The sequence below is a fragment of the Podarcis erhardii genome, assembly GCF_964252035.2.
Source record: "Podarcis erhardii genome assembly, chromosome: 4".
Lineage (NCBI taxonomy): Eukaryota > Metazoa > Chordata > Lepidosauria > Squamata > Lacertidae > Podarcis > Podarcis erhardii.
This window is the reverse complement of record NC_138508.1, coordinates 103,348,938-103,421,026: the sequence shown is the minus strand read 5'-3', so window position 1 is coordinate 103,421,026 and position 72,089 is coordinate 103,348,938. Positions and strand designations below refer to the sequence as shown.

Sequence of the window (72,089 nt, the reverse complement as noted above, 5' to 3'; positions counted from 1 at the left end):
TGGGATCGAAATAAAAAACTTTTGGAAAGAAAGACATCATGGTGGATATCACCAATTGAGGTGTTGTCAACTAAAAAAATCACTATGGAAGGGAAGAGAGTAACATATGAGGACATCACCAGGAAAACAGATCAGGGGGTAAAACTTAAACCATATTGTCAGGGAACTGCCATCGGAGCTCAGGGTGGTGGAGAGGCTCTCGGATGCTGAGGAGGGAACCAGCAGAGGGAGAGGGAGAGTTTCCGCTGAAGAAGGAGGGAAGGAGGAGACAGCGTCGGAGGTGAGGCTCAGAGACGCTTCAAGCGAGACCAGTGGTGAGAGCTCAGGACCTCCCCTTGGAACGCCCACTCTGCGCAGAAAGCTGTCGCGCAGGGAATCAAGGAGGAGACTTTCTGTCAAAGAACTTTTATGTTGGACGAAATTCAGGAAACGCCCACTGACGGATTCTGCCAGTGATTAAGGCAGCCACGCACTCATGGCTGTCCGGTTAGGGAGAGTTTAAAACTAACCACAAAACTGGGAGTGTTTTAGCGCTTACGCACAAGCAACCCCTTATCCCATTAGACATATGAACAAATTGGAACTATGTTAACAGGATGGTTACAATATCACCAGATTAATGATATATTGAAGGAAGACAAAAGGAGAAATGGGTATGAGGATAAAAAATCAAAATTCCAAATTGAGTTGATAAGAGTATAAAGGTATCTAGAATGTGTGGTTTACTGCTCGAATGGTATACAAAAGACGAAGAGGTTAAAGAATCGAGGATAAAATGGGCAATTGACATTGGGCACAATACTGAGTTGGAAGCGTGGATAAAACTATGGAAGGAGGGTTTGAGATTTACTGGATGCATGGCTGTGAAGGAGAATGTATTAAAAATGATGTATAGATGGCATTTAACGCAATAAAAATGGCTAAAATGTATAGAAAGAGAGATAGAAGATGTTGGAAATGTAAAAAAGTAGATGGTGACTATTTTCATATGTGGTGGACCTGTGACAAGGTCAAAAAAAGTTGGGAATTAATTTATAATGAACTTAAAAAAATATCTAGGTTTACCTTTACCAAAAGTCCGGAAGCTTTTTTGCTAGGTCTAGTGGGAAGGGAAATTAAAACAAAAGATCAGAATTTGTTTTTGTATGCTACGGCCGCCACGAGAACCCTACTGGCCCAAAAATGGAAAACACAAGATATACCAACCATCCAGGAGTGGCAGGTGAAGATAACAGACTCTGCGGAACTTGCCAAATTGACAGGGAGGATCTGGGACCAAGAAGACCAGAGATATAGGAACAATTGGAGTAAATTTATTGAATATCTAAAGGAGAATTGTAAAAACATAAAGACACTAGCAGGACTGGAATAATACCTTCAATGTAAAACAGTAGTGATAAAAGAATAACGTGTGCGATAAGAATGGGATAAATATACCAATTGCAGGGAGGGAGGGAAGACAAGACTCGGCAGAGTCTAAGGGATATATGGTAATAATAAGGATTATTGGAAAAAGAATATGTAAAGAAAATAATAAAAAATTACTTGGGAAAAAAAGAGGGAGAGAAAAAGTCTTTAAACCTCTTTTGTTGACCACCAGCATTACAGCTTCCACTTTTAAGTTTGGAATAGAGTAGCTACTTTGGAAATGATAATCAGGCATCAGCACAACATGACCAGTCCAACAAAGCGGATGTTGAAGAATCATTGCTTCAACACTGGTGATCTTTGCTTCTTCCAGTTCACCTGTCTTGCCAAGTGATGTGTAAAAATTTTCGGTCACACCATTGATGGAATCTGTTGAGGAGATAACATTTATACGTGGTCCACATTTCACAAGCATACAGTAAGGTTAGTAGTACAATAGCTTTGTAAACAAGCATTTTGGTTTCACTGTGAATGTCCCAGTCCTCAAACACTCTGCACTTCAGTCAGGAGAAAGTTGTACTGCAGAGCTCAGGCGATGCTGGATTTTGGCATCAGTGTCAGCCCTTGTGGAAAGGTAACTGACCAAGTAGGAGAAGTGATTGACATTTTCCAACATTACACCATTGAGTTGGATTTGTGGCATTGCAGAGGGGTTGTTTTGTGCTTGTTGGTGCAGCACTTTGGTTTTTTGGATGTTGAGCAATAGGCCAAGCTTTTCGTAAGCTTTTGCAAAGATATTTAGGATGGTTTGGAGGTCATCCTCTGAGCGTGCGCACACTATGTTGTCATCAGCATACTGAAGCTCCATGACGGAAGTTACGGTAACCTTACTCTTTGCTTTCAGCCTGCTCAGATTAAAAAGCTTTCCATCTTTTTGATATATGATTTCTACTCCAGTGGGGAGCTTCCCTTCAACAAAGTGTAGGATGCAATGAAAATAAGAAGTAGATTTGGGGCGATAACAAACTAACACTTACACAACATTGGTGCACTTCAGGCAGATGCATGCCATTAAAATGTATATTGAAATGTGTGTTGGGAGTGGCATGAATGTATGGTCTGGATCTGCCCTTCCTCTTTCTAGAGAAAGGGGTGTTCCTGGGATTTCCAAGTGCTCATTGCATGTCATAGAAACAGTTTCTGGGAATTAGTACATCCTTACTCCTTCCCTCAGACTGATGCCACTGTCTATATATTGGCAGGGAGACAGGAAGATCAGTTCTGCTTTGTGAGCCAAGGAGCAGATAGTCAGTGCTGCTTCCAACATATTTACCTAATCTTTCAATTTAACCTTCATGGAGCACATTTGCCCTGTCAAATTCTTTGTTCTAAAGACAATGTGTGAATCAAGAAGTCTCAGAATGGACATTTCTACAACTACCCCCCCCAAAAAAAAAAAATTAGGTAAAAAGTGGTTATGTTATACCCACAATGGATAGGAAGCTGGAATTTGGAGCATATATTTCGAAAGGAACGTCAGTGACCAGAGAAGTCTGGAAATGGGGTGTTTTTATAACTCTCAGTTAAAAGTCAGGATGTGACATTTAGCTCTTGATTTGGGTGTTACATATATCCATAAAGCCCATTGGAAAGTACTGCCCCTGCCACTTTGCTACCTAAATCTTAATACAGCACTTTAAAAGAGATCAGAAAAACATTTCCAGTGGAAGCAAAGCATTCAGAGCAGAAGGGAACTCTCCATTTTCTACAGACAGAGAAGACATATTGTAGAAACTAATGGGTGTTTCTAGGTTCTAATGTACATGCACTGGAAACTGGGACCGATCATAGCAGGGAGAAGCCATCCCTATTTTGTTTTTATCTCTCATTTCTGTCTCTTGCACTGCAGTCTGTAAAAAGGAGAGCAGCTGAAAAGTGAATTCTTTGTGTTTCTTAAAAGCTTACATCCTTTTATCTGAAGTTGAAATTTTAAAAGTATAACATCTGTCAGAGAAGTTCATACAAAAACATGTCTTTGTTACACTTCCATTGCCATGATCATCTCCAAAATGTGAAATCCTTTCTAGCAGAGGGAATTTATGCCCAAGAAATTTAGACACCCCAAAAAAGCCAAATAGTAAGAGGTGTTAAAAAAATGCTAGAGATTTCTATTTAGAAAACACGCAGCTTTGTTTGATCCTGTTGTTTAAAAGTATGTTCAAAACTCTTTGAACTATGGTCAAATGATGCCCTTGCATACACGTTATTGTTATTGTTTTGGTGTGTACCTAATAACTTTCAATGATAGAACTATGTTACATAAGGTGTGCATGCAAGTATCTACAAATTATTTGGCCACCCTGGACCCTCTAGTATGGATGATGTCTATCAACCTCCAACACAGGGCAGTCTAACTTCTCAGACCAAGTAGGCTGCAAGAGTACTTCAACACAGAACGCACAGGTGACTGCAAGATAGTTATTAACTGCAAGATAGTTAATATTATTTAATATAAATAATTAATATATTTAATTGAATAGTAAAGGTAAAGGTACCCCTGCCCGTACGGGCCAGTCTTGACAGACTCTAGGGTTGTGCGCTCATCTCACTTAAGAGGCCGGGGGCCAGCGCTGTCCGCAGACACTTCCGGGTCACGTGGCCAGCGTGACAAGCTGCATCTGGCGAGCCAGCGCAGCCCACGGAAACGGCGTTTACCTTCCCGCCAGTAAGCGGTCCCTATTTATCTACTTGCACCCGGGGGTGCTTTCGAACTGCTAGGTTGGCAGGCGCTGGGACCGAACGACGGGAGCGCACCCCGCCGCGGGGATTCGAACCACCGACCATGCGATCCGCAAGTCCTAGGCGCTGAGGTTTTACCCACAGCGCCACCCGCGTCCCTATTTAATTGAATATATATAATTAAATACACAATAGATTAAAAACCTACTTTATGCTCACTTATATCAAAGTTCTATGTTAGGGGCTTTATTTTGCAGAAAGGTTTCCCTCGTTTTGCCTGTTTGTTAATTGTGGGGCTAGTCAGGCTGTTCCCAGCTTAGCTGGAATCATTTTCGTTTATAGTATCCCTAAAGGTGGCTTTATTTTGGGTGTGTGCAGCGCTGTTGGCCAAATTTTGATCTAGCCTTGGGCGGGAGCACTATTTTGAGCTTCCTTTAATATTGCAATGAGTCAAAGATTCTTAAGAGCAGAAGCAGTGAGGCTTGCATTCAGGCCTAAGCCTGCTACAGGTAGCAGTAAATTGTGAAGTCTCTGTGACATGTGACTCATTCTCTCTCTAAGAATGTATCTTTTGCTTGCAGGCTCAGTTGCTGCTAATGTATATCTGGGGCAGACAGAGTGGAGCCAGGGTCTCTGTGCCTCTAATAATAATAATAATAATAATAATAATAATAATAATAATAATAATAATTTATTTGTACCCCGCCCATCTGGCTGGGTTTCCCCAGCCACTCTGGGCGGCTTCCATAAAAACCAAAAATACACTAAAATATCACAGATTAAAAACTTCCCTGAACAGGGCTGCCTTAAGATGTCTTCTGAATGTCAGGTGGTTATTTATCGCTTTGACATCTGATGGGAGGGCGTTCCACAGGGCGGGCGCCACTACCGAGAAGGCCATCTGCCTGGTTCCCTGTAGCTTTGCTTCTCGCAATGAGGGAACTGCCAGAAGGCCCTCGGCGCTGGACCTCAGCGTCCGGGCAGAACGATGGGGGTGGAGATGCTCCTTCAGGTATACTGGGCCGAGGCCGTTTAGGGCTTTAAAGGTCAACACCAGCACTTTGAATTGTGCTCGGAAACGTACTGGGAGCCAATGTAGGTCTTTCAAGACCGGTGTTATGTGGTCTCGGCGGCCGCCCCCAGTCACCAGTCTAGCTGCCGCATTCTGGATTAGTTGTAGTTTCCGAGTCACCTTCAAAGGTAGCCCCACGTAGAGCGCATTGCAGTAGTCCAAGCAGGAGATAACTAGAGCATGCACCACTCTGGCGAGACAGTCCGCAGGCAGGTAGGGTCTCAGCCTGCATACCAGGTGGAGTTGGTAGACAGCTGCCCTGGATACAGAATTGACCTGCGCCTCCATGGACAGCTGTGAGTCCAAAATGACTCCCAGGCTGCGCACCTGGTCCTTCAGGGGCACAGTTGCCCCATTCAGGACCAGGGAGTCCTCCACACCAGCCTGCCCCCTGTCCCCCAAAAACAGTACTTCTGTCTTGTCAGGATTCAACCTCAATCCATTAGCCGCCATCCATCCTCCAACCGTTTCCAGAAGGAAGGGTTGCATTTGTGAGTGGTTTGGCGGTGAGCTTCATTGCTCAGTTGGCGGTTAGGCATTGGTCTGGGAATTGGTTGATGGAGGGGTATGGATTCGGCTGTGCCTGCCCCTCCAAAATGCTGCTGCTTCAAGGGTTTTCCGTTAAAGGAACCCAGGGGCTCCCCATGCTTTTGTCTGAAACCCCCTGGCAAGGGGCTAGGACCACGCAAACCCCTGGCAGCATGCTGGGGAGAGGTGAGGCATGGTTCCCAGTCCCGTCTCTCTCCCCAGGTGATTTACCCTTGCTGACTTCGCGGGGGGTGTGAATGTCAGAGCTGTCCCCGTGTGGGCTCAGTTAGTGCTACCAATGCCTAAGCAACCACTCACATTGCTGTAATCTGAATAAAGTTGTGGCCAAAATTATGCCAAAAACCTTAAATAAGTGTCAATTGTGTTTTTCTTTGGGGAGGGGGGTTGGGGACCTTGATGCGCAAAGCTTCACTACATTCAAAGCTTCTGGAGTTTAAATCAAAACAAGTATACCGTATTTTTCGCCCTATAGGACGCACTTTTTCCCCTCCAAAAATGAAGGGGAAATGCGTGTGCGTCCTATGGGGCGAATGCAGGCTTTCGCTGAAGCCTGGAGAGCGAGAGGGGTCGGTGCGCACCGACCCCTCTCGCTCTCCAGGCTTCAGAAAGCTATCCGCAAGCCTTGCAAGCCTGGCGGGAGGTCCCGCGGGCTCGCAAGGCTTGCAGGCAGCAGCCTGCAGCCCACAAGCTCGGGGGACAGCGGGGAGGCGCAGCGCCGCCACCCCGCTATTCCCCGACGTGATCTGGGGGCTGGCTGGGGGGAGAAGGTTGCTTCTCCCCCCCACCAGCCCCACAAGCTTGGGGGATAGCGGGGAGGCAGAGCGCCGCCACCCCGCTATTCCCCGACCTGATCTGGAGGCTGGCGATGGGAAGAAGCAAGCTTGCTTCTCCCCCCCCCCCCCGCCAGCCCCACAAGCTCGGGGGATAGCAGGGAGGCGGAGCGCTGCCACCCCGCTATTCCCGGACCTGGTCTGGAGGCTGGCGGGCGGGGGGGGGGGAGAAGCAAGCTTCTCCCCATCACCAGCCCCACCAGCTCGGGGGACAGCAGGGCAAGCCGCTGCCCCACGGAGGCTAGAGAAGCTGTCCCTGAAGGCAGAAGAGGGAGACGGAGCGCTCCGTCTCCCTCTTCTAGCTTGGGGATGGCTGCGCAAACCTGGGCGGGAAAAAAATTTTCCCCCTTGATTTCCCCCCCAAAAAACTAGGTGCGTCCTATGGGCCGGTGCGTCCTATAGGGCGAAAAATACGGTAACTATTTGTTTTCAACAGCAAACTACTATAGAATATGCCTTTTAGAAATGCAGCAGCAAGATGATATTTTGCTGAAGAAGGCATTTGAATGTTTTAATATGCTTTGACAACATTGTGAGCTAGTTTGAAACTCTTGATCTGAGGAAAATGAACAAAGCTGCAACCTGGCAAATTAACACAGGAGCTGTATTAAGCTGCAGTCCTGTACACATTTACCTCGAAGCAAGCCCCCATTGCACTCAGTGAGGCTTACATCCGAGTAAAGTTTTGCCCTGTTTGTTGCTTATTTGTGGATTAGTGGTGTCATGGGAGCAGCTTGATATTTGAGCCTATTTCAATGCAGAAATTTAATTTTCTCTGAGTGTCATTTTCTCACTCTAAGACATTTTTTCTTAAGAGTGTCTGCAGTGTAATGGCTCTGAGACTGCCCTCTCCCGTGTGTGTGTGTGTGTGTGTGTGTGTGTGTGTGAGAGAGAGAGAGAGAGAGAGAGAGAGAGAGAGAGAGAGAGAGAGAGAGATGTATTATTTTCTACAATCCTTCCTTGGTTTCAGGATAACCGCTCATTTAAAATGTCTCCCCCTAGTGGTTTTCTTTGGAGATTTGTAAAAGTACTCATTTACTTCATGTTAGTGTTTGCATTTGTTTAATACTTTGTTACTTCTGCTTAATTCTATATTTCCCCCCCAAAAGGGTTGCTATGCTCTACTTAACTGTGGTGCTTTCAGTAAGAAACACATTTGATATATTTCCCCAAAAGGCAAAATTACATCTAAATAACACAAGCGATTGGCCTATATGGTTGTTTTGCTCTTTTCCTGCAAATGTGAGGCAATTATTATGAAATATATATTTTCTATTTGAGAGGAAAATATCATTAGATCATGTACTTAATTAAAATGGGAAGTTCGCCATTTTTCCTGATTGATGGACTGCATGACTCACAGGTAACACTTTGTTGCTTGTGGGGGGAATAAATCTGATTATCTGTGTTTAATTACATGTGATGAAGTGCATCAAAATGTTAGTTCCTTATCCATCACTCACATTTCCTACATTTTTTTCAGAATTCTGTCAATAAAAATTTTTTATTGCAAAGTGTGACATTTTAAAGTAAGCTGCTACTGCTTGATTGCTAAAGGTCTCAGCTAATGATGCTGTTGATTTAAAACATTTGATATCCTATGCATGCATTGTCACAGTAGGGGAATTTCCATTATATTGTATCTGATCTCAGGGAAAATCAGTACAGTGGTACCTTGGTTTAAGAACAGCTTAGTTTATGAACAACTTGGATTAAGAACGCTGCAAACCCGGAAGTAGGTGTTTTGGTTTGTGAACTTTGTCTTGGAAGCAGAACAAGTTTCGCTTCCTGTTGAGTGTGTTCTAATTGAGTGTGTTATAAATTGAGTCCCCCGCTGCTATGGGAAAGCACGCCTTGGTTTAAGAATGCTATGCTTTAAGAACGGACTTCCAGAATGGATTAAGTTCATAAACCAAGGTACCACTCTATGTCCAATTCTGGTGAAACTAGGCTCATTGGGAGCAGCTGAGTTGCAGGTAAAGTATTGCAATCTACTGCTGACCCCAACCTCCCTTTAAAAGAATAGACTTCTTTTTACGGTGTGGTGCTCCAAAGAAAAGTGTCATGTAAGACAGCTGAGGCCACCCCAACATATGAACCAGAGGCATCATAATGCACTAAAAACAAGGCGTGCACGTGTAGGCTAAAGCAAAAGAAAACCAAAATGTTCACATATTTGAGAAATATTGGAGAATAGGTGAGGTCCCTGCAGACTGGAAGCAGGTAAATGTTTCCTCCATCTTCAAAAAGGCAGGGAGAGAAGATCCAGGTTATTACCAGCCAGTCAACTTGACATCAATACCAGGAAAGGTCTATAATTAAACAGTCAGTCCATGAGCACTTAGGAAAGGGTGCTCTAATTACTAAGGACCAGCATGGATTTTTTGAAAACAAGTCATGCCAGGTAGAGTGACAAGCTTGGTGGATCAGGAGAATCCTGTGGATGTAGTTTGTATTGATTTCAGTAAGGCTTTTGACAAACTTCCCCATGACATTCTTGCAGAGAAGCTGGTAAAATGTGAGCCTGACGAGGTAACTGTTACAGTGGTACCTCTGGATGTGAACAGGATCCGTTCCGGAGCCCCGTTCGCATCCTGAAGCGAACGTAAGACGTGACTTCTCATCTGCGTGTGCTGAGTTTCGACACTTCTGCGCATGCGCGTGATGTCATTTTGAGCGACTGCACATGCGCGAGCGGCAAAACCTGGAAGTAACGTGCTTTGTTACTTCCGGGTCGCCATGGAGCGCAACCCAAAAATATTTAAGCCGAGGTATGACTTTAGTTGGATTTGTAGCTGGTTCACTGACAGATCCCAAAGTGTGCACACTAAGGATTCCTCATCACCCTGGAAAAACTGACAAGTGGGGGGCCACAGGGTTCCATCCTGGGCTGATAGTTGTTAAATGTCTTTATAAATGACTTGAATTGAGGGAATGCTCATCCAATTTGCAGATGACACCAAACTAGGAGGGGTAGCTATTTTGGCAGAAGACAGAATCTGGATTAAAGATGACCTCAACAGATTGGAGACTGGGCCCATTCTGCCTTGGTGAGACCACACCTGTGTTCAATCCTGGGCACCATTTAAGAAGGTTATTGTCAAGCTGGAACATATGCAGAGATGGACAAGCAAGATGCTCAAAGGTCTGGAAACCAAGCCTTATGAGGTTGAGGAATCTGGGTATGTTTAGCCTGGATAAGAGGAGACGGAAAGGAGATATGATAGCCATCTTCAAATATCTCAAGGGCTGTCACATGGAAGAGGGAACAAGCTCGTTTTCTCCTGCTCTGGAGGCTAGGACCTGAACTAATGGCTTCAAGTTACGAGAAAGGCGATTCTGACTAAACATCAGGAAGAACTTTCTGCCAGTAAGAGCTGTTCAACAGTGGAATGGACTCCCTTGGAAGGTGGTGGACTCTGCTTCATTGGAGGTTTTTAAGCAGAGGTTGGGTGGCCAAGTGTCATAGTTGAGATTCCTGCATTGCAGGGGGTTGGAATTGATGACCCTTGGGATCCCTACCAACTCTGCAATTCTATGATTTTAGGTCATGATGATGGGGTGGGGGAGATGGATGAGGCAGGACTAGGAAACATGACCTGCTCTCCACCTCACCTGAGGAGGGACACTTGAAGAGGGCTAAAGCTTAGCTATTTTTGTCCAGATTAATCTCACTTTACCATTTCCTCTCTTTTTTTCAGTGGGATTGTTTCCTTTGCTGTTTCTTTCCAGCTCCTCCCTTTTCCTTCCACATTCAAAATTTATACTGCCAACACTTTGAGGCATTGATCTAACTTTTTTTTAGCTCTAAAAATGTTGTGTATGTTTATTTCACTGTATAAATTATAAATTGTTATTATTACTTCTTAATAACATGTGATCACTCAGTATGCTCTATAGTTCTCAAGGGTGGGTAGCTCTGGATACTAAAGTCCTGTTGCACAAAATCAGTTGTAGTTTTGTCTCTCTCTGTCTCCATTATTATTTCATTTTATTGAAGGTGGGAAACACAGGATTGGGAATTTACAGAAATAGGCTTGATGTCAATAGGCTTGATGCTCAGGACCACAATACCTGAAGGACCACCTCTTTCCATATGAATCTACCTGGACCCTGAGATCTTCTTCTGAACCCCCCTTCATGTGCTTCCTCCTCAAGAAGTCCAGAGGGTCGCAACACAAGAACAGGGCCCTCTCTGCAGTGGCTCCCCATCCGTGGAATGGGAACTTCCCCAGGGAAGTTTGCTGGCTTCTTCATTATACACCTTTAGGCGCCAGGCAAAAATGTTCCTTTTTTACCAGGCCTTTGGTTGATTTGATTGACATCCTATGCCCTTTTAAATGTGTTTTTTTGTGGGGGGGGTATTGGGTTGTTTTTATTTTGATTATATATTTTGTTGTTTTATATTTTGATTTTGTTCCCTGAGTGTGTGCCCTGAGACCTCTGGGTATAGGGCGGTATATAAATTCAATTAATAATAGTAATTCAATTAATAATAATAATAATAATAATAATAATAATAATTCCACTGCCTGCCATCAATTTGTACTGTTAAACCCTTGCCATTTATTTTTGTTTATTTTGCACAAAGTTAATGTAAATCAATGATATTTGAAATGGAGATTCTTCTTACCACTGAGAAATGAAATTGCCTTGCAACACTGCTAATCTGCAAGGGCTTGACAAACCCTCAAATTTTAACTCCAAAGGGAGTTTGTCCAACAAAAATATATCACACTGAAAGAAGAATGTGCAGTCTTTTCCTATACAATTCTGAAAACCATTACACTACACAATAAACATTTCATGTCACCAAAAAACATACACCCACCTTTCCAGGAGTGTTTTCACGATGAGGTAGAAATGCATGTCAGTGCTTTGTATGGGCGCAAGAAACTGCCAAGGGTGGCAACCAATGACAATAATAGCCCAAAGAATTAGAAAAGAATTGTGCATCACACCCAAACTTTGGACCACCCTATATGATGCAGACACATAGCAAGAGAATATGCAATGTCTGCTGCACTAATGTTGGCCATAGCAATGGAGCACAAAATAGCCCCATCTTTAGGCAACTGAAATGATTTAGTTTGCACATATCTGCAGCCCCACTAAGGATGAGAGTTTCAGAAGACGAAGTGAGGAAGGCTGCTTGGGCATTATTCTTTTTATTTCATTCTGTTTTATAGTTATTACTTCTGTTAACTGCTTTCCAACTACATTTACATTACACAAAACACTTAATGTGAGAGCCTGCAAATCCAATATGCATGTTATTAAGAGAATGGAACTTTTATCAGTAATTGTGAAGAAATAAGCAGCTATTTTAGAGTGGGGAGGGGGGGTAATGGACAACCTACATCAAGTCTTGGTTTTATTACTGGTTTTGTCTCTCCTCCCTTCTTGCAACAGTTTTTAGAAGACAATATTGGTCATGTGAAGTGTTCTAACTGAGACTGGTATAATGCAATGCAGTCTCCAAATTTCTGCAATGGGGGGGGGGGATTTCCCCCTTAGTGCACACATGATAAAGGAGTTTCCTGATTCCTGATTCAAAGCTTAACCACTCACTACAAGGCATAGATTTTTTCCCTTGATGTCTTGATGTCAAACTTGTCCACATGGATTTCAGTAGTAGTACTACTAGTAGTAGTAGTAGTAATTGCATTATTTATTCCCCAGCCACTCTGGGCAGCTCCCAGCAGAATAGTAAAAACATGATAAAACATCAGACATAAAAACTTCCCTAAACAGGCCTGCCTTTAGATGTCTTCTAAAAGCCAGATAGTTGTTTATTTCCTTGACATCTGAAAGGCCACTACCAAGAAGGCCCTCTGCATGGTTCCCTATAACTTCGCTTCTCACAGTGGGGGAACCAGCAAAAGACCCTCAGAAGAGGACCTCCGTGTCAGGGCTGAACGAAGGGGGTGAAGATGCTCCTTCAGGTATACTGGGCCATCTTTCTCCTTGATGTCAATGGGAAGCAAATTATTTTCCTCCTGGTTCTGTTAAACCTACAAACGTTTTTCACATATCACATGCATCATTATACATATGATATTACATGGATATTATATGCATATACACTACAGGTTTCCTAAAGCAAACAACATATAAACAGACCCCTGCAACAATGTTGATAACTATATAAAAACTCTTATGCTGCAGAAACACAATACAGCATGGGGCTCTTTCATTCAAAACAATGGCAATATGGCAATGCGTGATAGTCTTGGACCTAAGCAGGCCCTTGAGAAAAGAGGCTGTCTAATTGATCCAAAGCTTAGTTGGGTCAGAATGGCTGGGTTCCATGTATAAAACAATTTTAAGCAAACTCTTCCTCCATCTCCCCTAACAGAAATATATCAACATAAAACTAAGGCTTTTGTCCTTGTGTATTTATATACACACACACACATGCATGAATCCATGAAGGACACTTGTTAGAAGTTTCTTCTAATGGAGTTGTAGTGTTGAGAGTGAAAAGTTAAAGGTAAAATGTTACCGTTTGTCACAATTACGTCTTCTATTGGCAGGCATTCTGAACTTTTCTGTTTGATAACTAGACACAGAAATTTGAGTTCTTAAAGCTTTGCAGCCAATTTAAAGGCTCATTTATTTCACTGACAGCAAGATGTATATGCTGCCTTGGCTGCAAGATGTCTGGGGCCAAATACTGCCACTTTGTTGCTCGCTTGTCTCTCAGGAAGTAAATAGTAGCAATTTTTCAACAAAGGAATACTAGAGCAAGGCGTTTAGCAAATAAATGAGCACAATATGACCTATGGTGTCCTGAAAATTACTAAAATTCATGAATAATAAAATGATCTATAGATTGTTAGCAGAAAGCTATAGCAAAGGCTAATTTCTAGCCAGTGAAGCTTCACAGGATAATTTGTAACTTTTAAAATTTTAATGACTTCATCATTTTTTAACCTTTTTAAAAAACCAGTATAATTGTTTGGATGCAACCTTCAAACAAGACGGCCTATGTAGAAAAGGTCTGTATGGATGCTTCAATCATGTTATGAAATATTAACTGTTTCTGTCAGAAGGGGGTCTTCAGTTTTATTTTTCCTTTCTTTCCACATATGAGGAAGAAACGCAGCCTCAGACCTGGTCCATGCATGCAGCAGAATGAAATGGGAATGGAATTCTAGAATGTGAGGGTAACATCAGAATGCAGGCAGGGGCTTTTTTTAACATTCTCATTTCTTAAAGGTAACATTTCTGCTTGCAGAAATGTTTGTAGAAACTAGCACAGAAAGGAACTCTTCTTTCCCTCTAGCAAGTTTTTGCTTTGTTTTCAAATGTGGAAGCCTTCAAATTTGTATCCCCAAGCTGCAGCTTGATGTGGTACGGTCTACTTCTACTTTCTGATTTACACTGGACACCCTGAAATCCCACTATTTGTTTCAGGGATGCCAACTTGAATAAAATATTGGGGGGCAGATAAGCCCTGCCCCGCATATTGATCACAAAACACTGTGCATGCACACCATTTGAATGACAATGCCCATTAACTTTTTTTGGGGGGGGGTCCTCTCAAATATTTTCAGGGGGGGGTGAAGTGGCCTCAGCCCCTAGGAGTTGACTCCTTTGCTTTGCTTTACATATTAATTTGCAATCAGATGGTGGCAGAGCATTGAGTGGTGCCCCAAAGTCGCGACTAAGAAAGACATGGACCCCCCTCCCCATTCCCACTTTGCATTTCTTAGGGTAGAATGCCTAGATATGTGAACATAGGCTTACTTTTTCATTGTCGTTTATGCCTCTTCTGGCCCAGATAGGAAATCAGGTGGTTATCACATGCCAAGCTCAAAGAAAGATGGCACAATTTGCTGTCACAAAGTGATTGACCAATTATGCCACATTGGTGCTGATACAGTCCCTATGGTCTAGTCTATGGACTAATTTGCTTGAAAGAGGGGCACATTATCTGCTGGCAAGGGCTTGGGCCTATTCTCACTGAATGTGCAGATGTGGAAGGGAAACAGGAGCAGATACATGTACGGTACATCATCCTGCTTTCCTTCACACTTCCTATCCATCATCCGATCAGATGGGCATCTCTCATGGGTGCTTAGTTGAGATTCCAGCTTTGGGGTACCTTCCAATTTTGCAATTCTATGATTCTCTGTGTGATTTTGAAAGTGAGAACAGAGCTCCCCCCCCCGCCCCCACTTCTCAGGTTGTTGCTTAGTCACATCTGCACAGGTGAGAACTCAAGCAAAGTGTTCGATGAAAAGAGATCTGGAGCAGGGCTTTTAAAAAATGAATGCATATTTATATATCACATTTATGGGACTGAAAATAGACCCACTGCTCCCTGACCTGGGGTCACCTCATGTGGAGAGAAATTAACCCTGATTGGATCTCAGCAATCAGTGGCTGGACACTGCTGTCATTACTAAGTATTTATTTTGTTCCAGCTCAAACAGCACACACGCAGTAACACCATTAGATCTCTCTAGCCTGTTTTGAGCCGATGCTGAATTAAAAAATAAAAAATAAAATTGTGTGCCCTGGTAATACAAATTCAGCATCACGAAGAACTGGCATCCAAGTCCCATAGAAATTATACAATTCAGGTACCTTTGGATAATTTCTTCTATTTCCTATAATACTGATTTTTGCATACGTACAGTATACCACCCTTTATCAAAATATCCCAGTGTGATGTACAATATTAAGAGCATAATTTACAGAGCATAATAATAAAAACATAAAATAGAGCATAATAATAAACATCACAATAATAAAATAATCATAATAAGAGTCCTCACCCACACATTTAACAGGCCATAATTTGTTGTTACAAAATTGTTTTTGCCTGTTTGGTTTTGAAATACGTTCCTGTTTTCTTTGTTGTACGCTGGTTTGGTGTGGAAAACTGACATGCAAATAAGATGAATGAATGCATCTTACTAGTAATGGGAAAAGGCAAAAACGTTTCCTAGGTCCTCTCTGCTAATCAGTGGGAATCCTATTAATCCACTTCTTCTGACTTTGAAGATCCCAGCAGCCACTGATTGCCCATATGCTTCAAACATATCCTCATAGCCATAAGGGCTAGAAACTTTTATAAAAATAATGTTTTAAAAATAGATTCTCTGGTCATTAAATTCTGACTTAGGCTGTGTACACAATGCTGGCTAAAATTGAGCTACGTCATTCTTTTTCTTAATTTGGATCAAAGCTAGTTTGGGGAACAACATTTCAAAACACAATATTTCTTAAGAAACCGCAGAATAGATACAGGATAGATACAGACTGTGTATCTCTCCAAATCAGTGGTGGGAGCACACTGAGCGTGTATATAACCGGTGTGACACATTCAGGACTTTTTCTTTACTATACATTCTTCTTTGGTGATCACTTGCAGTCGAGTAAGATTGTCTTCCATAAACAGGGTTTTAACGACGAGTTCGTAAGTGACTGTGGAGGCCAATGCTGGGCAGCCAATTTTCAGAAAAACAATTCTTTACTATTTAGCAGCTTAGATAAAGGCATTCTGCCTCCTTCACCTCACACATGGAGAAAACATCATCAAATATTAAAAAGAAATAACAATAGCAGCAGCAGCAGCAGCAATAATAATAATAATAATTATTATTATTATTTATACTCCACCCATCTGGCTAGGTTGCCCCAGCAACTCTGGGCAGCTTCCACAACATAAAACATAATAAAACATCAAACATTAATGGTAGCAATCTGATCCAATATTAAAGTCACAATAAAATAAACAACTTGTATCAAACGAAGCCACATTCAACAATACATCAGAATCTACTAGTAAGCAGTAAAATTAAACATCAGCAAATAATAATTAAACAGTTCACACTTATCAACCACAATAAAGAATTGCCAATCTATAATCAATAAAAATAACAGCAAATCGCAATGCATATAATACCACAAAACATACAAAACCATGTAAAAAAAGAAAAGCAAACAATAGTAAAATGTCAGGCTGCCAGAAAAGCCCCTCCGTCTGTTGGCCAATGCTGTAAACAGAAGCAGGCACAGTGCTTGCAGTAATTAGGTAATGGTAAAGGACCCCTGGACGGTTAAGTCCAGTCAAAGGCGACTATGAGGTTGCCTTGATCATCAGGCTGAGGTAGCCGGCATTTGTCCACAGACAGCTTTCCATGTCATTTGGCCAGCATGACTAAACCGCTTCTGGCGCAATGGGACACCATGACGGAAACCAGAGTGCACAGAAACACTGTTTATCTTCCCTCCGCAGTGCTACCTATTTATTTACTTGCACAGGCGTGCTTTGAACTGCTAGGTTGGCAGGAGCTGGGACAGAGCAACGGGAGCTGGCTAACCTTCTGATCATCAAGCCCAAGAGGCTCAGTGGTTTAGACCACAGCACCACCTGCAGTAATGAACTTTATTGATCAGTAATCAAGGAGTCCTCACACTGCACATCCATCAGATAAGCACGTCAGTTACAGAAGCTAAAGTTCCGTTCTCCCTCCCCCTTATTTATACCTCCCTCCTTGCATTTTTCTGCTGTGACTCAGCTTTTCTTAATTTTGTTCTAGCCTTTTCTCGACCCTTCGTTCCTCCGCTGAGAGTGGGAGAGGGGAAGGAGCTGAATCAGGACTGTATTGCAGAGCAGGAGACACAGTCCCTGCTCCTTCTTGGTCAGTATCTGTGGAAGCCTCAAGCCTCTCTCCTTCCCCCTCCCTCTCTGGTGATGATTCCTTCCTGTCCCCCAGCCTGAACCTGGTTCAAAGTCCCCCTTCAGGTGCCTCCTGGACTCCTGCCTGCTGCCACCCTTCTTCATCCAGCCAGTCCCTGACATTAAAACAGCAAAAGAAAATATTCAGGAAACTCTCAAGAAGTCAATACTTGACTTCTCAAGCCTCATGCATGTTTTGATGTTCTTTGGGACAATAATTGGATAAAGTACATAGCTTTTCCATACTAAGCTTGGCAGTGGCCTATGCATAGGAGCCTATGCTAATGGAAGAAAACGGGGGCTATTTTGAGGCGTCTATTCTTCTTTACACTTCCTGTGAGTCTGATCTCTGTGAAATATGTCATGTCAATGACAGTTCTGAAACATCAGATAATGTGACAGTGAATATGAGCGCTCTCTCATGCTTTGAGACCATCTAGTTTGATAAAAGTCTAGCAATCTAGCTAGCATACGATCAGATTTTGCTACCACAGATGTAGGCAGTGAAACATTCCAACTATGCTGAAGGCAATTTTTTTTTTAGTGTATGGTTAGATTCTTCCCTTCTAATTAAGGACTTGAAGTTAGCTTTAAAAACTCCTAAAATTTATGGGTTGTACACATGCATATTTCTGCTTGCACGATGAGACTTTCCTTTGTTCTCCTCCCTTCTACAGTCCCCACACCCTCAAAATCACCCTCCAGAAGGTTGAGGGGCTCACTGGAGCAGAATTTGGGAGCATGGAAGGGGCTGCAAGGGGAAAGAGAGGAAGGGGGAAGGAGAAAAACTCTCCCATGCTGCCTTGAATGCAACCAATGTATAAATACATAAATCAGTCAGCATGAATGACTGCTTCAATATGCTGTTCACTCTTGCAATATAACATGATGTGGTATGCAATATAACATATAATGAGTACAGTGTTGCACTGGCTTCCATTTTTGCAGTACAAAAAAGTATTGATCTAATGTGTAGAAATCTGTTTGCTTCAAGATGGTTCTGGAAACTTCTCTGTGTGATACAAGCTAGAAGCTAGCACTCTCTAGCTGGTGCAAGCTGCCTTTTTTTCCTTCTTCTAACAAGTAAGTTTCCTTTGTGCTGACAGCAGGTGTTGTTTGGGTTTAAGCTGGTTGAAACTGGTCCTGTATCCCTTTCTCCCAAGGTCATGCTACCAGAATGATCCTGCCTTTCACTTTCTCTTTCCTTCTTGGTTCTGTCTACAGTACTTATTTCCAGTGTGTTGTATGTTTAAGTGTTAAGGGTTTAGTCTTATTGTTAAGTTTAAGTGGATTTTTAAGGACTATGCCAATCCTGAAGAGTTTTGCAAACTGTCATGCTTATTTGCCTTCAGCAAATAATACTGGATGAAGTTGGTTGCCTTTGAGTTGCCTCTTGAGTTGTTTTTTGGAACCCTGCATCATGTTTACTTTGATAACTATTTGTTGTGACTTGCTCTGGGTTGTAATGGAGCAAAACCACAATAGGTGTAACATATTACTGTACTGGCCTGAATATAAGCCTCACTTTTCCCCCAAATCCCGACCATGAAAAGTTAAAGTGGTGACTATTTGTAACCTTACGGTATGCAGCCAGGAGCGTGGGGTGAGCGCGGTGAAGCGGCTCCTGCCCCTCGTGTAATCCCCCATCCTCTTCCCCAAGGCCAGGAAGGGAGAGGGCGAGGAAGGGGAAATGCGGCAACGTGGCTCCCCACCCCCACTATGCAGCCAGGAGCAGCGAGGAATGGAGTGCCTTATATTTGAGTATTTTTTCTTTTCCCCGCCTCCAATTTTAAAGGTGCGACTTATATTCGGGTGCGGCTTATATTCAGACCAATACGATATCTGCTTGATTTTGTTTAGATTGATTTTGTTTAGACTAAACCATAAACATTAAGAAGAGATATGTGCAGAGAGGCCTATAGGTACTCTATGTTTAAGTCTAAGTTTGTGTGTGTGTGTGTGTGCGTGTGTGTGTCTGTGTGTCTGTGTTTAATAGGATACAGTAATACCTCCACGAATGTCCACCTCATCTAGCATCCATTCTGGCGAACTTCTGCAGCAAACCCGGAAGTACCAGAATGGGTTACTTCCGGGTTTGTCACTTGTGCATGCGCAAAAGCGCTAAACCACGCTTCGTGCATGCGCAAAAGCGCAAACTGCTCTGCATGCCTGCACAGACGTGACTCTTTGCCCTGTGTCCTTTTTGGCTAGCGGCCAGGGCTCCAGCATGGATCTTGGCCTCAAAACAAGGTACGACTGTATATGCAAGGAGTTCTATAGATACCGTTTCTTTATATTTTGGATTCAGTATAAGCAAATTAGACAAAATCAAGCAAATAAAAGTAGATGATTACAGACCCAGCAAGTGCAGTGTGGCTTGGAACTTCCCTCTAATCGTACAAAGCAGCTAGTGCCGACATTGCTGTAAAACTCTAGGCCTGGAAGGTTTCCAAAATGGAATGTCCAGCTCCCTGCCGTGAGAATCAACCTTCAGTAACCAAATAACCAGAAACTATTTGCTCCTGCCATCAAGATCATAGTGTGCCAAAAGTAGTTTGCAGGGCTGGGGAAATTAAACAATGCCTTAAGAGAAGTAAATTAAACTCCAGATACTTAAGTGAGCAAGTGAGCAAACAAACAAAACCCCAAATTCCTGGCAGTCTGATTACAGAGGGGAAATTCCTCCAAATGTAGACGTGTCCTGCCTTCTGAGCCTTCCCCAGGGGAATGTATTCATAACCTTTCTCTTGGTCACCTTGTTCAGTTTTTTGGGGATCAGGTGTTGTTATTGTATGCATGGTTAATAATGCATGCCTTAATAATGGAAAATACTATGGTACCTCTCATTTCCATGTAAGGCTTCTCTGGAAGGACCTGCTCCACCTTTGTTTACTTAAAAGAGTAGTGCTTGCTAGGAGCAAAGACTTTTTCAGCTCTAGAACAAACTCTCTGAGGAGATATAATCCAGGCCAGCAAGCCAGGGCTGAAATTATCTGGGAATGCTCGGGAATGCTCAGGCTGTAAATAACTCATCTTTACTGTTCCAGCTCTTAAATTCTGTTTTAAATAGATTAATTTCAGAATTACATTTAGAATGAAGGATCAGCTTTAGCTGTCAAGTCTGCTGAAGTTGTTAAAGAGAGTAAGAAGTTGTGCTGCACCATTCACAACCACATGAGCTATTATTATCAGCAACAGGGCTCACTCCAGCTTTTAATAGAGAAGGTGAAGACACACTTGCTTGACTATCTTGCCCCCACTCCATGACAGCCATTTAGTAGTGGACCCTATGAATTTTGAAATGTGACTGCAGGCCCCCAAAAGGTGGCCAATAGCTACCATAAAGTCATTAGGCCAACCTATGTTGGTGAAGAGAAACTGTTAAATGGACATGTCAAATTTTATGCTGGATCTATAACTAGATAAACAGGGGGGAAATAAGCAGAGGAATATATGGGGGGGGGCAATGTGCAGTAGTCACTAGTATTGGAGCCTGGCACCTAAAACCTGGGCTGTTGATTGCTGTCTTATCTACCTGAATGCCCTGTGCTTTTCAATTAAGCCTCACTTTTAAGAAAAACAGTAAGCTTATTAATGTCTTTCTTGTAACTAGGGCTTGAGCTCAGTACCTGTCAGCTGCCTGATTACTTCAAGCCCACCTGGGATTGCCTGCTCTCCAGAGTTTCAGATCAGGAACTCTGGAGTGTAGCTGATCTAAGTTGGGTTGGAAGTCACCAGCAATTGACTGAACAGTGGTGACTTCAAGTCCTGTGGGAACATTCCTTTGTGGCATGGCTTGTCTCCCAGTTAATGTTGCAATGCAAAAAAATGGATCATCTGATGTCATGGTGATATCAGTTGATGTGTACACAACTCCACCTGTCAAAGTGGGCTACTGGGGGTGGCGGAGCTTAGGATCTGGCCTGCCAGGCTGAAAAGTTTCTCCACCCTTGCTCAATAGTCCAGCCATAGTGTACTGCACTAAGCTGCAGCTTCCAAACCAGGCTTAAGGGCAGTCCCACACACAGCACACAACAGTAGTCCAGTCTTGAGGTTACCAGCACATAGGTCACTGTAGGCAAGCTATCCCTGCCCAGGAACAGGTATACATGTTTGCAAAGGGGCTGTGGAGCTATACTGTTAGTCCCTGCCTCATCACCACTCAATTCATTTAGGCTTCCCACAGTATTAAGCATTATCTTGCAGTGATACTGAAACCCCATGATACCAGGCCAGAAGTTCGCAATCTCCCTTGGCGTACACAAAAGGACCCCTTGACCTAAATTCGGCCATGTTTGTATTCTGCTTCTTCAACCCTGCACAAATATTAAGACCCCTTTTGCTTGACACACCTAGCTCCCTGCAACATGACACATTTAACCAGCCGCAGTAGACATTAGAGGAGCTTACACAGCTGAGCTTTGTGGTTAGCTAGCTTCCCAGAATTGCAGAGGGTACAAAGATGGTAAGGGGAAGAGGGACACAAATGAATGAGTTGCCTCTAAATCACAATACTTGTCTGATCTAGATTGACACCCACCTCTAGCCAGAGAGTTGACCACAGAAGTTCTTGTTCTTGTAGCTTTGTCTGCTTGTATTAGACAATTGTTAGAGAAGGCAAATGCTTGCTTGATAGAAAGAAACACAAGAAGAACATGTCCACACAAGGACAAAGACCCCTTTCTACCAATGGGACACAGCAGGGATCACAGGGGAGGCGGGAGGGTACATGTAGAGAAAGTGCATAACGTGTGTTCCGTATATAACGTGTGTGCTTCGCTGGTTCAGCTTTGGAAAGAAATCCTTGAACCCAAATTTCAGTGCTGAAATAAAACTTGTGAACTTCCACTCAATTGTTTGTCCTTATTGGCTGGGATCGGACCAGTTGGGGCCCTAAATCATGCAGCGAGATTTACAACTACATGGGAAGTTGCCTGATGTGTGTAATGATGAGGCACTGGCTAAATGGATGGTCCCACACCCCCTTTGCACCCACACTGCCCTTTAAAGTGAGCAGCATCTGAATAGAGCTAGTGTATTTGGGAGAGCACACCAGAATGCACTAATGTGAAGGCACTAGTTTCTCCTCTCAGTAATATGTGCAGGTCTCCATCTTTACCTCCTGTCCCATGTCCAGTCTGGCTCCTAATAAAATCTTGCTGTGTAATCCTGTTAATCGTATTAATTTTGATGCAAATTGCTCCCAGGTATGTGGGTGTAGGATTACAATTGTTGCAATCAGTTATAGATAGGTAGCCGTGTTGGTCTGCCATAGTCAAAACAAAATAAAAAAAATTCCTTCCAGTAGCACCTTAAAGACCAACTAAGTTAGTTCTAGGTATGAGCTTTCGTGTGCATGCACACTTCTTCAGATACACACGTGTATACACATGTGTATCTGAAGAAGTGTGCATGCACACGAAAGCTCATACCTAGAACTAACTTAGTTGGTCTTTAAGGTGCTACTGGAAGGAATTGTTGCAATCAGTTAGTCACAACCAAGTAATAAAAATACATTTTAGTGTATTTTTTATCTCTGTTGGAAGCCGCCCAGAGTGGCTGGGGAAACCCAGCCAGATGGGCGGGGTACAAATAATAAATTATTATTATTATTATTATTATAAGGGTGATGATGAAGACAAAGATCCCTGGTAGGAGGCCAAGGATTTTACAGGTACACAAGACTTCTCCCATTTTTACAATTAAATCATTGCACAATAATCAAAGATGCAAGCATGGGGCGGGGGAGAGAGGGAGAGAGAGAGATGGCTCTTGGACAAGAGAAACAAGAGCAACTGGTTGGAGAAAAGTAACACAAAGTAGGTCAATTAATAAATTAAGATGCAATGAAATTAAATGCTTTTTTAAGCCTTAAGAGACAGTGCCTTTCTTTCTATTTGCCTTCCATAAGAAAACTAAAGAAAGGTTGTAGCTAACTAATCAAGAAGCTTTTCCTAAAAATGGTCATTGAAAGCAAACTGGGAAATAATTTGAAAATTTGAATCTGTTCTGGTGTAGTAGATAAAACTCTAAAAGATATGAAATAAATTAACAAGCTTCCCTTAGCAAACCACTGACAATTATTTTTGAAAAGCCATGGTAAAATTGACAAAGCTAAGTTTCAGAGCAAAGGCTCTTTCTCATTTTCAAAATGGCAATATTCACTCCCAGCACTAACTTTTATTTCTAGAAACCTCCCCAGTGAACCTCGGGAACCAAACAAGAAGAGATGCTGAAAGTGTAATTGCCAGGGGAAACAGCGGGTGTGCATTTCACCCTTGCTGTGCAATGCCTAGAAGAACTTGCCTGTATTTTGACACTGCAACATTCTGTGTATCCATGGTGGAATTGTTGCCATATTCCTAGTTGGAGGCTCCCACATAAAATTGCTGGTGCAAAACAATGCATCTGGGAGGCAAAGCAAAGAGCAGTTGCAAAAGGAAACCACTGAGTGGAGTTGACATGAGCAAACTTGCTCTTCCGCTGTGTGGGTTGCAAAAAGCAGCTGCTGCTAGCAAAGAAACAGCAAGCATATTCAACACACTTTTAAAGTGCATGGCTCTCCTGAAATAATATTGGGAAGTGCAGTTGGCCCCTCACATGCATCTAAAATTCCCAGCATCCTTAACAAACTAGTTCCCAGGATTCGGGGGGCAGGGCAGGGGAGCAGTGGGTTTGACCAGTGTCTGTTTCCAATGCTTTGGCCTTCCCATGTAAGCTTGACTCATCTTAAAAGAGCACTCTTTAAAGAGCCAGTTTCATCCTTACTGTTGCTTCCGTCAATCTTTAAAGCTGTTGTTCATCAAATATGCCAACTTGCTGACAAATATGGGCTCCTACTTATTACTGATTTTGCTTCAGAAACTCTGTGCTGCACATCAGGGGTTGGGTGAGTGGAAGCTTGTTGGATCTACTTTGCAGTGAAAACAACAACAGCCTAACAGCTGCCAGCAGGAGCCAAGTGCAAAAATGCACACACAGCCCAGCTGCAGTATCAGTTAAAGGGATTATAATACAATGGGATTATAATAATTCAAGTAGAGAGGATTTTAATTTCAAATTAACTTTGTTTGATGCATTTGCAAAGTTGCTTGATTAAAGGAATGCTGAATAATGGTGGGAGGCACCAGCTAAGAAACCCACAAGGGAACCCCCAGGGGAAGAAGGCTCAGAGTCAAGGGACTGGTGGAGGTAGGACAATGAGTGGTCAGAGGGAGAAGGAGCAAAGCGGGGGGGGGGGGGAGGAGGTGTCAGAAGAGGTGACAGGGTTTAGTGAACAGGAAGAGGCTGCGGCAGAGCATAGTTCAGACTCTGAGGCATAGGCAGAGGTTGGAGGGGAGGGGAGACAGGAGGGGTGCTGAAGAGTTCAGGGAGTCTCCCCCTCCTGCTGCAACCAGCTCCCCTCCCTCCTGGTCTCTGAGAACCTATCAAAAATGAAATGAGCAAAGCAGAGGGTGGTTGTGCACAAACGCAGCCTGAGACCCTGGATAGGAGGAATCCTAGTGGGCACTGGGAAGGCAGGTACCTTAAGTCCTCACAACTGCAAGACCTCCTAGAAAGAATTGCTGAGAGCTGTGTTTCCTTGACTAAAAAGTTAACTTCACTGGTCTTGGATGACATAGTTTTGTTGCAGACAGACACCTGACTCCAGCCCTGACAGGCAGATACTCTCAGACCATAGAAATACAATTGGTAGATAGGGCTCTGTGTGATGTCATTTCCTATCCATTCCTAGAGTGGAAGGAGCACATACTAGTTCCTGTTCCTGTTCCTCTTCCTTTGACCAGCATTGGATGTAGACATGTCTCCGCTTGCTCCAGCTTTGGGCACATGCTTGAAGCCAGTTATACTGCAAATGTAAGTATTTTGCCTGCATAGTTTTTACTGCTGCCTTTGCTGTGAATCAGTGACATTCAACTGCATGTATGGAAGGCTTACTATATATACACTGCTGCTGTATGTGCATGGGGTGTTCCATGCAATTAGAAATCTTACTCAAATATAGACTTCTATTATGAGTTTTCTAGTACCCCCCCCCAAGTACTTATTCATGCAGCTCATATTTAAATGATGGAACTTGCTTCCACAGGAGGTGGGGTAACCACAAACCTAGATGGTTTTAAAAGAGGATTTGACAAATTCATGGAGGAGCAGAGGGCTATCAATTATCATAGCTATTAGCTACGGAGGTTGTGCTTTGCCTCCTCCGTGGGAGGCTGCAAGGCTTCTGAATACCAGTTGCTGAAAACCACAGGAGGGGAGAGATGCTCTTGTCCTCAGGTCTTGCTTATAGGGGCATCTGGCTCGCCACTGTGAGGACCTGAGCCAATGGCTTCAAGTTACAAGAAAAGAGATTCTGACTACGTAAATACCAGGAACGACTTTATGACAGCAAGAGCTGTTTGACAGTGGAATGGACTCCCTCAGGAGCTTTTGCTATCCTTCCTTGGAGGCTTTTAAGCATAGATTGGATGGCCATCTGTCCTGGAGGCTTGAGTTTAGATTCCAGCACTGCAGAGGGCTGGACTAGATGAGCCTCAAGCTACCTCCCAACTCCATGGTCCTATGATCCCATGACTAGATATGCCAATGTCCTGATCCAGGACGCTCTTCTTATGCCCTTATTTCTATTTCCCCATTGTTAAATGTATTCTGCTTTGTCATTGTTATTCTAAAACAAAAGATGGACTTACGCTGCAGCTTGTCTACCGCTTAACAAATATATGAAAACGGGTCAATTTTCACTGAGAGTAGAACAAAACAGAGTATGTGTGAGTACTTTCCTCTCGGCAAGAAATACTTGCCATTGTTGTAATCTGCTAATGGCTTCCTTACCTTAGTGTAAATTCTCAGGGTCAGCCCTGTAATGAAAAATAATATAAGAACATAGGAAGAGCTTTGCTGGATCAGGCCAGTGGCCCATTTAATCCAGCGTCCTGTTCTGGCAGTGGCTGGGCTGATGCCCAAGGCAGGTCTGCAAGCCAGACCTTAGTGCTACCTCACGCTCTCCTTCTGCGGTTTCCAGCAACTGGGATTCAGAATCATACAGCCTCCAATGGTAGAGGCAGAACGTAAGTATCATGGTTAGCACTGGCAGAGGAAGAGGAGTGTGGGCGGTGTGCCATGCCCCCCGGACGTGTGCCAGCTCCGCCCCCACCTGCTCTCCGCCCCCCCCCCCCGGTGCCAGAGCATGAAGCTCTGCCACTGATGGTTAGTAGCCACTGATAGCCTTTAAATCTAATAGGGAATGATTAGTGCAGCAGCCCCAGGATACTGAGTGGTTTGGATATTGAGTGGTTCTAGGCATTGTCAACATGCCCTTGCATTCAGCAAGCGGATCTTCATCCTGCCTAGGATATAAAAGACAAATAGGTTAACGCTGCTCTTTCTGAATTCTGATAACTGTCAGATAGTTTGAAGAATATGTTTTTGTCTATATCCTGACAAATAAATCAATATTGCCTTTTAGTTTGAATGATTGTAGTACTTGGAGATATGAAGACTAGCTTCTTCCTTGCACAAAGACTGTTGGTAGTCCAAGTTAATTGTTCCCTAAATATCGTAATAATAATAATAATAATAATAATAATAATAATAATAATAATAATAATAATACAGACAGTCTCTCTCAAACCCTTCCATAACATTTTATTTTCAGGATTATATGACATTAAACTTTTAAAACCATGGTTCAGCAAACAATTACTTGTATAAATACATTTGGGGAGGAAACTAAGGACAATTAATAAGTTTTTTAGTTCCATCTAGTGGGAAAGATGTGTATGTTGTTTTGTAATGAAATTGGCAACAATCATGACAGAAATGCTGAAAAAAGAAATGGCAAATGTTTTGTTAAATATAAAACTTCTACAAATGGGGAGATATAATAATAATCAAGAGGGAGTGCTTATGCTAGTGTTTTTTGTTTACTCAGTTACGTTGGAGAGAAAAATGGGTTTGAATTTTCAAGCTCTGAGAAGTGTATACGTTAATGCAGGTTATAGCTTAGATCAGAAGAAACCAAACATGGCTGGGATTTTCCTCAGATACCCAAGTAATTGAGAAGTGAAGGGAACAAAACTTAGCCAAAAACCACCATTGTAGGCTCTGGTTTGGCAGAGTAGGTTAGAACTTAGGCCCCATTGAAATCAATGGGGAAAGATAGTCACAGCTTTCAACAATTCTATAAATGAATGGAATTTATCTTAAATAAAGGGACTACAAAGGTCCTCTATTCCAACCCCCTGCATTGTAGGAATATTTTTGCCCAGCGTGTTTATTTATTTCTCTGTTTTTGCACTAATTATACCTACCTTTATATTTCACCAATTGCAGTCTTTATATCTTGACCTGTCACATCATGATGATACCTCTCCTTTCCTTAACCCTGAGAATAAACAAATAAATAGTAATTGAAAACTTGGATATACAGTACACCAATTCTATCATTCCTCTTTTGATTCTTCTTCCTTTATACCCAAGAGCATAATTACAATCTACAATAATGAATTTATAAAAGCAGATCATTATGTGTAATGCCAAAGTCCTTCAGTAATTTATTTTTACCGTTGTAACACTGAGCTGCATTATTGTCGACAGAAAATCATGTAAATTCTCTGAAGCCTCTTAAACAGGCCCTCAAGGTAGAGAGTTATAGCATTTTTCTGCTACAGGCTAGTTATACTTTCACTGCCACAGTGTAATGTTAGAACATAGGGCATGAAGAGCCAACTCTTCAAAACTGAAGCAGAAAAATAGGTGGAGAATTATTTTCATATAAAAGGTGCATTACTGAGTAGCTCGGATGAGCTGGAAGTCTGCACATGAGTCAGACCTACCACTAGTACTATTATTATTTAGTGATATTAATGTATTAATGACCTTCTATACATTAAGGCAAGGGACGTGGGTGGCACTGTGGGTTAAACCACAGAGCCTAGGACTTGCTGATCAGAAGATCGGTGGTTTGAATCCCCGCGATGGAGTGAGCTCCTGTTGCTCGGTCCCTGCTCCTGCCAACCTAGCAGTTCGAAAGCACATCAAAGTGCAAGTAGATAAATAGGTACCACTCCAGCAGGAAGGTAAACAGCGTTTCCGTGTGCAGCTCTGGTTCTCCTGAAGCAGCTTAGTCATACTGGCCACAGGACGCCGGCTCCCTCGGCCAATAAAGCGAGATGAGCACGCAACCCCAGAGTCGGTCACAACTGGACCTAACGGTCCAGTTTACCTTTACCTTTATACATTAAGGCAATGTGCAATGAAAACAGCAAAAGAAAAATTAAAAAATACAAAAAAGGTATTGATACATTTAAAACAGAACTAAAACCATACGAATAGACACATGTGACAAAGATCCATATATCCAGTTTGGAAAGCCTGAGACAAAAAATGCCTTTAATTTAAGGTCCAATAAATTTCATTATGGTTGGTTTGTGGTTCTGAACTTCCCTTCTTCCTTTCTTGTGTCACATATGAATGCAGGACAGAATGTGGACAACACAAAACAAATGAGGACAGCTACTAGAGAGAGGACCTTCTCAGTGTTGGCACCCACAGAAAGGTCTGCCTAGTACTGATATGATAACCTTTTTAGGTGCCAGGTCAATACTTTTTTTTTTTTACTCCTTTTTATATTAGCTGTACTGATATCATTATCTGTTGCTGGTTTTAATTATGGCATGTGTTAGATTTTAGTATCATGTTGCATTTTATGTTTATAATTTTCAATTTTTCCCCCAAGGCGCCTTTTGTCATTAGGTGGTATATAATTATTGGGGATAATAAATAAATGCATAAATTTAATTGTTGTATTTTGGCCAGAATGCTATTCCACGGAACAGGGGCAGCCTCACTGAAAGCCCTGCTCTGAGTTATTGTGGAGTGGACTTTTGCAATCTTTGGAACTTGCAGGCTTTTGAAGACTTTGGAAGTGCTGTGCATATAATGGATCTACAGCATATGTGATAAGGTGGTTTCTCTAATGGCTCTGTGTACAACGAGTTGCCAATATAACAGAGCAAGCAAATGTTGACTCAGGTTGACTACTCTTCTTATGCATGGGACTTGGACATCAGCACCAACTTCAGATGTTAAATACTGCTAAAAATAACAAAGACATACCCCTGCTAATACCTAAATAGTCATTGACACTATTTGCCACATCTAAGGCAATCATATGTCTCTATACTAGCACTGGTTAGCTCTGCTAGGATCAAAGATGTCATTCTGACCAACAAGTTCTACTGATAATGAATCAATGTACTATTAGCATTCCCTGGGAAGCAAACACCACTTGTTTCCTCAAGGGACACCTTAGATATCTGACTGTTTTCATTGGTTCAGAAAACTGTTGTGACCACCCAATCAATCCATGACAGGATACCTGCTTTGTTGTACCTGCTGATGACTCAGTATCAGTGCCAGTAGTCATTGAATGTCCCTTTTGTCTAGCTTTGTACTTGATTTAATAATATTTTTTATCTAGGAAGCTCTGCTCTCTAATTGGTGTCTCTCAAATGACAGGTCCTGTAAATGGTTTCCCTGTTTAGTTTTAGTTTTTTTATCCCATACTCTCCACAGTTCAACCTTTGGAATTCCTCTAGGAGAATGGTATATGCTTCTCTCACGCAAGCCTGCTCAACTTCATGAAAGTCCATGGAAACAAACCTTGTAAGCCTTAACTATATCTTATCCCTTTGTCTCCTCTCTGTGTTTCTTTTCTTCAAGTTAGCCAGGATCTCTCAAGGGAACATGTTTTATGCTCTTCCTTTAAGGGAGCTTCCCCCCTCCCATGTTTAAACCGTATTATGAGAGTTCTAAGCGATCCTATCTTGTGAATCACTAACCACTGAAATATATGTATGGCCCTAGGGTGACCTACAAAAGCTTTCCTACATTCATCCATCCCATCATCATCTGAGCCTCTTTCCTGAAGCTTTTTTTCCCTTCTGAGTCTTACTATCAACCATATTCAGGTCGGCGAGCTAAGGCAGACTAAAGAATTTGTGCCTAGTCTTCACCCGGTCCATGGAACCCCACATTCTTCAAATCAAAATGAAATCTGGAGAGTCACCTGCTTTCCTTCTCCTTTCCACAGAACAGGCAACTGAGAGTATTTCATTTCACCTTTTGTTCTCTACCTTTACTGTTTCCCAAATTGTGCTGTCTTTCTACTATCATGTGATCCAAGGGTAGGCAACCTAAGGCCCGGGGGCCAGGTGTGTGCTTTTATTTAAAATGCATCTCTGGGTTATTTGTGGGGCATAGGAATTCGTTCATATTCCCCCCCCCCAAAAAAAATATAGCCTGGCCCACCACATGATCTGAGGGACGGTGGATCGTCCCACGGCTGAAAAAGCTTGCTGCCCCCTGATGTGATCCAAAACAAGGTAATTTGCATTCAAGCATTCCCTTATGTGATTAGGTTTCCACTGCAGCTCTGTCAGATCCCCCTCCCTGCTCCTTCTCTGGCAATCACTGAACTGAGTGCGTCCATCGATCTCTATCATAATAATGCACTAATTCTAAGTCAATGGTCAACTTTGCATATATGCAAACCCAACATTCATCATCTCTTCCCAACTCTTCCTCTCTTCGCAAATCACTGCAACCACCAACCACACACTGCACACAAAATCTGGGATTTTAAAATAAGAAAAAAACTTGGAGTAGTAGGGATAAAGTAAGCTGATGAAGTGTTTTGTGAATCAGACTAAAAGCACATCAAATAGAGCACCAATTTTCATATGCTGTCAAACAAAAGAAGGGGGTGTTGCCCTTAGCCCGTGTTTTGTGTGCTCATCTCTGAGCTCTGCACTTTCTCTGTGCTCAATAGATCAGTTATACTTTGTTCAAAGTGCTGAAGGGTGATTTGATAGGGTGATGGATGATTATCTTCCAGGTCACTTTCATCCCATGATGCTTGGGGAAAGAGACAGAAAGGTAAATAGATCAATGGAAAGTCTTAAAGAATCCTTGATGTGTTCTTCCTTCTCAAAGCAGCTCAGCTATCTACAGGAGCTGCGGAAAGGGAAGCCATGGGGAATGGCAAATGAAGAATATATTTGCTTTGGAGTGAAGCCCATTTCAGTAGAAGAAGGAAACTTTTCCTGAATCTGCTATTTTCTCTGTTAATTTTTTCACTTAAATATTTTAACTAAATCTAATTGGAACATGATAATAACTTAAACCATAGCTGTCAACTTTTCCCTTTTCTTGCGAGGAATCCTATTCGGAATAAGGGAATTTCCCTTTAAAAAAGGGAAACATTGAGAGCTATGATCTAAACATGCTAGCATTTCACTACAGAAGAAGAACCTTCCTTATTATCCTCCTGATATTAATTGCACATTGGGTTGGATTCAAAGAGTAAATGTAAAGCAAACATATTCTATTTGGGTAAAGGTAAAGGTACCCCTGCCCGTACGGGCCAGTCTTGACAGACTCTAGGGTTGTGCGCCCATCTCACTTAAGAGGCCGGGGGCCAGCGCTGTCCGGAGACACTTCCGGGTCACGTGGCCAGCGTGACAAACTGCATCTGGCGAGCCAGCGCAGCCCACGGAAACGGCGTTTACCTTCCCACTACTAAGCGGTCCCTATTTATCTACTTGCACTGGTGTGCTTTCGAACTGCTAGGTTGGCAGGTGCTGGGACCGAACGACGGGAGTACACCCCGCCGCGGGGATTTGAACCGCCGACGTGACGATCGGCAAGTCCTAGGCGCTGAGGTTTTACCCACAGCGCCACCCGCGTCCCATTGAGTAACTAACTTCTATTTTATACTTCCATCCAATCTCAATATGCGTTTTTTCTGGAATGCATTGCTCCCACCCTTAACATCCATACCACTCCTTCTTTCAAAGGCCTTTTTCAAATGTGCAATCTAGGTAGAATAAGTAAGCATGAGAGAAGAAGCAGGTTCTGTCCAGAAACAGCATGTATTCAATTTCAGCATCTTAAGTGAGCCAACGCACTACAAGGCAGGGTTCTCATTGCAGCAACAGGACCCATAAATGAATGCACAATAGTTGAGGCTGGATCCTTCCACCATGATATCCATGAATGTTCATTTGATTCAGACTAAAAGACTGAAAAAGGCTTGTGTTTAAACGTCTCTAGACAGAATCACATTCTTCCCTCAAACCTTTCAGCTCCAGTCTTTGCCTCTTTTCTCTTCCTTTCTCATTTTCCACTTTTATAATTTGCTGATTTTACACTGTAGGCCAGCGACTAGGATTTGTGCTAAGTCACAAGTGCTTTATGAGTAGGAAACATGATGTTTAAGTATACTCCCTATTTTCCTGGCCATAGGAGCATACTAAAATCCAACCTATAATTTAATTAAACTCTATAGAAGCCAGGCCTGAACACTCTTCATGCATTGTATTCATGTTTGAGGGAGTAGGGCTACATCAACTAACCCCACACCTGACTTTGTGCACTCTGACTTGCCCTGCCCACAGTACAAAACAAACATCTGTACTAGGGAATCGTTTCAGGGGCATAAGACAAACTGGTATGTGTGACATTGGAAAATGGGCGAGTCAGTACTTCTGATGAAGGCTGCTGACTATGCATTATGTAAAGGGAGAATTCGAACTTGGGGAACTGTTTTTGATGGCAGGGGTTCCCATAACATATATAGCTCAATGCACACTTTATGGCCAATGCTGTCTGGAAATGGGCTGCAATTACCTGATGGCCAATTCAAAGGAAAAAAGGAAAAACTTAATTTTTTCAACAAAAGTAAAGTGTTGGTTTTTCCTTTCCTGATTTCACAAGAAAGCAGCGTGTGCATATATTTAACAAACATGCACATTTTTTAAAAAAATAATATTTATTAACATTTTAAAGATTACAAAAGAAAGAAAAAGAATTAAACAAAACAATACAATACAATACAAAAACAAAAACAAAAACACCACACAACACCAACCCCAAAACATTAAATTAACAAAACCAAACAAACACAATTTAAAACACATCTAATAAGTTCAGTATCTTAACTTTCATTTACTTGTTTCAACGACCTCCTCACACCTCCCTTTTTGTATTCCACTTTAATTAACTGTTTCAGCAATTCCTTTCCATCTTCCTCTGTTTTCTGTCCTGTAATTTATCTTAACATATTCTAACCTTATTTTTCCCTTTAATATATAATTGTCTTAACATATTTTAACCTTATTTTCCCTTTAATACTCTAATAATCTAATAATCTATTTGTACTTAATTCCTTGTAACATTTCTACTAAAGCCATATAACTCCTTTCCAACATTTTTCTAACACTCATTAATTTTACAATATTTTTATAAATAGTCTTTAAACTTTTTCCAATCTTCTTCCACCAACTCTTCTCCCTGGTCCCGGATTCTGCCAGTCATATCCGCCAATTCCCTATAGTCCATCAACCTGGTGATCTTCTGTCCGATACTCTTAACTCTTTTCCAAGTCCTTTCTGCGAGTCTTCTTCATATTTATACGTGAGCTTTACTTTGTCTTCCACTGATCTTATTTTCATTTTCCTTCCTTTGAGGCTAAAGAGTAGATCTCGGGGAAACTCCCACCTAAAGATGATTTTATTCCTTCTCGACAGGGCAACCAAATCTCCGTAGTTAAATCTAAGATCCAAAAGGTATTTCAAGACGTCTTTCAAAATTTCCACTCTTGACTGTTGTTCTTCTAAGTTCTTCTGATAGTTCCAACAGTCTCTTATTTTGTTCTTCTCTTTTTTCCCTCCTCTTCCAAGTCCGAAGGCCCTCACAGTTTTAATCTCTTCTTGACCCAAGTCCCGGTCCCAAAAATCATCAAATTCCTGTGTGAGGAAATCTATCAAACTTTCCTTCTCCAGTTCAGGTAGGGCTCTGATCCTCGAAATCTGATTTTCTTTAAATTCAATCATAGCAGGCATCAACTTATGGTCATCAAATTGCATCTGCAAGGCTGGGACTCTCTCTCTCTCCAATTGTGTTACTTTAGGTTCAACGGCAATAACTTTCTCCCTAGCCTTCTCCTCAGTTTGCCATGTCAAAGTAGATTCCTGTGTCAGTTTCTGAATAGTTTCTGTATTGGTGTTCACTTTTTGTCCCAAATTGTCGATTTTGGTAATTACCACATCCACCTTTTTGTGAAGCTGTTCCAATGAGTCACTTATCTTACATAATACATCCACTAAGGCCTCTTCTGTCAACATTCTTAACCGATTCAAGGTCCCCAGAATCTCACAGGTTTTTATCTTGCAGCTGGAAATTCCCCCAGCTCAACTCTTGTGAAAGTTTCAAAGGCTTCCTCTAGAGGGAAACAGTTCCTCTAGAGGGAAACAGTTTCTATTTGTATTAGTCCTTTTAAACTCAATTCAAACAATAAAGTTAGTTTCAATTTTCTGTTACTTTTACTCCTTTTTAAACGCAGACGGAGACAGTGGAAACAATGTATTCCTCTTATTTAACTAACTGTCAGTGAACGTTCTAATCATGGTCAATGAGCCTTCCAGAACACGTCAGTCCTGTTGGCAGCCCGTTTCCAGGATCGGAGCAGTGGTATATTAACTCTGTTCGCTCTCTCCTGCAGGTATACTCAGTCCAAAACTTTCCCCCCTCTTCTCCTGCCACCAAGGGGGGTTTAGTATTTTTTACTGATGGGAATTTAGTCCTTTACAATAGGCTTTCCGAGACTTCAGCTTGTATCCTCGTTGCTTCAATCTATTTACAAAAGGGGAAGGTGGACTTCCTGTTTTAGACCTCCCCGTTTCGGCACCAAATTAAGACGTTTAAAAATCCAATTCTCCGCTCTACTCATGGGTAGTTGCTTTAAGATCAAATTGTCCACAGGGAAAAGTCATCGCTCTCCGGCAACAGCTATGCGGCTTCGCTCCATGGAAGAGGCAGTCAATTCGAAGCACCGCACCGCTCACCCCACGTCGCTCCGGATCCCCGAAACCGGGTCTCCCCACGAGTAGGGGAGGCGCAAATGGTGCTAGCCGAATCCCATGTTCACAGGCTTCACCCGCCTGTGATTTCTAGTGGGTCTCCGCCTTCGCCGTGGCGGCCAGACCCGGATTCCCACGAAGCAAATTCCTCCCGATCAGAGGAATTCCGCCATTACCGGAGGCGCTAACTCGGAAGTCCCCAAACATGCACATTTTACCTGCCCACAAACCCACTAGGCATCACACCCCAAGGGGCAGAAGTAGCCTATTCAGTCCGAGTGTATTTATAGCCAAAGAGTCAAACTGTGAGAAGAATTTATCAGGGCTGTGAAAGGAGCATCATGAATTATTTACCAAAAAAAATATCAAATTTTATAACCCTTCTCAATCTTTCATAAACTGTGTCTTCCCATTTTATTTGAAATTTTACCTGCAATCATAATACAGCATAAGTCATAGAAATGTCTTTCTGAAAGATTTGTAAGAGCACAGGTAGAAAGCGGCCACACAATAGTGCCTGTACTTGAAAGAATTGCTGGAATGACTAGTTAAGTGTTTAATTTTTAAAGCATGCAGAAGAATGTGACAGATCTCTTTTTAAACTTCCATAACCTCTTTTCTTTCCATTTAGGAGGAAAGAAAGACACAAAGCATCAGTCACACCAGTTCTTCTTTAAAGATCTTCTCCCTCCCGCCCTGTTTTAGAAAGAGCAGAAGGAAGGCAACCTGGAACTCTCCCTCCTGCCGGTTCTTTTTTGTTCCTACTGCAAAATTCTCCTTTTTATCTCTCTCCAAAACCAAAGCAATCCTCTGCACAACCTCCATGGCTGAAACCCAGTTCACTTCTCGCCCTCTCCTACTATCTCGTCTCTAGGTCAGTTAAATATTCAATTGCCGTTTTATTTTCTCTCTCAATAAAACTGGATTTGGGGGAAAGCTCTGATGTAGTCTGTGCCACTCTCTGAGTGGGCATTCTGCTACCTAGGCTAAATGATCTGAAAGTTACCCAGATGTGCTCGTTTGTACTTGGAAAAAGTGTGACTTTCAGCAGCCTGTCTACTATTCAGCAGAACAAAACCAGGTTCAGAGTAGGAAAGGGTCTCCCTAGCACAGGTTAGCTAAACTCTCCCCAGCCATTTGTCTTTCAGAAGAGTTTATTACTTGGCACAAAGTAAAGTTTCCAGGCATGTATAAAGACATATAGCCAAAGCAAGACAGCAGTATTGTCAAGGGATTCATGGGGAGGGGGCAAGTACACTTTTGCAAGTACACCTTTGGTATTAAATATTTCTTCTTGTTATTTATTCTTGTGATTCTAGATGGCCCCACTCACACCCAATTTACCATATTCTGCTAGCAGTCAACCCCTGGCATGCCCTGGAGGGAGCTTTCTTCCCCCCAAATTATTTTTATTGGTTTTCATGTAAATACGTTAACAACACACAACTACCGTAACTTGTCCAGTGATACATTAAGTTTCATATGTAGTACACAGTACACAAGCAATATGTTTATTTCTGCATTTTCAGTTCAATATGTGTCTATTTTTGAAGTGCCTTTAATTACCCTTCTGTGGTGAGCAAGGCGTTCTGATAGGGCCATATTCCAAATATTTATCCAGATTTCAATGGGGATATCTATAGGTTGTTTCCAGTATCGGGCTATTGTTCATCAGGCTACTGATAAAAAAACAACTAAACCTCTGAATTTAAGGTAATTGTTTAAATTTGAGTCTAAGGATAACAAGGCAAGAGCCAAATTGGGTGGAAGGGATTGCTGCGTAATTTTGGAAATAATGTGAAACACTTTTTCTTAAAAGGAATATAACAATGTGCAACTCCACCATGCATGAAATATGAGCCTCACTCTCTGCAGCCTTTCAAACATAGGGGAGAGATGCTAGTGCTTATTTTGACTAGACATGAAGGAGTCCAGTGCTAGTGAAATATACGGTAATTTTAACAGAAGTCTCCTGCCAATGAGCAGTGATGGTTCGTAAGGATGGGTTGTGCCAAGCTGATTGTCATTTATTATCTGCAATTATGATCCCTAAGTCTTTTCCCCATATTGTCCAGAGGCCTCCTGTATCACCCGTATATTGTTCTAGAAGAATGCTATAAATTACACAACTCCTTTTATTTCATATCTTGATTTGTTAAAGACTCAAAGATGTAAGAGAACGAAGGCCTTCCGCCTTGCGTACCAAGTATCTTGCAAATGTGCACAACTGATTAGATTGAAACCAGGTTAACTGGGCATCATCCAGTTTCCCCATGAGCTCATGCTTGGAAATTGCAAAAGGCTTCTTTTCTCCTCACGTTTTTAAATTGTCCATATTTATCCTCCTGTCGGAATAATGGATGGTCCAACAGTGGAGTCAACGGTGAAGATTTAGGGTCCCAATCCCTCCACACCATCAGCACTGCCTTTAAAAATGGGTTTTGAATCTTTGATGCAATTTAGACACAGATTTATCATTCTGTGTGAACTAGGTCAAACATTATTTGGTCCAAGAGCTGCTGTCAAGAACCCTACATCATCAGGTACAAAAGGTTTTGCTATCTTTGTTTTCTATGTTTTTATTTATTAAATTTGTATGCCGCCCTTCATCCGCTGATGCCAGGGCATCTCACAGAATAAAAATACAAGATAAAAACACAAAATACATAATAAAAAACAAGAACGGAAACATAACAGACGAATAATCCCTCTCCCATAAACACATTTAAAAGGATATAGAATGTTAATTAACCAAATATGTTATCTAGACATCTTAGAAAAGTAGTTCCAAAACTGCTGGGTTGGGTGACAGTCCCTCAAACTATTGTGGGCAAAAATTGCATCACAAGGCACATGAACGAAAGAAGCTGCATCTGTTTAGGAATCACCTGCTTAATTTCAGACTCTCCAGTCTTGGTCCAGCCCCTCTGGAAAGGCATTGCAGAGCCATAAAGTGTCTGCCGGAAACTGGAACAGCTCGTAGAAGCCACCCTCTTGTGTGGTAAAATATTCAGTCTGTCTTTTTTATATGAGGCAAATCTCAAATCAGAACATTTAATATAGTCCAAGATAGGAATAGGGTATGAATTTGATTCAGCACACATTTAAAGCTAAATCTATCAAATTCACATCTTTGAAAACATTATGAAACTGAAACACTGCTATCCTTTGAAATTCACACTTATCCACATTTTGTGATGCTGTGCAGACATGCTTATATTAGCAGAAAGGTTGCAGAAAAAACAAATATATTTATCAGGGGATCTGTGTTATATTGCTTGGAAATATGTGTTTATTAGTAGAAATTCAAACTAAAGTGCTTGGTAATTTTCATAAGGTTTTTTTATTGCAAATTGCTGTAGAAATGTGGAGACTGAGATTCAGATGGTGACACTCAGAACTGAGGAAACAGAAATAGGAAGGTCTTTCCATCCGTAGTCTAAGACATAATCATTTCCATTGTACTAAATTGAAACTATGTCATTTCTGAAATTAGGAACTACTTTAGGAATAAAATCATTATCTTTGCTTCAGGAGTTGATAGTTTTGCATTTCTTCCACCCAATGTTTTCATAACTGATAAAAATAAACACATTGGGCAGTGGTATGTGAGTTAATTTTACTCAAGAGTTGACCCATTGAAACTAATGGGCATGACTAAATTAAGCCCACTCATTTCAGTCCATCTGCTCTCAGTAAAACTTAGGTGAATACTACATACAACCTCCAGAAAGTCCCAACATTAACCCTTTATTTTCCACCCATACTTCAACCCCAAACCATCTGTTGCTCCTTTTTCCTTGGAAAAGCAAATTATGTATGTGTGCATGCATGCAGTTGGCAAGCCCTGGGTTACAGTGACAAGAGGAGCAACATTTCGTTTTTATCAGTTTTGTGTTGTTTTCATTGCTCCATCTACCATTACCTGATAGAGTTATCAGCAGTTGCTGATAATACCTGGCAGTTTAGGAAGAGGCACACAGTATTTGTAAGATGTCTAGACAGGTGCAGCCTGACCAGTGAAGTAATAGCCTCTTGGAAGCAGCATCTCTTACTGCGGGGAGTGGGAGGCATTGAGCAGTGAGGGGAAGGAAAGTTTGGGGTTGCAGAATAGCACCAGTGGAAGCTCTGGATTGGCTCTGCCAGTCAACTGCATAGCCCTGACCTCACCACTGCCTCAGTGTCATGGTAAGCGGCCACAACACTGCTGCTGGAAGGCTATTGCTAGTTATGCGCTATCAGGCAAATCACTCCTGGTTATTGGAATAATTTTGATTTGTTTAAAAGACTCTGGTGCCTCCATTAATGCAAGCTTGGAAAGCAGAGTAAAAACTGGGGTGTGGGGGAAATACAGTTGTGATAATCCCAATCCAGGGCAGTGAAGTCAGCAATTTAACAAGCAAAGGATTTTTTTTGAAAACGAAATGCCCTGGCCAAGCAGGATTTGATGTTTAATCCGTGGTTTGGTCTGATAAATGTGGCTGGAGCTACTGACAAAGAAGCTCTGCTTCCGACTTGGGTTAATTTATCCTCCACGAAGGAAGAAAGTTGCAGCAGGGCTTTCAGGCGAATGCTAATGCCATACCTCTCTGGTCCTTGCTACTGTTTTGCCTCTGCCTGTAGTCCTTGGATGCCTCTCTCTGCATCTGAATCCTAACAGTTATCTTGGCTAAAGTCCTTCATAAATGCTTGACTTTAATGCTTGTTCCCTTGCTACTTACCAATGCCAACCTTAAGTCCTCTGGTTTGATTCTGTTTTGCACCCCATGAGCAAAAGGTTACTGACCTTTGAAAGGCTCCTCTAAAAACCTCCCTGTGTGTGACAACTAAACAAATCCATTTTTGTAATGTAAACTTTGCATGATAGGTGGTTTGCCATTTCAGTTGTCTACAAACATCTATGCATTTTTATGATATTATAATAATGAATCCCAGCTAACTGGTTTAGTTGCTAATTAAGGGCTAATTGACTTCATTGGGAGTTGGCTCAGGCAGTAATTGCATCCAAGTCTCCGGGAAAGGAAAAAATTCTCTCTGGGCAAATCATAATGTGATTGCTAATGTTGTATTTGGCACCTGGATATTAGAATGTGGGTCTGAGATTTCTGCATCGGCAGAAAAACAAATCTTGCAGCAAGAATGTCTTGTTCAGATTGTTTGAATAAATATATACTTGAAAGTTAACTGCATACTCTGGGTGGAATCACTTGAGCATTTACTGCATAGCGACTGTTTTAAATCTTGCCCCATGTCCGTTCTTTATATGGAGAGCCAGAGGCTTGAGTCCTCTGGCCTTCTGGGTGGCTGAGCACCATCCATAATCAGATGAAAAAAGAGCATGTGCAGGGATGCCACAGGTACCTGCAAGCTTCCTGTTGCAGATACATTTCCTAATGGCTATTACATGTGCAATGGATATTAACATATCAGTGAAAAAAGACCAGCGGTTTAATCTGCAAGCTGTTGTGCAATTAAGGTAATTATACATTCATGGCACAAAATGATTCAGATCTGCATTAATTTATACAGATTTCTTTCTTACGGAAAGCTTGGCCTATCACGCACTATCCAGAAAACCAAAGTGCTGCACCAACAGGCACAAAACAACCCCTCCACAGGGCCACAAATCCAACTTAATGGTGTAACATTGGCAAATTTCAATAATTTTCCCTACGTAGGCAGTTATCTTTCCACAAGAGTCAACATTGATGGCAAAATCTAGCATCACCTGAGCTTTGTGAGTGCAGTTTTCTCTGGATAGAAGCGTAGTGTGTTTGAGGACTGGGACATTCTCAGGGAAACCAAAATGCTTGTTTACAATGCTATTGTACTACCAACTTTACTGTACACTTGTGAAACAAGGACCACTTACGAATGCCAATTCCAACTCCTTGAAAGATTCCATCAATGGTGTCTCCAAATTTTTTTACATATCACTTGGGAAGACAGGTGAACTAATGCCAGTATACTGGAAGAAGCAAAGATCACCAGTGTCAAAGCAATGATTCTTCAACATCAACTTCATTGGACTGGTCATGCTGTTTAGATGCCTGATTGTCATCTTTCAAAGCAACTCCTCTATTCCCAACTTAAGAATGGAAAGCATAATGCCAGTGGAAACAAAAGGGATTTAAAAAATGTAGTATAAACACCAATAACTTGGAATCACTTGCCTGCGAGCGCTCCAATTGGGGAATAGCCTCAAGGACTTTGAAGAAACACAAACTCAGAAAAAAAGGGATAAACAAGCTAAGAGGAAGGCGTGTTTGGCAAATCCTCGCCCTTGATCAACTCCTGCCTGAAAACCTATGTCCCCACTTTGGAAGGATGTTCAGATTCATAATTGGCTTCCAGAGTCACTTATGGAACACTGTTAAGACTATATTCATGGAAGACAATCTTACTAAGGTACGAGTGATCGTCAAAGAAGGAATTTAGGCAGCAGTATGGGTTTTTAAATCAGGAATATGGCACAGAAGTACGCCAACTCTGCATGTGACATACACAATAATGATTGTTTGTGCTTTAGAATGAGGAACAGCAGACACTAACAAATAAGCAATGCACAAGAATGTGGATACATGTTGCCAGGCCCCACACTACAGGTTAGTCAGGTTGCACACTGGCTGAGCAGCTTGGAAGGGCCCTCAATGGCCTGACCTGGCCATGCTGCCATTCACCGGTCCCCCTTCAAGACCCCTGGATCATTCTCAGTCGTGGGCAGTGCTGCAGCTTTTGAATGGGGACCATGCTCAGCTCTTATCTCCTTTTTGGAGATGTCCCAGCCTATTGATCTATTGATCGCATAGCTCTATGGACTGGGACATTGCATTTTGGCTAACATAAAATGGTGGGCATCCCCATTCAAAGTGCCACTACCCATCCTCCATGAAAGCATATTCAAAAACCTGACAAAGGGTGGCATCAAAGCAGTAGCTGTGAAAGCATGTGGCAGCCACAGGTAGGGTGTCCTGTTTGAGGGGTTGTTGGGGGGGGGGTGGTAGCCCATCATCAACACCATGTAAAGGTTCCCCTGAAATCTGGTGTTGGCCCTGTGTGTTCCAGAGTCCCATATCTGCTTTAGCTTGTAACTGTGCCAAGCATAAGATACTAGCTTTCATCTGGTTTACACAAACACCATTTGGGGAGTCCAAGGGGCAGGTCGAAAGTTGGTATGATCATACAGATAAAATTTTGCCACATGAACTTCTAATTCATGCTTAGACTGAAACTCAGTTTGTTGAATAGTTCAGTTTCAGCTAAGCATAAAGTCTTCCGTTTCAGTAGTGTTGGTGAAGCATTTGGAGAAGCTAGTATTGCTAATCGTATGACTTGCGTTAAAAATGAAAGTTAGTTCTAATGTACTTGAGGTGCAAGATTCTTATATACTAGATGAACACATCATATTTCACCCTTGCTGCTTGATTACATTTATCCCAATATATTCCAGTACATGAATTGTGGCAGTAATGCAAAGGTAGCAGTAAATATAATATTTCATTTGGTTGGGTGAGAAATTCTTGGTGTATTATTGAAGGTATTATTCAAGCATTTTGGGAAAGGCCATTTTTTATTAAGAGAGAACTCTTGTTAAAGAATAAATAGCAAAGTTCATTTTAATAAAAGCAGTGTTGACACTGGTGTCTCTTTCATTAAAACATAAACAATATTTTTATTATGGGAAGTTGGTCTAGGAATGTTAGTTATGGTGGGCATAATTCAGCCTCATTTAAACTTGTTTAAGGCTGCACCTTATTGAATGCAGTAGGACTTACTTGTGAGTGAATATGCATACAATTCCTCTTTATGCCTCACTCTTTCTTTGTTTTTCAGTTAAGCAGCTCACCATGCGTGTTCACCCTAGGCAAACATGTACAGAATTGCACTGTAAATCTTTTCCATTAAAATTATTGGGAATTAAAATGGTTTGGTTTTTGCTGGATCATTCCTCATGTGTTCCAAAATCTCTCACATATTATTTTTGCACAAGGCTTCAAGAACATCAATAAAATAGGACAATCCTTTGCACCAGCCCTATTGAAGCAGTTAGCATGGCACACTATTTCAGTACCCTTTGCACTAGAGTATGCCCCAAAATGAATTTAATCACTATCCAACAGATGGCATAAGATGTTTGCTATGTCTGTATACTGGAATGAAACAGTAAGCTCCAATTCCCCCTGTCCCCCAATATGAATTAGGTGCAAGAGAAGAAAGATCTGTAATACAAAACCATTTTATCAAAAAAGGTTGACCATCAATTCTGGTTTTGAAATATTATATTTGTTGGAGCAATCTTGCTTTAAATATCAGCCAGGTCTAAACATAGGAGCCAACTCCTAGGGGGTGAGGTCACTTTACCCCCCCCCCCCAAAAAAAAGTTGACGAGGCTGGCCCTCCAAAGTTGATGGGCACTGCCAGTTACATAGTGTTTGCACTCCACATCTTGGGACTGATTATGTGGGGTGGGGCTTACCTGCCTCCCAATATTTCATTCAAGTTGGCACCCCTGGTTCTAAAGCTTGTTGAAATAAATAGACCCCGCTCCTATATGCTAAAGTTTCATACAAACAGGATTGCTTCTTAATGTGAGTTGCCTACAGAACTTTAGGATATTTAAGCCACTTCCTCAAACTACTTACACAATCAATAAGGAAAGGCATTTCAGTCCCATTGCTTCTAGTGGTAGAAGGTTCCTAACTCTCCCACTGACATCAATGAGACTCCATCATTTTTCCGTATGTCTTGATCGTGCCTTAAAGCTGTGTGTGAAGCATTCACTTTTTTGAAGAATATGACGGCCTTGAACAATATAGTTCATGCAGAATAGTTAAGGACTACTGGGAAATGATTTATAATGAAATGAAAAAAAAAAAAAACTGTTTAAAACAGCATTCCACCCAAAAAACAGAGGCATTCCTTTTAGGAAAGATACAGAGGTACCCAGGGGTCAGAAAAGGTTATTTATGTATGCAATGACAGCAGCTCAGATTTTGTTACCCAGAAATGGAAGTTGGGAGAGGTCCCAAAGGAGGAGGAAGGTCAGCTGAAAATGATGGAATATGCAGAGCTAACAGCCAGCAGGGTAAGAGAACAAGAAGGAGTGGAGGAAGATGAATGGAAATTATTTGTGGAACATTTGGAAAATAACTGTAAGCAAGTGAAAATGCTGGCAGGATTAATATAAATTCAACAGTATAACTGAAATTAAGATTATATGAAAAAGGGGAGGGATAGACGGCAGAAATAGAATATGCAGTATATTTTGGAAGTATAAGAAGGAAAAGAATGGAAGTCGTTAGATGTAATGCTTTATATTTTATTGTGGGAAATGTATATCTGAAAATTTAACAACTTCATCACTTTTACATCCAGCTTCATCACTTTTACATCTCCCCCTGCCCCCAGAATGTGGAGGACTTGGTGGACTAGGGCCTGGGAGATCAGGGTTAAGATTCAAATAAAACTCATCATATGATTTTGGGCAACACACTCTTTCAGCCTAAACTATCTCACAGAGTTGTGAGTAGAGTGGTACCTCGAGTTACAAATGCCTCAGGTTACAAACGCTTCAGGTTACAAACTCTGCTAACCTGGAAGAGTTACCTTAAGTTGAGAACTTTGCCGCAGGATGAGAACGGAAATTGTGTGCCGGCGGTGCAGTACGCCTCTAGTTTCAGGTTAAGAACAGACCTCCAGAACGAATTAAGTTCATAACTACAGGTACCACTGTATAACATGGGGAAATGGAGAACCATGAGTGACAGCTTGAATGACAGCTTGTAGGAACGGAGAGAGGATATAAATGTAATAGCGATGAGGAAGAAGAAAATATGCAGCCTGTACAATCCTGAAGTTGGTGTGCTGGGTTTGGAATAATACAAACAAACCCACATATGACAGAAAAAATAGAATCTAGAACACAATGGGAAGTGACTATTCTGGTGAAGTTCCCTGATCCACTTGACCCAAGGCTGAGCTACCCTTGCTTTGTGTACCCTATAGAAAACCCTTCCCCATCAAATAATCAGCACCATGTACCCTTGTTTCGTCCACATTCATGAGCACAGACTTTTTTCAAACTTTTGTGTGGGTGCCTCCCTTTAGAGCACACAGACTGCCTCACTTTCAGGCCCAAAATCGCCTTTAGATAAACGTGTCTCCTCGTGACTTTGTAATAGATTCATCACTTTGCTCCAGATTCAAAGACAAAATTCTGTTGCACTGATATCTTGAATTCCAGTGCAAAAATCAAACCTGTGAAGATTTTGCTCAGCTCTAGTCGCTAGTAAAAAATAAAAAAGGAATTAATTCCAAATGAATTTAGAAATAAGCATTTAAACTATTGAAATGTGCTACAAAACATCTGACCCTCTAAATGGGTTCAAGCGTAACTTACTGTTACCAATCACAAGGTCATTGCTGTAATTTAAGTGCCTCGTCCGGTGCGAAGGTGGGGGGGAGCATCTATAATTGATCGAGCTGTTCCAAATGCTTTGCTCATCTCTCCAGACCACTTTTTCAGCTGCCTGAGGTTAATCACCAAGTCCACCACATGCTAATGCCCTCTGTTACATCATAATTAGGATGAGACTGACGGAGCTGGGGAAGGCTGATGAAATTATTCATTTTTTCCCCCTGAGAAGCCAGATGTTGCCAGATAGATTTCACTTAATTCTCTGACAGCTGCAATAATAGGCGAAATATGCAGCGGAGACTATAGTGACACTGATAACGGCATAAGGAAAGGAATGAGAGGCGTGCTGCGTGGCTACTTCATTATGATTATTCATTACGGTGGATCACCTCATTTTATGTGGCAATTAGAGAAGACTGGGGAGGGATTTAGTGGCCAAAAATGTGGAGTTATTTTAAATCTGCAAATAGAGGCATGTGCTAAGGCTATGATGGTATATTCCCAATCAGCAATTCACCATGCTTCTGTGGTACTTTGTAATAATAAAAAGTTCCACAGTACTGAGCTGGCATTATTAGAGCAATGGATTATTAGGGGACATGGAATCTCCCAACATTCCCACCTACCCATTTCATTGTCAGTGTATCTTTATTGATCATTGAAACTGTTCAGTGGTCAGGATCAAAAGATTCCACAGTGTAGGCCCATAAAGGTGAACACACCACAGCTCACCAAGGCCTTGGTAGAATTCCTAGTTTTATTAGCTGCCCAGAGTAGGGGAGAAAATAGAAAGTTGCTGAGTACTATGTTAGTCCACAAATGGGATTAGCAGACTTCGGGTGGCTGGTGAACAAAAGTTCTACATAATGATACCTCTTGTAGGTGCATACTAGCCTGTAAGGTAGAAGAATGAAATAAACACAACTATTGGAATATAACAGAACTACATTCACTAGCAATGAATAGTGACTAAACAAACAACATTTGAGAAAACATATTAATCACCCCCTGTGGTACTTAATTTTAGAAACTCTTTATAGAGAGGTCCATTTTCTCACTCCTCAATGACTTTTAAAACAATCAATCAGTTGATCAGTCATCAGGTAGAGACTTCTTTCCTCAGAAACAAGCCTCTGCAAAAGCATTAGGGCAACTGAATTTTGGGTCAACTTGTAAGGGTTTTTGCAACCTTTCTTTTTTATATTACCTTGAATATAAATGTGGAATGGCATTTTTTTAAAAAATAAATAAGATATTGAGAGCAATTCAATGTCACACTCTTTTGATTGTTTCATCAGCACAAATATTTCAGCTTGTTGGCAGAACTATATCCCCTCCCCTCAACCTCCATGCTGTTCCGGGGCTTATTCTGACATACACACCCCTAACCAATGTGAGGGACATCGGGGGAAGAGAGGTGAGGAAAGTCCCATTGCCCCAGCAGGACTCATTTCACTAGTTTCCTCTAGCAGCTCAACTGTTTAGTTCAACCCAGGTCTTTACAACTGTTTACATTGCCTAATCAGAGATATCGGAACTACAGACATGCAGTTAGCAACTGATTGTTACTTTAATTTATTGCCTCTTGCTCTTCTGTTTCCATAGAATAAGCTGCTATTCTGAGACTTTTCAACTTGGCTTCTACGTCAGCAGATGTATGCTGTTTTTATCCATGAGAATACAAATCAGATCAAAAATATCTTTGCACCAACACGTTGGTAAGCAATGTGTAGTTATTTGTGGTAAAACTTTTAACCAAGTATGTCAAAGATAGTTAATTTTTGCAAATCTCGAATACGTATATTGTTATATGTGGTGACATAAAATAATTTTAAGAAATGGGGCAGGGGGTGCTTTACATTTCAAGGAATGTAAATGAAATGACCCAGATTTGCATTTTGTGTGTGTGTTTAATTTTCTTTTGAATTCAGTTGTATTTTATTTATTTCTTCTTGCATTAAATCATAATAAAAAAAGATAGTTAACTTATCTGAGGTAGAAAAATATTTATCTTCCAGGGTATTTCTGTTTTTCTGTTTAGGGATAGAAAAGCTCTTTCTTTTGAGTTCTCCCCACTCCCAATTGATCCTTGTTATGAACAAATACAGTTCACATTTGAGTATGTTAAATATGCAATGACTTTCAGAAAACTCGCCTGTTAAGAGTAGAAATCACTATCTCTGTCACAAATGTTTGGACAGCTGTCCATTGTCTGTATAAATTAGAAAACTGTAACAACGACTGTCTCATTGTTCATTTAATAGAACAATGTTCTGAAAACAGCAATGAATGAACCTGTCGTGTTTGGCCAGTAATACATTTTTATTGAACTATTTGGAACCAAAAAGGGGGAAGTTAATCCTAGGTCTTTGGTCATTTTACAGTAACTAAAAGGCAGGGGTGGCCATTTGGACTGGATCCTGTAGTCCCCAGTGGCCCAGCCCATCTTAATTTTAATCAAGTTGAGGTACATACTGAGCTTCTCCTCAGTTTACTCATACTGTGCTGCAAGATGGCAGTGGTTGAGGATACACCGTGAGGATACACTGTGCTGCAAGATGGCAGTGGTTGAGGATACACCGAGGTGGGTGTCACAGTGTCCCATTCAATTTAGTGGACCAGCCTTGAGTGTTTATTTGGTTCCGACATATTCTAATCCTGATTTGGTAACGTTGGTGGCCATTCCAAAATTTCTACACAATATTGACTTTGCCTCAGGGCCATAGAAAATGTGCAAAAACAAGCAATCTATTGAGTATTTTATTCTCTCTCTGTGTGTGTGTGTGTCTGTCTCTCTCACTCTCTCTTACACACACCTTATCCACAAATCTTTTTCCCCCATGAAAAAAATCCTAGCCCAGTTATTTCTTTCTAGATAGGGCTGTCACAACTCAATGCTATACAGCAGTTAAAAGCAGAAGAATTCCAAGGGGAAATCCCATAGGAGAAACAGAATTTTCTCTCAGCCTCAGCACAGCAGGATTTGTAGTATGGTAGCAATAGTTTCTCCATCAAATTTCCAAATTGTAGCCCTACTCTTTTCCATTTTCATCTATATGAATGAGTGGGGGGAAGTGTCCATCCGTTTGGATGAAGTGCAGAACAAGAACAAAAATCAGGAAAATGGCTAGGGGGAAAATGCTAAATCACATGATGGGAAGGATGAATTTATTTTTGCCTAGGGAAGAAAAATATCTTCTGCAGATAAATTAGTATGTTCTGCAGTTGAGAAGCTTTACTTAGCAGACATGAAGTTTCTCCCCTTTCAGAAGAAAGGTCAAAGAAAGCCTAGAAGAATGGAGCCCAGATGATCATTTTGGATATTGATTTATGTCGCACTTACTAAGACACATGTACCATAATGTCTGAAGAGACTCAGTAGCTAGAGACTCCTTTTACATTTGAGATGCTGGAGGCAGACACAAGAAAAATGATACCTACATACCAAGTAAGTTCCATCTCCAGAAGGGAAACACTAGCATGAAACTAGCTAAAAGAGTGTAATGAGATAATGAAACACTTTGCTTTCACAGTCACTTGCTGCCTGGACATATTTATTTAATCCTGGAGCCGGCCATTGAATTCACTAAAGCTAGAAATATACTGAAGACCAGTGAAATGTAGTGATAGAGCAGGACCTGCGTTCCAGTCACTGTCCAGCTATGATGCAGGTTACTTTTATATATTATTACTGTATGTAGCTGAACATATTTGAATAGAGGACGGTGTCACTGAGAGCAGATAATGCCAATAGATAAAGTGTGTGAGCATAAGAAAAGATAATAGAAATCAACTGGAACAGAGAGGAATCAGATGGATTTTTTTCACATTGGCAAATATGTGCATAAAAAATTCAAAGTAGCTCAGCGGTAATATAAACACAGAGAGAGAACAAAGCAGTCAGTGACACTGACTAACAAATTCTTAGCATTCCTTTGGGGCAGCCTATGCAATGAAGGCCCTGTTACTAGTGATAATTTTTTTTTGCCAATTATTTTTTATTGATTTTTCAAATTATTAAAAATCGTTACTGAATTAATACAATTTAATATAATTTTCCAAAACTGGTTTCCCACTCTCCTTACAATATATGTCCAAGATAGACTCCCATTGCTGCATTAGTTCTTAATTAGTCTCTAGTTGACATAGAATCATAGAGTTGGAAGGGTCTAGTTCAAATGGCGATCCAACCTCTGCTTAAAAACCTCCAAGGAAGGAGAGTCCACAAACTCCTAAGGGAGACTGTTCCACTGCTGAACAACTCTTACTGTCAGAATTTTTTTCCTGAAAGTTTAGTCGGAATCTCCTTTCTTGCAACTTGAAGCCATTGGTTCAAGTCCGACCCTCCAGAGCAGGGAAAACAAGCTTGTTCCCTCTTTCATGTGACAGCCTTTAAGATACTTGTAAATGGTTATAATATCTCCTCTCAGTCTCCTCTTTTCCAGGCTAAACATACAGTACCCGGCTCCTTCAAGCGCTCCTCATAAGGCTTAGTTTCCAGATTCATGATCATCTTTGTTGCCCTCCTCTGCACACATTCCAGCTTGTCAACATCCTTCTTAAATTGTGGTGCCCAGAATTGGACACAGTATCACTGGTGTGGTCTGACCAAGGCAGAATAGAGTGGTACTATTACTTCCCTTTAGCTGGAGACTATACTTCTGTTGATGAAGCCTAGAATAGCATTAGCTTTTTTGCTGCTGCATCACACTGTTGACTCGTGTTAAGCTTGTGGTCCACCAAGACCCCTAGATCCTTTCCACATGTACTGCCAATAAGTCAAGTGTCCCCCATCCTATATTCGTGCATCCAGTTCTTCCTGCCTAAGTGCAGAATCTTACAGTTATCCCTATTGAAATTCATTATTGTTAGTTTGGGTCCAGTTCTCCAATCTGTTAAGGTCATTTTGAATTCTGATTCTATCTTCTGCGGCATTAGTTACCCCTCCCAGTTTGGTGTCATCTGCAAATTTGATGAGCATCCCCTCAATTCCTTCATCCAAGTAGTTTATGAAGACGTTGACCAACAAGTGGCCCGGGACAACATACTGTGGCATCCCACTTGTCACTTTTTCCCAAGATGATGAGGAACCACTAATGAATACACTTTGCGTCAGTCAACCAGCTACAAATCCACCTAACAGTTACCTCATTCAACCCAGGTTCCTTGCAATAATATCATGGGGGACTTTGTCAAAAGCTTTACTGAAATCAAGATACACTATGTCCAGAGCATCCCCTTGATCCACCAAATCTCTATTTTTATTTTTTTTTAAAAAAAATACTTAGTAAATTGAAAATTACCGAATATGCAGAATTGGCTAGTTTGACTTGTAAAATTTGAGATAAAAATGAGATTGACTTTAAGGAGAATTGGAAAATGTTTTTAGATTTAAAAACTCAGTGTAAACATGTTAAGACACAAATAGGATTTGACTGAGAATAGCAGTGGAAAGGTCAGTGGAAGTTTTTTGTTTTTGTGTTTTGAAGCAAAGGCATGGAGTAACTAAATTATGCAGCATGAAATCCAAACTTTGGGGAAACCATGGTGGAGGCGGAAGTTCGAGGTTGAATGATTGATTGTAAAACCTGAAATGTTGTTAGATTATTGTGTGTGTGTGTGTGTGTGTGTACACAAACAAACAAACAAAAAACCAGTAAAAAGTTATCAGGATTTTCTCTCTCTGGATTCTATCTGCATTATTTAAGTGACTTTTCTAACAGAGTATTCATATAGCCAGAAGTCATTGTTCTCATTTATGTCAGAAGCAGGCCAGTGGTGTTTTTTGGTTTTGTTTGTTTGTTTGAAAAAAGGAGGATCTTAAAACACAATGAAATCCGCTAGCATCTCTTGTGTTGGCTCAGAGTTGATTTTGCCAAAGAGATTTAGACGTTTCCATCCTGTCACCCCCCACTCTGGCAACTGAGTTAATTTGGCAATGGAGATTCTCAATAGTGGTGAAACTACAAGTGTTGAATGTCGCTGATAATGAAAGCTTACTTAGTCCACTGAGTGCACACACTTCCTCTTTCTTTTCCCCCTTTTGCATATCCTCTGTTGTTGGGTGTATGTTTTTTAACACAGATGCTGTATACAAGAAAGTTTAATGATGCTGCCTTGTCAGAGAACTGGGTCACCATATTGCTGCTGATTAGCAAGCTGTTTCTGAAGCAACCTTTGCTTATGCATTTTTTGAAAGTTACTTTCATACTGTCATAACTTCTGGAGGGCACAGATGTTCCCTTCCAATTACTCTTAAGGAGATTTTAAATCTGAACTGCTTTGGTTGACAACTGCACTGTGACGATGCATACTGAAATCAATCCCCAAATTAGCTACCTTTTTTGTTCAGAATGGCAAAGAAAGTTTCTCTCACTTGTATATAGAAACAATGAATGATATCCAACAACCATCAAGAGGTGCCAGGAATTACATGGTCACTTTTTTTGCTAAAGCTGTTTCAATGAATGCCAAGGGCAGACAGGCATGATGGATACTAATAAGACTATGGAAGATTTTGTTTACCAAATCCTAATTTGATTGCACTCTACATTAGTCAATCAGATGAAATGCAGCTTCATATACTACATTTTGCTCTTAGGAAGGGATATCAAAACACAAACTACATGTACTGTATGCCTATGCAACACAAAGGGTGCAAACATATGACATACAATTATTTTTCAGTAGTCATTTTCAAATGTGGACCACATTTTATAGATACACTCTGAACATTTATAGAACTAATACATGCATGTGTGTCCTCTGATTCCCTATTCTAGTATACTTCAACTTATTTTACAACTGGAATGGGAGTTTATTTATCACATCTGCATCCTGATGTTTATATGAATTCAGAGTGGCATGAACATCACAACAAACTTGTTAAAGGTTGAAAGATGCTGTGACTCACTAGGCCTGTGTTATTACAGTGGTGCCCCGCAAGACGAACGCCTCGCAAGACGGAAAACCCGCTAGACAAAAGGGTTTTCCATTTTGGAGGCGCTTCGCAAAACGAATTTCCCTATGGGCTTGCTTCACAAGACGAAAATGTCTTGCGAGTTCCTGTGGGTTTTTTCCCTCCCCCCCCTTTTCCTAAGCTGCTAAGCCGCTTATCAGCTGATCCACTAATAAGCCGCTTAACAGCTGATCGCTAAAAGCCGCTAAACCGCTAATAGCGCTAATCCGCTAAGCTGTCAATGGGCTTGCTTCGCAAGACGAAAATACCGCTATACGAAGAGCCTCACGGAACAGATTAATTTCGTCTTGCGAGGCACCACTGTAGTTGTTTAATCACCAGGATTACTAGGTAGCCTTGTGCAGCGAGGCTTACCTTTTCGATGAGGGAATGATACTCAGCTATTTCTCTCATCATAACATGCTGTGCAGCTTCACCTTAACCCCACATGCCCAAACCAGTCAACAAGCTTCATAATAATATCCCCTTGTTCAACTCTGACTCTCTAGCCAGCACACACACAGTGGTTGCGCATTCTTCCAGTGTCAGCAATTCCCAAGTGACCTCTCTAACTAATAACAAGGCATTTTTTAAATAAAAAAAAAATCTTCATCCATGCTTTCACAAAGTATTTCTCATTAAGTAGGTCAGATAAATGGACTGAGGCACCATTAGTGGGTGGTTCCCTAGACCGGATGGACGGGAAATTGCCTGCTCTTGATGGGGTTACATTCCCTCTGAAGCAGCAGGTATGTAGCTTGGGGGTATGCCTAGAACCATTGCTGTCGCTTGAGGCTCAGGTGGCCTCAGTGGCAAGGAGTGCTTTCCATCAGGGCTAATTCAAAGTGCTGGTTTTGACCTGTTCGTCCTTAAATGGCTCGGGGCCAGAATACCTCAATGCCTTTCCTCATATGAACAATCCCGGACCTGAATTCATAATCTGAGAGCCTTCTCCATGTGCCTCCTCCATGAGAGGTCCAAAGGGCTGCAACACAATAATGGGCTTTTCCTTCGGTGGCTCTGCATTTGTGGAAGGCTCTTCCCAGAGAGGCTCACATTGGGTGTGCATTTGATAGATTTAGCTTTAAACACAAGCTGAATAAAATTTCTCCCCCAGCCCTACTTTGGAGTAAGTACCACTTAATGCTGTGGGCCCTACTTCCAAGTAGACATGTATTTGTAAGATTGTCATCCTTTTGCTGGTACAGATGTGTGATGTTTGAGTTAGAACGGCATTTAAGGAAATCACCACTTTCCTATAACGACTTCCAAAATGTGTATTTTGGGTTGCATGGTTCTTACTAGCCACATGTAGATGAGCAATATGGCCATTTAGGAAATTAAAACTGTACTAATGAAAATGCAAGTCTTGCTTCTGCCTAAATATTCTTGAACAATAAAGAAAATTCCATTAAGGAAATTAGAAAGGACTTTCCTTTATTGCCTCTTTTTGTAAAATCAGATCAAGCAGTATTCCCACATATGCTATTTGGTACATTAATTTGCTGCTTCAAACAGTGTGCAACCAATTGCTAAAAGTTACACAACACTGCATTATTTTAAATGGACTACCTACATTGCCCTAAAGATATTCTCCAAGATAACTTATCTGCTTCAGACACACTATTGATGGCATACATTTTCTAAAATGAAGTTCTAAAAGTTGACTGTACAATGGCAGTGCAATGGCATCATGGTGTGTTTAGAAGAATTGTTTAATTCCTCATCTTACCAGGACAAAGCAGCTGAGAGATCCCAAAATAAAGAACAAATCAAAGTAGCTATACTTTATTTTTATGAATATTGTTATGAATAGAAGCAGGTGTGATATTTGTGTGCACAGTTACTTAATAAACAAGATGGTAACATTTACTTCATTACAGTTACCTTAATTTCTTTTAAAAATGTTAGCACTATATGGTTCCTCTCAGTGTGAATGATCTGCCACTCTAAGAGTATATGGAAGAGATTCAGTTCCTCCCATATCCAAACCTAAGCCAAATTCCCTATAACACTCCTATCCAGTTAAGATTCAGCAAGCTAGGCACTGAGGACTATATTTGCAATCTTCAGTTCAGACTGCAACCTCTTCCATGTGGAGTCTCTCAGGTCTTTTGCTTCCACCCTGGTCCAGCCAGGGCCGTCTTTTCTATTTGGTTTAGTGGGTCCTGCGCCACAGCGCCTGCCCAGCAGCGGGCGGCCAAGCCTACAGCTAGCGGTGCTTTGCTGCCGCTTTGCCACTCACTGTAGGCTTGGGAGTCACAGCAGCTGCATGAGGAGCATCTGCCCCACTTCCGCTCGCGGGGAAAAGGGACGGCAACGCGCGTGCTGGCTGGCTGGGCTCTGCTCAGCTCCCTGCAATACAGTGGTACCTCGGGTTACAGACACTTCAGGTTACAGACACTTCAGGTTACAGGCTCCGCTAACCCAGAAATAGTACCTCGGGTTAAGAACTTTGCTTCAGGATGAGAACAGAAATCGTGCTCTGGCAGCGTAGCAGCAGCAGGAGGAGGCCCCATTAGCTAAAGTGGTGCTTCAGGTTAAGAACAGTTTCAGGTTAAGAACGGACCTCCAAAACGAATTAAGTTCTCAACCCGAGGTACCACTGTATACCAGAAGAAGCCCTGGCTGGAGGCAATCTGGCGTTTGCTCCAGCTCCTGCTTCCTTTCCTCCTGCCAGTTCCCCAAGGGAGCAGCTACTCTTGCAAACGGTCCTGTCAGGTGGATCATGCAACCAGTATGTCTCCATCCTCGGCGTTCATATGCCAGACCTTGCTGCCTGGCTGCAGCGGCTTGGGAGGGCAAAACCAAACTTACTTGAGATTGCCCCTTTCTTCTTTTTAGTGCGTGTGCTCATCCCCTGCCCAAATTGTGTGTGTGTGTGTGTGTGTGTGTGTGTGTGTGTTTCCCTACGTTACTGGTTTGGGTTCTAATGAGCTGCCAGCCTCTTTAAGAAGCTTCCACTCTGCTGCCAAGGCTTTGGATTTTTGCGGGCTCTCTTCCCTTTCCCCCTGTTGCCTGCTTTCAGTTTTTCCATCTCCATTTACAGAGCTTGGAAAATATCTGCTCCTTTAAGGAGTCGGCATTGATACCTCCCCCCCCCCCGCGCTCTTACTGAGCGGGTGTGTGATATGGGGCAAATCTCCGCCCTCTGTGTGTGTTATCTCTCCCCTCCCGCCTTTTTTTTTCCCATTGGGAAGTTCTAGGACTAGTAGGGAAGGAAGTATGTAGGACAGCCCCCAGACTTTTCCTGGTGCAAATAATATGGATGCATGTCCAATGAAAAGGACATTCAGAAGCACCTAATGTTCCCTGGACTTTTAGGGCAATACATGGTGCTTTCGTTTGACACATTAAAATCTGGTTGCTCCCAAAAACTTGTCTTTCTGTCTCTGCACCACAACACTGCTTTGGAGTGACTTCTTTCTGATTGGTGGTTAAAATGACGGTTGGTGCTGGTGCTTAAGGATGATGAAAGCTGCTTAACATAAGAAGTTTTTTTTTTTAAAAAAATGAATAAATAAATAAAATAAATTCTTGGAAAAGATTATTTAAAAAACGTTTCCAAAGAAAAATTCCTTTAAATGAATCAAGTCATTAAATTTTTTTCCTTTCTAAAAAAGTCCTTAAAAGAATCCTTCCAAAAATTGTCCAGTAGCACCTTAGAGACTAACTAAGTTTGTTATGGGTATGAGCTTTCGTGTGCATGCATACTTCTTCAGATATCTGATATCAGATATCTGGAATTTTTTGGAAGAGTTTTTTAAATAATCTTTTTCAAGTTTTTTTTTTATTTCGACTATGGCAGACCAACACGACAACCTACCTGTTGTTGTTTTTAAGTAATAATCCTTAAAGCCATGTTTCAGTACAGTATAAGCTATGATCCAACAGGATAAACTAGAATGTCCATGAACTGATATAACAACAACAACAGCAACAATTTTATTATTTGCCATCCAGAGTGGCTGGGGAAACACAGTCAGATGGGCGGGGTATAAATAATAAATTATATTATTACTATTATTATTATTAGTAGTAGTAGTAGTAGTAGTAGTAGTACCCATCCATCTGACTGGATTGCCCCCACCACTCTGGGAGTTTACCTGCTTCTGATACATTGGCTCCTTCATATAAAGGGAGAAACATCACTAACAGTACCATCTTTGAATTGATTTGTAGTGCTTGCCCCATTCCCTAAAGAAGTGGATGTTCTGCTGGTAAGATGGAGCGTGATCACCCTCAGCTTTTCACTTTCCTGCCACTACAGGTAAGTTACTGGTCTCTTGTAGAAAAAGGAAAGAGAGAAGCTTGGGCTACAGAGAAAGCAGAGGTAGGCACAAGATTGGAGTCAGCCAGGCCCTATTTGACTCAACCTAAGCCATTAGGAGGGGTGTTAGGGGATGGGTAGTACCTCTGGTGGGGGTTTGCCCATGTTTGGTCCCCAACCTGCACTCATATTGTAGGAGCCACAGGTGAGAGCTATCAGCACGTGACGGAGGTCATACCCAGGAATGGCTTTGAGTAGCCAGCTAAACCAGCTGAGAGTAGTTGATGAGTCTCAAACTCTCAGTAAGTTAGGGACTTACCCTGCATATGAAAACAGGCTCTGGTGGATTGAGTGGACAAGATCTATAGTATGTTCGACATTCAAGAAGAGGGTTTCTGAAAATTCTGTAGAGGGAGATGGGCAGATATGGCTCATCAGCCTGAGAAGCCTGAGAAGGAGAACATCAGCCTGAGAACTCTCATCCTAAACCTCCTAAACCTCCAGTACCTTGTGGGATATCTTTGGGTGAAGAAAAGGCAACGGAGTAACCCCTACACAAATCCAGAGTGGAGTCCTAAGACAGTGGGATGGTGCCTTGTATGCCTCCTTCCTGCAACTCCTGCAGCCAAGCTGGTGCCAAACATGTTGCTCTGCTTTCCTTTGGACACATCAGCAAGGCCAAGATTATCATCTTGGCAACACAGGACCTCTATGCACACTGCCTAGGGTTGCTCACCAGGGAGATCACTTCTGTGCTGCAAATGCAGTAGTTTGACTTCATCCCCAGAGGCACACTCCATTGCCTCTCGAGACAGATGCCAACAACTCATCAGGAATCAACTTTTGTGAACATAACTTTTTGATTTTTCACAACATCCCTATATAGAGAGGTTAAACAATGAATGAAGTACTTGCTTTTGAAAGACTTTATAATCTTGCATGGAGGATTGGTTGATTTGTCCTATGTGCACAGAGAGAAGTTTGATCGCTACATTAGTGAGGTCAGGAAGAAGGGTGTTTAATCCGCCCCCCCCCCTGAAACAGGCTAATTGGTAGGAGACAATCTGCCACATCCTGAAGCATAGCTGCTTGAGTCCTCTGGAGAGATCATACTAAACCTTCTCCATTCTCTGTAAAAACATTTATTGCCTTAATATCTAATCTGATCTCAGTGTGTAGCACTCATTTTCAATTGAAGTCTTTTATTGATTACTATTTGACTTATTTGTGTGCCTTTAATTAAAGCCATAGCACAATGGTTCACAACAGGATAAATTCATTGATCTATCTAACAGTGACATCCATGAAGTGGTAAAACTGACATTAAAATAACTGTGGCCCAGGAATGCCTGGCCAAATTAGTAACCACCACAGTTAGTACCTGCCAGATATTTGACAGGTGATCATTCCACAAAACAGGCCATACCACCAAGAAGGCCCTCTTTAATATGGTCATGTGATGCATTTCCACACAGCACAGAATGACCAGGAGGGCCACCTCTGAGTATCAATGTGGTCAGGCTGAGCAATATGGGGGAAGGCGTTGCCTCAGACAGCCTGGTTGCATGCTGTTTATAAATCAACATCAACACCTTAAACTTGGACTTGGTAGCAAATTGGCAGCCAGTACAATTTCTTTAGCATATGTTCTGTGTGTATGCTGTGAGGTGCTAAACTCAGCAACCTAGAAGCCACATTTTGCACCAGCTTCAGCTTTTGAACCAAGCTGAGGGACAGCATCACATAGGGAGCATTGTAAAAATCCAGTCGATGTTACCAGTGTGAGCATTAATAAGCTATTGGACCTTCCAATGATCCCAAGCATATCTCAAATTCCAGCAAGGCTTGGTTGCAGAAGTCCTGGAAAGTTCTACAGTGGCTACCACAGTCACCTGACTTGAACTCCACAGAAAATCTCTGGTGGGATTTGAAGGTGGTTGCACCATGCAAACTCAAGAATCTTGCTGAACTGGAGGCCATTGCTCGTGAGGAAAGGGCTACGATTCTTCAGAAATGGGGCCAAGAGTTGCTGTCTGGTTTGCATCTCGTTTGCAGCAGGTCATAGCAGCAAAAGGCTGCTCTACTAAGTACTAAAGATGCTTGCCATGAAGGGGTTGAATAGTAGTGAGACTGGAGAAGCCAGTATAAGTTGCAATTTGAGCTGAATTTGGGGGAAACACTTGAAGCATCCATCGTGTTGAGCTATTTCAATTGCTTTTGTTTGATTTGCTCATTGTAAACATCTGATAGTCTAAATTTTGATAATAAACCTGATTTATAATGGAGGCTGAATAATTTTGATTGCAACTGCATATGTGTCACAGCATGATGGAAGGCAAGAACATACAGGGTCACTTTTCCACTGCAAGGGAGATGAGGGAAAGATGTAAGGTAATACAAAGGAGCACTTGCTCTTAACTCCAACATTCACTGACTGGAGGAACACAAGTGTAAGTTAGGGAACTTTCCTCAATTTGGGCACAATCCACCATTAGTGTGGAAAGGAAAACTCCACATTCACTGTCTGTTAACAGTGACATGTGACCAAAGACACAGACCATCAGCTACAAAGTCATTTGAAATAACATTGGATCAAACAGCAACTGCATCAATAATAATGATAGGTGCTGGAAGACCCTAAAAATGAAACGTGAGATGAACCTGATGATTTTGCAATACATATATATATATATAGATAGATAAATAAAAGGTAAAGGTAAAGGATCCCTGGACTCCAGTCAAACGACTCCAGTCAAAGGCGACTATGGGGTTGTGGCACTCATCTTGCTTTCAAACTGGTGTTTGTCCACAGACAGCTTTCCAGGTCATGTGTCCAGCATGACTAAACTGCTTCTGGAGCAATGGGACACTGTGACGGAAGCCAGAGCGCATGGGAACACCGTTTACCTTCTCACCACTGTGGTACCTATTCATCTACTTGCACTGGTATGCTTTCAAACTGCTAGGTTGGCAGAAACTGGGACAGAGCTTACTCCGTTGCAAGGATTTGAACTGCTGACCTTCCGATCAGCAAGCCCAAGAGGCTCAGTGGTTTAGGCCACAGCGCCAACTGCGTCCCTATACATGTAATACATGTAGGTCCCGCTTTGTAGGTACAATACATTCCTGGTTTCTGCCCAAAATGGCTGCTAGCAACCAGCAAAACACAAATAAATAAGCAAGTGGGCAAACTCTGGCTTTTCAGATTTCTGAATTAGCTGTTAGTGTTGTGAGGCTTGGGTATAATTCTTGGTGTTTGGATAACTGAAATTTCTGATAATGACCATTCCAGCAGTGGGACCTGCATGTACTGACATTTGAGATGTTGAAACCCACCTTTTAAATGCTAAAATCCACAGCTGACCTTTGTCTTGGTGACAAATTTCAATCAATGAATCTATTGTTCATCATAAATTTCAAATGCTGTGTTGCAGATTTGAAAACATTTTTGTATAAGCTCAGTATAGTTTTAATCCTGGGTGCAACAAAAATATAAAGAGATGAATTCCAGTCTAGTTCACATTTCTTATAAAAGTTAAGATCTAATAGCTATAGCTAGCAAGTACTGAAAACCAGAGTATGATTTGACTTTTTGCTAATAAGCATGTGCCTTGGGATAATATTAATGTTAAACATGCTGAAATGTTTGCATGTGTTCGAAAGGTCAAAGCATTGGAAAGTTATTTTGTTTGGGGGCTCAGATTGACACTTCGAGCAATCAGTGCTGTTTTGCTCTCTGTGTTGTTTAACAAATCTCCTGAGCCTTCCGTTTCTTAAATCAAAAAGGGCCAGAGGCGGGAAACCTCCATAAATGCGCTTTGGAAAAAAGAGTGTGCTAATTTCTTGCTTGCCTATCTCACATTTGCTGAACTAAATTCATATGAAACACCAATTAATCAGCTTTGGGTTTTTTTTAGTATTAGGAGCATTTGACTTATTCTGATTTGACTTCAGGAGTGCATGAGCCACCATAACCTCTATGTCTTCTCCTTTTGCTTAAAATAATCCACCCTTTCTTTTAATCTCATCATTACTTTCCAATTGTTCTGCAACCAGTAAATGCTAGGAGAGTTCATGAAGCACCTTATTAGGTTTTGTGACCTCTGCATAAGGAGTTGTGATTCAGGCAGCCAATCATTTATGCACTTTGTCTTTTGGAATAAAACCCTGATACCCATTGAGTGAGTTTATGTTGAAGTAAGGGTAGCAAAAACGCAGCTAAGAAGCTCAAATAATATATATGACTGATAACCTCATTTGGAAATTAGACCAGTGTCTGGACTTTAACATTCAAAAACTTTACTTGCAGCAACTTATAGATGAATTAAAACACAATATTTACAGTCACATGCTTCTCCAAGCATGGGCTTACAGTTCTTCTAATTTCAAAACAACTGTATTTTTCTCTCTTTCTAGAACTCAGCATGCAGCCTTCTGTATCTCACTTAGGCCATGTCTTGCAGGTCCTATGAGACATTTCCACTTTCACCTTCTTCTGCAGCTTTGCTTTCTTTTTTTCAAGCAGAGAAGTAGCACTCAAACACTATTCAATTTAGCAGTATTCACAGTGGACTCTAAAACACGGTAATCTTGCTTAACATAAAATGGAATCTCTCCTTCACTAGATACCTCCCATGTGACCAACATTAGCCAATCACATGACAATTCAGTTACCAACCAATCAAATTTAAACACATAGTAATGAACAGTGCTTTTTTTCTGGGGCAATGCAGGGGTACGTATACCCCAAAACATTTTGTGAAACATTGAGGGGCAGTATTTCAATATGAGTAGGGAAATGAGACTACCCCTAAACATTTTTTTTAACAAAAAAAGCACTGGTAATGCATACAAGCACTTACAATTTCAGTGAATTAAATTACTATACTTAATAGTTTAGGACTGAGGTGTTTCACATAACCCCCCGAGTTTGGGTCTAAAACTCTAATACTAATAAGAAAGTAAAACCTACACAAATCTGGAGTTCCTAAGACAACCTTGTAAGCCTCATTCCAGCAACTCTTGCAGCCAAGCTGGTGACAAACATTTTTCTCTGCTTTCAGTGAAGCTAAGAGTGGGGCATTGTCATCTGAATAGCCCAGGATCTTCATACACAAAGCCCAGGCTTGCACCCTGGGGAGGTCACTTCAGTGCGGCAAAAATAGTGGTTTGACTTTACCCCCACAGGCACACTCCATAGTCTCTTGGAACAGATGGATGCCAACAACAAACTGCTATATAATATGAAGACCTGAGCTCAATACTGGAAAAATCAAAGAACCAAGAGAAACCGAAATTGACATTCACTCATCCCTTGTTGCCACCAATGCACCCAATGCAAGAGGTGTTGCACATGTAGCTTTGAATGGCAAAAGGAATCACTACCTCCACTATCAAGATGAATATATAATATCACATGTTGTACCTGTCAGTTGCTATAACGCTCAGCCTTTGGTTAATAAAAATGTTAAGTCCTTTTGCTATTAGGATATGGCTTTTGAAATATTGGAAGGAGACTCATTTTGCATTCTAATTTTTCAACCTGCCTGCTTGAAGAAAATGCCACAGCCACATTACAAAGTGCGTAGGCACCAAAGGTCAAATTTACAATTCATATTCTGACACAGTAAGTTTAATTAAAAGATAATAAAAGGCAATCATTTATTGATAGTTTTAACATTAATGAATGACTTTGACCTCAGGCATAGCTGCTGTTCCCTAGTTAAAGCAAAATATGACTGCTTGTCATTACAAGATTTTTATTAGTATTAATGCTTTTAACTTTCCTCCCATGTATATGTCACAATATGTCAACAGTTCATTGAAAAAAAACTATTGATATGTTTCCAGTTTGTAAACAGCCCTAAAACCCTGTCTTTACAGATTCCTTGTGTTATACCCCAAACAACGTTTCACAGACGAAAATACATGCACTCTTGTATCACCATTATCTTCATACTAAGGAAATGTGCTGAACACCACATGCACCTAAGAACATAAGCAGAACCTGCTGGATCAGGTCCATCTGGTCCAGTATCCTGTTCTCACAGTGGCCAACTAAATGCACTTGCAGAATTCCAAAACCTGAAGACTTTTCTGTTCTCTCATTTATTGTATAATGCATTTAAAATCAGATGGGAATTTGTTGTTTAAGTCACTGATTGAGAGTACAACAAAGTCAAACAAAAATAATTGTCCTGGAATAAGTTGTTGTGGTTCGAGGACCCAAACCCTGCGAAGTGAAATGAAGACACAGGGACACGTGATATAAGGTTAATGGGCTAGAAAAGGCCACAACTTTATTGATTACAGCAATGAAAAGGTATTGGCTTAGGCATTGGATTGCGAAACAAGTGGGTTTATTCACCAGGGGTTCATCACCTGTTGATGCTAATCCAACTATAGGCTCACCCCTGATGTCACCGAGGGTCGTGCCATGGCCTCCCGCCAAGCAGGCTTCGGACGGAATACACGACCGCCAGATTCCTTTAACGGAATACCCCTAGAAATTGAAGGCATAGGCGATGGCCACACCTAGCACTTCGACACACCACAACACATTATTCCAATGCCTAACCTACCCACCAATACCACAAAAAGTTGTGACGATTGCTACGAGGTAGGCAAAAAAACCAAAAAGCCTAATGCCAAATGGAAAAACTCCTACCAGGCCCCCCAGGCAACCGGGGCGACCAACCTAAGGTCCATAGCAAGGCCAATGATCTAAGCCCTAACTCAAAGGGAGTGGAGGGTGGGTGACTCGCACAGGACGATGAAGAGAAATGAGGCCGGGGAGAGAGGCTGGCACTGCAGCATAAAGGCTGCTGGACACGCCCCCCCCCCCATGGCACCTGGTTGGACGGCCACCGGGGGTGGCGTGAGTGCCAGCCAGGTGAGCTGGAGGCAGGGGGCATGCCAGGCACTCCTGTCTTCCACTTGAAGTGCCAAATGCAATATATTTACTATGAAATCCTTGTTTGGGTTCATCGTGGGGCTCAAGCTACACGTAGTTAAAACCACATCAGTTGAAGTGTAATTATTACATTATGCTGGCCACCTTCCAGGATTGGGAGCATGGTGTAAATAGATAGAGGGCATTCCTCCCTTGCCACTGTTTGGATGAAAATTGCTCCCTCCTCCCAGCTTGAAGATCCCACTGGCATCAAAGTGAACTTTCATCATAGGATTAAAGGCAGCAGGGATGGGGAGGGGACTTCCTCATAGGGACTGTGATGGGGAGAACAGGGTAAACCTGATCCCTGAATCTTCATTAATACATAAATGGTGGGGGGGCTCCTTCTCCCCTTCCTGTGGTCCAAATGAAAAACATCCTCCCTCACACTGCCCTGGGCTATTTGACAGGAAGGTGAATGTTGAATTTAATTCTACTATCTGTATTTTCCTGCAATGTCACAGTCCTAAATAATTGTCTGTATACCCTTCGGGGTACACGCATGTACACAAAAATAAATGTCCTGCCTAGTTGTGGTCACATGTGCTGCTCATGGAAGCAGTTGCACAATGTGGAGGACCCCCCCCCCACTGTTAGAGAGAACTGTTTCACACATTAGTGTTTCTTACTCACTTAACTTTTTTAACCCTTTTACCTCTGCCACCATATAACTAAACACCTCAGCTTCCTGAGGTTGTGAATAAGTGTGGGACAAAGCAGCACAGGTTCAACTTTAAATTGAAAACAAAGTAAATTTTATTGTATTTTAAATAAGCAGGTGGTGGTGTTAATTTTATGGTTACTATTAGGGATTTTTTCAGGTTCAGTTTTATCCTTTCTTGAATTCAATTCTCCACATTTCCAAATTGGTTTGCAATTTTTTAAAATAAGTTCTCATGAAAATTCACTAGCATTTTACTGCAGAATTATTCCAATATACTGTATATTAGGAGAATTTCAAAATACAATGCACTTTATGTGCTATTTTCACGATATACTTTCCCTCAAAACTTCACTTCAGCATAGGCATCATTGTACACATTACTTCACTGAAAAACCGCATTGCAAAATTCAAAGAGGTGAGAATTTCGAAAGATGGCTGTGTTTCAGTTCACATACTGTTTTGGGAAGTACAAAATAAGGAAGACTGCATTTAAATGCAAACGGAATATAGTTTCTTCCCCCACCCCTAATTGGTATGTGTTGTGCTTGGTTGGTTACTGTTTCTTCAGTGCAAAATGGTTGCACTGTGTGGTTTCTGCTTCTTTAAGAGGAGAGTTATGAGAAATTTAGTTCTTCCACCAAATCAAAGCCAATTCCCTAAATCACTCCTGCTCAGTTACCGTAACACCCATTCATTTGGCACTCATGACTATACTTGACATAAGGCTCATGAACTCTTCATTCTGGAGTTTCTCAGGTTTTTATCAGGACTTCTGCCACAGTCTTCACACTGGTCCAGTAACCTCTGCTTCTCCAGCTTGCAGACCTCCTCTTGTTTTCTTTTTCACCCATCATCTGACTGACCTTGGCCTCAGATTAGACTTTTATTTCAAAACAGAGTCAATCTCTAGCCAGTCATTTTGAATCTGTATGACATTCTCTCACCAGTTCTGGTTCATTGTGAAGAGGCAGAATATTTCCTATCAGTTTTTAGTTCACAATAATGGGTTATGAGCCTGTATTTCCAGGCTTGAGATCCCTTTTGCTATAAGCACAGCTTTTCTTCTTTTTTCTTTTGCATTATTTTATTAAGTAAGGGAACCATTTCATACTACATGCATAGTGTTTTGGGGGCAGGGGATGTGGAAACCATGTCACTGTTCCTGCAGGAGTGATCACAGGCCTCAGGCCTTTTGTGTTCTGCTCCTGGAGATCAGTTCAGCAATGGAGGGTGTCCACAGCCACATTTCAACAGATGGGCTCTGCTATAGGATTTCTTCTTGCACAATGATTTCACTAAGAGTAACTGAGAGTAGCCTGCTTTGCTGTTTATTAGTTTTGTAGTTTTAATATTGTATGTTTGCTACTCTAATTGGAAACCTGATGAATAGGGTTCTTTATCTGTTTTCTCGCTGTTGTAATTTTTTTACAACGTGCATTGTAACCTACCCTTAGATCTATCACAGTGCAGGATGGGCTATAAATATCCCAAATAAATAAATAATGTTTATAAAAGAACTGCAATTTCAACTCCATCCTAGTAGAAAAACACTGAATATTAATTTTGCTAGCCCCAAAATTCTTTTGAAGGACTAGACTATAGGAGGTATCTATTATCGAAGGTCTGTTGCCCACCCTTTAATTTAAGCAGTTTGTGTTCTCTTATCAGGTACTGGGAGGAACTGATTAAAAGAAATATCATCCTGGATGGTGGCAATGAACAAAATGAATCTTCCTTCCATTGTTAGTGTATCTGATACTAGATAAGAAACAGGGTGGTGGTAGGTGATCTAACCACTGTTGTTTCCCAGAAGTGAATATGCTTTTTAATTGATGCCCTCCAAAAGAGTTGTTGGTGTGCCACTGCTGTTAAGACCCATGAACCAGAAACAATCAGTTCAAATTTTACCTCAGCCATGAATGTGATGGATGACCTTAGGAGCACCATTCTCACCAAGCCTCTCCCAACCACAATAATGTTCTTATTTGAAATATGTATATCTCTCACCTTTCAAGGCAGCTGCTGAGAATAATGAAATATAAGAAGAAAGGCAATATGCAAAAAGAAGTGGCAATAGAAGCATGCAATGTAGCAATGTAATAAGACAGCCAGTACGAAACATATTAAAAAGTTGGAGGAAGGAAAAATCCAGAAGAATGGCATGTGATTACGGCAGGCAAGCATGACATTCAGCCTTCCTAAATAGGTAGGTCTTAACACCACATGGAAGAACAACAAGATAGAGGCAAGATGAACCTCCTGTGATAATATTGTGATAATAATTCAAGCCAGCCTTACAGCATTGTTGTAAGGACCACTGGTGTAATATATATTCATGTAAATCATTTATTCGTCTTTAGAGGAGCAGAATCCATTTCATTCACATAGCCTGAAGAGTCTAGATTGCAGTTCTTCCTGCTTGCTTCCCCTTTATAGATATTTCTGCTCCACTTGGCTTCTTTTGCTCTGACAAGATTTGCAGAAGCTAATGTGGATCCAGGAAGAATGGCAAGAAATGGTTTGCTAAAGTTGCTAAAGTTTTGACATGAAAGTCTGACACACACACCTGTCCCGCTTCTAGTAGGAACCCGTTCCTGCAGCATGACCATTTGATCCATTTTCTACAACAGGTTTTATAACATAGGTCAGTGACCTAAATTCAAGTTTATAGCAACTTTCAGTTTCACTAGTTTCAGTGTCTTGGGGAAAATCCAAGGAAGATTTGTTCATCCATGATCGGAACTGGTGGATACATAACTTCTATAGTAACAATCTTCTAATTGGTTGTCTCAGTGACAAATGAGAGTACTAATTATCTCTATAGGAAAAAAACTTCAGCTGAGGAAGTCCTGTTTTGGCGGTCAGCACTTCTAAACCAAGTTTATACAAGTCATAAATTTGTGGCTGCATTATATATTATTATATACAGTGGTACCTTGGGTTACATACGCTTCAGGTTACATACGCTTCAGGTTACAGACTCCGCTAACCCAGAAATATTACCTCAGGTTAAGAACTTTGCTTCAGGACGAGAACAGAAATCGTGCGGCGGCGGCACAGCAGCAGCGGGAGACCCCATTAGCTAAAGTGGTGCTTCAGGTTAAGAACAGTTTCAGGTTAAGAACGGACCTCCAGAACGAATTAAGTACGTAACCAGAGGTACCACTGTATTATATCTTATTATCATAGATTCCGGCGTATTAGGCGACTGGGCGTATTAGACGACCCCCCAAATTAGCAGGTGCAATTTGGGGATTTGTCTTATAAGCCCAGTCGCCTAATATGCTGGGCAGCTCTGCGTCGGGAGAAAGCCGCCCGACGTGGAGCTGAGCCTGCCGCTCGCTGCTGCTGCTTCGGAGCCACCCCAGCAGCAGCGGGGGGGGGGGCTCCACTCCTCGCCACTCATACCCGGCATATAAGGTGAACCCCAACTTTGTAACCTCTTTTCTGTGGTTAAAAAGTCTCCTTATATGCCGGAATCTACTGTAGTTCCTCACTTTCACAAAGCCCTGTTAACACTACTCACATGCAATATTCTTATTCCCCATTCAAATATAGCTCTTGTTGATGATACATGAAGCATTTATACACATTTATATCAGATGGCCAACAGTGTGACTGGAACAAAAGCAGCTTCTTGGGTGACAAGACCCATGGTTTCAAATAAACATCTCCTGGGCTTCTGCAATACCATTAGTAGGCCATTGGGTGCGCTTTACCCTACATGGAAGTGAGGCAGTGTTGATGGAAGGAGATGAAGCAGGAGCTGTATACAAGCTCTACTGAGTCCTCAGCAGGATGCCTGCTGAACACAGCCTTCCTCTCAGGTTGGGTAAAAGGCATCCAATGGCCTACAAATGGTATCACTTCCATTCTTTTTTCCTCCAAGCCACATGCTACTATATGCACACCTGGCTACATTTTCTCATTTTTATGTTTATTTACCTGTTCTCCCTAAACCTGTATTCTTAGCCCCACCCCGAAAATCTTCACTTTCTTACTCCATGAGACCCCTGAATGTCCAAATGTTGCATCTCAGGCCCCCATGAATTTAATATACATATATAAATTTGGAAGTACATAAGACATTATTCTGTGTACTTGTCAGTGTATGTCTCTTCTCTGTATGTCTGTATAGCTCTTTACTGCAGTCCATTTTCCCTAGAAATGAGCTATTCGTATCTTTCAAAATGAATTTGTACCAGCTCAGGAACTCATTTGATTATGTTGGCTGCTCAGAAGGGGGTTACAACACCTCGAAACTGTAGTAATCCATTAGCTGATTATGAATTTGAGGAATCTGTGCTGTGTTTGGAGCATAGTGTTTCTTTTTTCCAAACTACAAGAAAAAAGATTCCACCTAAACATTAGGAAGAACTTCCTGACAGTAAGAGCTGTTTGACAGTGGAATTTGCTGCCAAGGAGTGTGGTGGAGTCTCCTTTGGAGGTCTTTAAGCAGAGGCTTGACAACCATATGTCAGGAGTGCTCTGATGGTGTTTCCTGCTTGGCAGGGGGTTGGACTCGATGGCCCTTGTGGTCTCTTCCAACTCTATGATTCTATGATTCTGTTCCTACCTGATCTTTAACAAAGCAGTTTACATGTCCTTGGTCATTGCTCTCCATGGTTCCTTTAGGCATCTGCTGATGTTGGGATTACAGGGATTACAATATCAATGTCCTCCTCTGATCTTTATGGCTCTGACTGGCTTGTGGTTTTTCTATGCTTTTCTTTAATTGGGATGCACATTTAAAGCAGCTCCTTCTGGACTACTGTGTTATAGTTTCCATTTACATAATACAATACTTTGCATCCAAGATTTTAACTTTATGGGTTTACTGCTACTGTACCTTAATTTTTTTACAGTGGTCCACCTCTAATTTTACACTAATAATGTTGCATTCCAAAACCATAAATGAAATATAATCTAGCTGAAAAAGAACATAATGGTGCAAAAGTGACAAAGAAGATGAGGCAGCAAAACTCTAAAAGAAGGCTTCCCAGGTAAAGTTAACTGTTGAACAAAGGCAGTAAAAGAGAGAAGAGGACATAAATCTGATAGCTTGTAAACAAAGGCAGCATGACATGTATCTAATTTAAACTGCCTTTTCCTTTGTCAGCATTTTCTGTGTCCTCATCCTGGAGACTTCTCACACCACTCATTACAAAACAAAAATGATGGGAAACTATACTGAACAGGTAATTTTTTTATTAAAATTAGGTCAAAAAAGCCTATGATAAGGGGTGCTTGAGCAGCACTGTAGCTAGCCTTGCTTGTTAGGTGGGGTAACCACGTTTGTAGGTAGGGCATTTGGGAGGGGTGCCTTGTCATTGCTCATACTCAACAAACAGTGCTTGGAAAGACAATTTCTGGCCATCCCTCATAGTACAGCTTTTACAATGCTCTGTAATGTTCGACAAAAAACTAATTGATGATGGTTCTTAGAGAAGGTAATTGGAATTAGAATTTATTTGGTAAATTAGGAACAGAAATAAAGCTAATTGTAAGGAAAGAAATCTGTGGATAACACATGAAGACATTTAGCTAATAACTGCAATTTGCAAAATATACTTAAATACTAATGTAACTGTTTAAGATTTCATAGCTTTAAAATAAAACCCAGAAGTTTGCTTTTTACATGCTATTATTTAGCACAATTTACTTGCACATAAATTGGGTTCTTTCCCTATGAAAAACAACAACCATGCTTCTGGCTGTTGGAGTATTTAAACAGAAGTTATCTTTCAGAAAAGCACAAGATAGGAATTAAGTTTCAGTGTTACATATGCAGGCAGCCCTGTATAGGAAAGCCAGAGTAGCAGGGGCAACCCAGTCAGATGAGTGGGGTACAACATTATTATTATTATTATTATTATTATTATTGCAGAAAGAATAATTAGGGCATAACTAGAAACAAGGAACAATAATGATTCTCAAGATAGTGGATGTAAAGCATATAGCAAGACTCAGAAGATTTGTTGTTGATGGTAATTTTAATTTAATACCCAGCCTTCATCCTGAGGTCCCAGAAGGGGTTACAACAATTTAAAAGACAACATTAAAACCAGAATTAAACATTAAAACACAGAATTCCAGCATACCGCAAAGGATTTCTGGTGTGTGTTCCAGCATGCACAGTCAATTCACCCATGACTCACTGCTAGGCTTGTTGGGTATTACCAACACCAAAGAACAAGGAAGCCCAAAGGTACTGAGGATTAGGTTGAAATCAACAACACTCTGGATCACAATGTCACACCTTAACTTATTCTGAGCAAAAATCTCTGTTCCTCATTGACAAATTTGCACTTTCTCCCCATCTTGCACGTATCAGTGCAAGCTAGTCATTTTCTTCTCAGGAAAACTACTTGTGCCACTTGTGAAATGTGTAGGTGTAACTAGGTAATCTGGAGTGGATTTTTTTTTTTTTAAAGAATGAAACTTAATTCTCTACACCTTTGGGAATCATCTTGGTTTTTGGATTTGCACTGCCTACTCTTTCAGTGTTTTTGCTTTAACCAGCACCCCAAACAATTATTAACACTGTCTCTAGAACATGCTCAACACACCCCTGCAGGAAGCTGTGTAATTCTTTCAGCAATGATCTGATTATCTATCACGGATGAATTCTTGAAGCCCACCCCAGAACACTCCATGATTCCTGGTCACATGCAAAGGCGGCATGGCAGTTCTTGAGCTCTCCTTGTCCCAAGGGCAGGCAGTATTCTACACCAGTCCCAAGGACAGCAAGTGCAAGAGGCTCTTGGCCCGTCTTCTCCAAATTGCTGCTTCTCCTCCCAAGAACTGAAGGTCCCTTTGCCAGGATAGCAAAGCATAGGTGGCACGTGGAGGCAATCTGTGTCCCCTCCCTCCTCTGTGCTTCTATCTAAATCTGAAGAGGTTGCAATTCTTGGCTATTTGACATATGGTGACTAATGAAATTAGATAGCTAATTTATTGAAGGCTGTTCTGGTGATTTATGTGGTCATCACCTCATCAAAAGAATGAAGTTGGTTTCTTTTAACAAGGTGACAGTTAGAGGGCAGAAGAGAAGTACAATTTCACTGTAAACACAGCTTGGGTGGTTTATTTTCAGGCCCAAAATTATTTAAAGTCTAAGCATGTGCCCTGGGATTTATTTGTCCTACAAACATTGAATTCCTAAGGCTGCAATCCTAGGAGTGAGTCCTATTGTTCTCAACGGGACTTACTTTTGAATAGGTATGTGTAGGATTACTTACACTTACTTAATTAGAAATGCTTAATTAGAAATAAATCCTGAGGAAATAAATTGACCCTTACAGTAAACATGACTATATATAATCCGAGTTATAAATAATGTGAGAGGTGGATAGGGAAACATGTAGATGGGCAGAATGTTTATTCAACTTCTACCCCCTTTTATATGTATTTAGTCTTCAGGATTGTAAGCTTGGACCAATACTTTTATTTTGATTTATATACAGAACCTAGTTAATTTAGGCTTTATAGGAACTGACTTCCTAATAACTGAAGTGCTTTTAAACTGGATATTATTTTAAAGCTATAAACTAATTCAGTGGCTGATATATACCTAAGTCATACTCAGCGTAGCTCCATTGAAATCAATGGATTTACAGTTCCACTCTGGAAATCATCCAGTCATTTCGC

The 72,089-nt window shown here is 41.4% G+C and overlaps 1 long non-coding RNA gene across 3 annotated transcripts; it reads left to right on the top strand.

Moving 5' to 3' along the window:
* The first annotated feature begins 22,887 nt into the window (after window positions 1-22,887).
* Window positions 22,888-62,187, top strand: LOC309339861. 3 transcript variants are annotated; one of them, XR_014155579.1, is made up of 5 exons: window positions 22,888-22,928; window positions 24,990-25,111; window positions 47,201-47,313; window positions 56,736-56,823; window positions 62,011-62,187. It is a non-coding gene; the product is annotated as an uncharacterized lncRNA (long non-coding RNA). The 3 variants fall into 3 exon arrangements; XR_014155580.1 differs by lacking the exons at window positions 22,888-22,928; window positions 47,201-47,313; window positions 56,736-56,823; window positions 62,011-62,187 and adding exons at window positions 31,155-31,195; window positions 35,810-36,114 and having other exon boundaries at window positions 24,988-25,111; XR_014155581.1 differs by lacking the exons at window positions 22,888-22,928; window positions 47,201-47,313; window positions 56,736-56,823; window positions 62,011-62,187 and adding an exon at window positions 35,810-36,114 and having other exon boundaries at window positions 24,994-25,111.
* Window positions 62,188-72,089: the final 9,902 nt, after the last annotated feature.